The 72,089-nt window shown below is 38.1% G+C and overlaps 2 protein-coding genes, 2 long non-coding RNA genes and 3 pseudogenes across 6 annotated transcripts; 5 read left to right on the forward strand and 2 right to left on the reverse strand.

The window, feature by feature from the left end:
- The first annotated feature begins 3,105 nt into the window (after positions 1–3,105).
- On the forward strand, positions 3,106–5,630 carry LOC147944944 (uncharacterized). 2 transcript variants are annotated; one of them, XM_087451406.1, is made up of 8 exons: positions 3,106–3,505; positions 3,636–3,851; positions 3,944–4,129; positions 4,212–4,433; positions 4,536–4,752; positions 4,849–4,996; positions 5,089–5,205; positions 5,294–5,630. In XM_087451406.1, the coding sequence occupies exons 2-5, from the start codon at positions 3,702–3,704 to the stop codon at positions 4,590–4,592; spliced, it is 615 nt and encodes a 204-aa protein (XP_087307532.1). In that variant the 5' UTR covers positions 3,106–3,505; positions 3,636–3,701; the 3' UTR covers positions 4,593–4,752; positions 4,849–4,996; positions 5,089–5,205; positions 5,294–5,630. The 2 variants fall into 2 exon arrangements, with proteins under 2 accessions (XP_087307532.1, XP_087307533.1); XM_087451407.1 differs by having other exon boundaries at positions 3,108–3,505; positions 3,640–3,851.
- A 3,637-nt stretch (positions 5,631–9,267) lies between these two features.
- LOC147944945 (putative F-box protein At1g67623 pseudogene) lies at positions 9,268–13,115 on the forward strand (annotated as a pseudogene). Its single transcript, XR_015598109.1, has 2 exons — positions 9,268–9,397; positions 12,487–13,115. The product of XR_015598109.1 is annotated as a putative F-box protein At1g67623 pseudogene (transcript).
- Positions 13,116–21,246: 8,131 nt separating this feature from the next.
- Positions 21,247–22,141, reverse strand: LOC147944946 (uncharacterized). Its single transcript, XR_015558582.1, has 2 exons — positions 21,998–22,141; positions 21,247–21,914 (listed from the first exon to the last, which is right to left on the reverse strand). It is a non-coding gene; the product is annotated as an uncharacterized LOC147944946 (long non-coding RNA).
- Positions 22,142–32,340: 10,199 nt separating this feature from the next.
- LOC147944947 (cytochrome b561 and DOMON domain-containing protein At3g59070-like) lies at positions 32,341–43,693 on the forward strand (annotated as a pseudogene).
- LOC147944948 (uncharacterized) lies at positions 34,239–35,637 on the forward strand. Its single transcript, XR_015558583.1, has 2 exons — positions 34,239–34,602; positions 35,446–35,637. It is a non-coding gene; the product is annotated as an uncharacterized LOC147944948 (long non-coding RNA).
- Positions 43,694–44,439: 746 nt separating the features above from the next.
- On the forward strand, positions 44,440–45,905 carry LOC147944949 (uncharacterized). The gene is made up of 2 exons (XM_087512774.1): positions 44,440–45,671; positions 45,888–45,905. Exons 1-2 carry the CDS (start codon positions 44,457–44,459, stop codon positions 45,903–45,905), a joined length of 1,233 nt encoding a protein of 410 aa, XP_087368900.1. The 5' UTR covers positions 44,440–44,456.
- A 17,062-nt stretch (positions 45,906–62,967) lies between these two features.
- The window catches only part of LOC147944950 (uncharacterized), an 11,853-nt pseudogene continuing 2,731 nt past the window's right edge, over positions 62,968–72,089 (reverse strand).

Genomic DNA, 72,089 nt, shown 5'->3' on the forward strand with positions numbered 1-72,089 from the left:
AGCCTCGAGAACCAACTCAAGGCGGTTCCTGTCAAATGTTCGGCGAAAACTTGACAAGCTCCTGCGTCGTATTCTGCCGGGCTGAACTGCAATGGGCCGAGGGCCACGCCGAAGGTGAGCAAGAAGTCTCGTGGGTCGACCGTTCCATCGTAATGGCCCAACCTTGGCTTGACCGCTCGTTTGACCGCTGTTGTAGCGAGTCGTCGAGAGAATGGAGTTCGCTGTGTTGCCTCGAGCATGAGTCCGACTTCGGGTGCCTTATCCGTCGCTTTCTGGATCATTGCGGCCATTTCTTTCATTTGTTGTTTCATTTCTATTAGCTCGGCATCCTTCGTTCGATCTGCCACTTCGGTACCCTGCTCGGCAAGGCGCTGGACGGGATTACGCTCTAATCCGCCGGTCTGCACATACGGCCCTGGCGTTGTCCTTGCTGAGGTGAAGTTCATTGAGTTGAGCCGAGCGTTGTGGAGATGATTGATTTCATCTTGCGAATTGAACTGCGCCGCAGTGAGCGCATCCAAACGGTTGTTTGTTCGCTCTTCCTGCTGGTCGAGGCGCGTTAAGATTCCTCGGAACAGCTCGTCTATGCTAGAGACGGGCTGGTTGTTGAGCAGAGAGAGTTGTGTCGGAGCCTGTGTTGCCTCTGCGGTTGCTGGGGTCGTCAAATTTGTAGCTATGACGAACGTTTCTGGGCTTTCTACCGTCACAACTTTTCTTGGAGCGTCTGGCGTGGGAAAGACTATCTGCTCCGCTTGATCCGTCGCCGGGGTGATTGTTCCCCCCGACGAGCTTGCTTCTTTGCTTCTTTCCTTGTCAACTATCGTCATCTCGTTTAGTTGGTGTAGGTCCGTTCTTCAATTTTTCAGAAAACTTTGACTTGTTGTCCCCCCTTCCTGGCGCGCCAAATTGTTGATGTCCCTTTTGGTCACAATTAGAATGTTTAGTTCGGTCAAGGGAGGGTCGAAGTTCTCTTTATTATATCGATGCCGAGGCACTAAAGGACGGACTACAACACAATGTAAACGAGTTACAAACAAAGTAATCGACGGGCTGATAGCTCGTCAACTCTCCGAGCTATAGGCTTGAAAACGTTGACTTTTTCTTGGACGAGCTGAGCTCTGGTTCTTGCTGTACGAATTCTGCTGCCTTTTTCACGATCCCCCTAAATGCGGGCCGTACGCCTGTATTTATAGGGAATCGTGTCGGTTCGTCCATATAAAAGACCATAATACCCTCCCTTCCTTTGGAGATTTATCATGGGCTTTTTCCTGGGCCAGGCCTCTTGTTTGAGGTGTGGATCCACCCTCAACAATATCAAACATTGACGGTAACTTGTTTGATTCGCGGTCGTCAAAAAAAAAATTCAGTCTTAGAAAAAAGTATTCTGCAGCTCAGAATCTTCGATAGTACAAGTGAGTATAATCTCGTATAAGGGGTTGTCCTTTTTATATCTAATATGAACTAGATAAAAAGCTGCGCTAGGCCACAGAAATATTTTTATAATTTGTATTAATTTATTCTTAGTCTAATACATTTTTATTTAGAATTATTTTTACTTTAGCTTATTACAAATGATTAATTTATTTACTTTAATAAAAGTTTTAAAACTATTACTGAGAAATTCATTTTAAAAAAGATTTATTTATTAGATAAATATATGCATTTATAAGAAAGTTTGAAGGATAACTAAGATCATGTTATTTCAACTTTATCATTTTTGGAAACTAAATATCAAACATTGCAGCTAAATGATATTTATATGTTTAGCAAAAAAAAAAAAAAAATGGAGCAAAATCTTATATCTCTCGACAGTAGTTTTCTAATATGTTAGGTAAATTAAAGGTAAAAGCTAGAAGATTGATCGTGAAGCTTGTATCATCATGTAGTTCCCTCATGAAACTGCTTTTTTTCCATGGATGCAAATGTGCTCATGTTCTTTATCTTCTCCCAAACCCAAATTATGTCACATATTGAGATAAATGACTAAAAATGATGATAAATTTTTTAAAAGGATAGAGACGCTTCATTCTTATTAGGCAATATCTTCTTCCTAAGGATGGATTAATCTAGTAAAAGGCTAAAATTGTCGGTAACACATAAATTGCTTAGAACCTTTTGATCCTCTCGTTTTTATATTCTTTATCTCCAAACTCAACACGATTACATTCTTTTTCGCTTGAGGTTCATAAATCACCTTCTAGCTGGTTATGAATATTTACAAATCAGACTTTATTACTCGGATGGACAAGTCAATTACATTCTGATTCCAACGATGACTGTTTTCGGTGGAAAGTCGATGGTAAGGATGTTCGAGTCCGACTTCAATTCAGAAATTTCATCATCCATCTGATTCTAAATCTTCACCTATCAGAAAAAAAAAATTAAATTGAAAATTGTTATCACATCTCAAATATGAGTATATGTAACGGAGGAAAGACTTTGGGGCCGGGTTTGGTTTTATCAGTTTATTCGGTTTTTTGGGTTATTTATTTATCAAACATTTTTCAAGAACTAATATTCTCCTCTCGAACTGATAAGGGTGAGATGCGTACACACAAAACGTATGCCGTAACATACACATGTACGTGTACATACATGCAATGGTGTGTAACGTGTTCGAAATGACTTGATCGAGAGCCCTTGAGATGCGGAAATAATAACTAATGAAAGTTCCCACTTCTTCCCCAAACATATTGTCCTTCTTTCTCTTTGGACAACTTCTCGTTATACCAATGATCAACTCGCTCAAATTATATTTTTTTATTCTTCTTCTTTTTTGTACAACCCGCGATTTGAAATTCGAACTAAGTCGGATGTATTAGATTTGAAGGAAACAATTATCTATAATAAATAAATAAAAAAGTGGAAGATAAGGTAACGTTTTGGTGCTTAATAATCGAAGGATAAGAAAAAAAAGATTAAAATAAAAATTTATATATAAAAAAAAAGAATGTCATCTCTGTTCAGAATTTGTATTAAGACACCAAAAACCCCACGCCAATCATATTACATCAACACATATACTTTTTGTGAGTATGTTTTTTTTTTTTTTTTTTTTTTGTCGAGTGTGAGAATGTGTTTATTATTATATATAATCACATCACAAGTATTTCCTTTTTTTTTTTTTTTTTTTTTTCGCTCTCTCTCTCTCTCTTTACCTCCTCTGTTTTTATTTTCTTGCTCTGTTCCAATGGCGGAACAAAGCTGGATAAGAGGACCAATCATTGGGCGAGGCTCAACAGAAACGCTATCAATTGCAATGGAAAACTCCGGTGACTTCTTCGCCGTCAAGTCCTTTGAGTTTTCTTCAACGGAGTTTTTTCATAGAGAAGAACCGGATCCTCTCAAAGTAGAGCTCTCTTCACATATTCAAGTACACTGGGTCTCATGTAACGGTGGAGTCCGAAATTTTCGGTGGAGAAGGTGAGAAGATGGAGAATAAAAAAAACTTAGTAAACGTTTTGGGTTTCGTTTACTACCTGTTCGACGAAATGCCTCTGAGGAGGTATGTATGGTTCCTTAGAAATTTTTGTTTTCAAAATTCGTCTTTTTATTTCGTGTTTTATTTTTTATTTTTAGAGTCATATATAATAGAGGATTCTAAATAGAATACCCCATACAATCTTAACTCAAAGGCAGGCACCAAGATTCAAAGAAGAAAACGAAGAGTTCAAGAAGGAGTTCAGAAGAAGCTAGAGAATATGGCTCCACGATGGTCCAAGAAGGAGATTGAAGAACTACTAAAGGGTTATAATGATGGATCCTCATTCGTATCTCTGAGTTATTCGACATTCTCCTGCAAACGCACTCCTTCCGAGTGCAAAGCCAAGATTGATGAGCTCTCAAGAAACGTATGTAATGCATCGTTTTCATGTTCAAGACTTTGGACTTGTTTGTTAAGTTTCCAGACTTTTAGCGTCTCTTTCTTTATCTTCTTTTCCAGCCATGGTCGAGTAAAGAACTTGATCAGGTCCGAAGGTCAGGGGACCTCATTTGCTGTAACCCTTATCAAGCCTCACTTCGGTTCCAGAGACCAATCTGTGTTCTTCAAAGGAAATACAAGTTGTTGGCTCTAGCTAGACGGAAGCCTCTGCTTCATTTACAACATACACCCATGGAGCAACGACAGGTTAGTTCTCGAGTAGAAACTCTCGATTGATCATGTGATTAGGTAGGATTTGAAATAAGAATGGAACCCTTCTGTGGATTAGGTCAATAAGATGTGTCCTGGGAGTGATGTTGAGAAGATGGCTCTGAGTGATGTGGATAATTTACTATTATCCGGCTTAGAGAAGGAGAGAAAGAAACTTAGGGAGCTACTCGGTCTACGAGGTTGCATAGCAATTGTGGGTCCTGAGCAGTCTGGGAAGAAGGTTCTTCTCCGATCTGTGTGTGAGGAATTAAATATCCAGATAAATGTTGTTCCTCACAAGGTAAACCAATATACCTTTTTGAAACACGGTATATATTAATATACAGTACAGTGCCTCACAGTAGTTTATCTCTCATAGTTTTCGTCTTGTCTTTTCTATCAGAACATGAACCTCAAGACTCCTACTTGGTTCATCATGCTTTTTCACAAAAAAGCATGAACTCGCTTCTCTTTTTTGATGATGAAACGCTCTGTAAATGGGGTGCTGCCCTTGTTGATTTTCTTTCTTACCCTCGGAGTAAGAAGGATATATTTGTCGTGCTTTGTTTAAGTAGGCCGTATGTGCTTGACAAGATGGTTATAAGATTATTTGGGCAGAGGTACAGTAAAGACTCCCTTAATAGGTTTTTTTCTAGTTTTACAAGGTCTCAAGTTGTGATCCAAACTAACTACAATCTCATTTGATCTTTATACAGATTGATACTCGTGAATCCACCTGCTGCTTTGATAAGGACGTTAATTTTGAAGAAGATTCTTCAGGAAAAGGATATTGAAGTCAGTGATAGTATCGATCTTCAAATGTTCGGTACCCTCACGTATGGCTATAATCCGAAGGAGCTTGAGGTATGCTTTAATTTTTTTTCTACAAGTCGAAGTACTGTACTATTCTATGTTTGCAAGTTTTACATGACTTTTGTTTTTTTTGCTTATGGTAGCGGTTGTGTGACCTGGCGAGCTCTGCTCGGTTAACTAGAGAGGTACATGACGAACCTAGCTCACATTCCAGCTTGTTAAAAGTCTCTCAGGGAGACCTTATTGAAGCCTTTCAAAGAGTAAGTGGTAAAAATATAATGAAAATGGGTGTAAGTAAAAGTTGTGCGTGTGTGTGTTACTGATTTTACTATTTTCTTCTGTTTGCAGATAGAGCCCTTGTCAAGTTTGCCACTGTTGCAAAGTATGAAAGACTGGTGTGAGAGTGTTGCCAGTGTCAAGAACGACCGAGGAGAATGTTTTTAAACTAGTGTAGTGGTTTATAAAACTAGCTTCGAGTTTCCACATTTAACTCTTTCATGGTTTTTCCAAAATTTCATTCTGTTTTCTATACTTTTGTTTTCTCTCACTATTTCTCTCAATTCGAAAATCCACCACATTTAACTCTTTCATGGTTTTTCCAAAATTTCATTCTGTTTTCTATACTTTTGTTTTCACTCTCTTTTATGGTTCAAATACAATTAAATAAAAAAACACATTGATTTCATTAGCCTCTCGATTAATTTCATTATTATATACATTGCTGGGATCACTTATTTAGCTATGTCATGTGTACACATTTATTTGACTAAAAATATTAATGTGATGTAGGATCAAGTATATAATCTTCGATTGTATAGAATTAAATCGTAAGCAATCTTTCATAATTCATTTTTTTTTTTTTTTTCTGGTTTTAGTATTTACCTGACCAACTAGGAATTGAAATCACACATTTGCATTACAGAAGGAATAGCGAACCAAAAGAGAAAGAAAAAAAGTAGCGAACCGGTGAATGAACCGGTTTGGTTCAATAAATGGTTTATAGGGATTGAGAAGACAAGACAGAGTAATGGGTAAAATAGATGCATGAATAATGTGAACTGTTAAGGTTGATTTTCACCTAAGCGTTTATAATATCTTTAAATACACACATGTACAGAGAATTATAATCTGTATAGAATCGAGATTTGGTAATTTCTTCTTGTCATAAATTAACAATGCTTAATCAGACTAATCAAAAATATATGTTTGATTATATATTTTAACAACAAACACATATAGGATAATATGGTTAACTTTTTTGTAAACCAAAAATTATTCTCAATTATTAGATGAAACGTGAATTAGCTATATATATTACCCTTCAATCATTGGCCTAAAACAAATTTCCTTAAATTTTATCACAAATTTCCATCAATTTATGTGGAATAAATTTATCTACCTAAAATTTTCATGTTCAAAACTGATATTTTTAATATATTTTAGAGTAAATTTTAATAAGTTATCCATTAGGTCTCATACAGCTATAAATATTTTAACTAGGGAAGTACCCGCGCTTAAAGCGCGGTATTAAGATATTAATAACAACAGTTTTGTTACTTCATGATATATTACTTTTCTGAAATAATATGTAATAATTGACATATTTAAATTTAGTGTTTTATCTTTTGAAAAAGTTTAAAATGTTTTATTGGATTGTTAAGAAAGTTTTGTATTTGCATATATAGACAAATAATACTCTCAATGTGAAATATTAATTGAGTCTTTTAAATAAACAACTAAACTGTGGTAAACAAATATTAAGATTCAATAATGTATTCTCAATTACAAACTAAAGATGAGAGTAATGCAAAGTTGGATTTCAAGTAGCGGTTAATACAAACATACTAAATTTTATATACATTCAAAAATAGACAAGTAAACGACCAACACCTCATTCTTTACATTTGATTGCCTGATCTTTCACCTTGTTGCTTCGTCACATGGTTTATGTAATAACGCCCAGCAAATTCAGACCTGTAAATATATAAAGTGTTTAAAGAAATTTTACTTTTAACATCATACAGGACTTGATTTCATATACATAATTACACCTTACATAGTCTAGTGATGTTCTAGTCCTTTGAACTCTGGTTTAGTTGTAGTTCGGACCAAAATATAGTAAATCTCTGTATATGTGTGAAACGATCCGACCCATTTTTTTGTAATAAATAAGAATAATAATAATAAATTATTACATAATAAATAATAAATAAATAATTCAAAAATATTTATTTAAATATACAGAACTCAAATCACCAAATAAGCAACGGAAAATGCCAATAATAATAAACTAATAATTAACCAGAATCATAGATCATAAACTAGCAACCTAAACCATGGTTATAACTCCAACATTCCAATTCTAGCAACCTAGCATACACCAAAACATAAAAACTAGGTCCCTAAAACATCCTCCTCTTCATTGCCATGATGATCTCACGGTCACACTTTGCCTCTACCTGCACCACAAACACAATGAGATGCGTGAATATTACCAAAAAAACCCAGTGAGGCGATGCTCCCATCTACGAGCTATACACACAAGAAAATCAAGAGTACAACTACAAATAAAATATAACAAACCAGCCATTAAACAGAACAACCAATAACACTTTCACCACGCCTACACATCATCACACAAAACAAGTCATACAACCCAATCGCTTATATAAGCTCATGGTCACGCACTCACCTTAACAAGTGATTCACAAAACTAACTACAACCAAATGAGAGGCTCTCCAATATCTAAGAACAACCAAACTCGCTCCTACAACCAATCACAACAACAAACAAACATTTAAATCAAACTGCAAGAAAAAAACAGTAAAGAACAACCTCACAAGTGAAACCATGAAATCCAAACGAACCGTTAACTTTCTAATCCCTCTGGTGAAAAGCAATGTCTATACGTTCAGAAGCTTCCCAAAAAATGTCAGCACGATCGGTTCTCAGATGAAACCGCTATCGATCCCAAAACACTCGTTGGTCTCAATCCGCGAATGAGAAGAAACGCCCCACGAAAATGCTAATATCTCCTAGAATATTAACTCAAATTCACTTCTGTAAAAAGGAGAGTAAACGAAGATCTCTTAGCTACATCCATAACAAAAATCAATACCTTTCGAAACGATTTGACCAGTCGGATCCTCCTTCTTCCAATAACCAAGTGTTATCTCTCTTTCTCTCCCTCTCTCTGTTAACAATGTCGACAGAGGCGTGAATTTTAGGCGTGAATTTTAGGAGATGAGGCGTGAATTTTAGAAGGAGCTGGGTTTTTGGTTTAATTAGATTAAACTAGAATTTAATTAAACTAAAATCAATTAAAATCCACTCTTTTAGTTTACTTAACATATCCCAAACACTATTCCCGGAACACGGATGTTACAATTCTCCCCCACCAACATAGATTCGTCCTTGAATCTTGAATAACTGTCCGCCAAGAACTACAGTGCAACCGTCTCCACGGCCCACAGTTCCTCCAATCGATCTACGAAGGTTACCTCTAGGCGATAGACTCACGCTCCAGGCGTTATTTGCTCTCGACTTTTGGACTTTCCTTTACTCATAGGTCTCGACCTTGAGTTTTTATTGGCTCCTCATCAGGCCGAAACCTGCATGCCATAATATTGGCTCCTCATTGGGCCTAAGTCCGCATGCCATAATATATAAAGGAAGTTCAATATTTGTCTCTCGGGTTGCCACCCTACAGCGCTCCCCGGATTGTCATCCGAAGTCGATATACCAACCATACTCCCAAGCCACAAAGTCTCAGAATATGGCAGTACTAGGAGAACTAAAGTCCCCCAAGAGTCGCGAGCAAACAATTCTGAACACGTCTGAGTCCTATCCCTAACCAATTTTGCTTCCCGTGGCTCGCGTAAAACATCACAATGTCCTTCCAACCACATATCCCCTCACTGGAATACCTCATGACCGCACAAGGATCATATACAAGCCACAAGAGCCGCCAAAAAGGCCAAACAAATGTCCTAAACAGGACCGCCACCAAGGCCAAACAAATTGTCCTAAACAGGACCGCCACCAAGGCCAAACAAATGTCCTTAAAAGGACCGTCACAAAGACCACTTGTCCCGAAGGACCGTCACGAATACCACTTGTCCCGAAGGACCGTCACGAATACCACTTGTTTCGAAGGACTGTCACGAAGACCATACATCCCGAAGGATCGCCTCAACAGGCCACACGTCCCGAAGGACCGTCACGAAGAGTCCTAATCAAAAAAGGAAAACGAATTAAGCCCTCTCTATATATATAACAATAATTGGAAACAGTACTATTGAATCTCATCAACAACAACAACATGGTATCATCCTCTCTGTTCTCGTCTCCTTCGTCTATAAGGAAATCTAGAAAAACAAGAATTTGCGTCGATTCTTTACCGGAAGATCTTCTTGTGGAGATTTTGTCATGTATCTCTAGAATCTCACAAAGTAGAACTCAAAGATCAAAAGAAAGAACTCTTCTTATTATTAAGGAAAATAACTCAAAACCTTAATCTCTCAAATCTCATAAGTTGTGTTACACCTTAGCACCTCCTTATATATAAATTATATTTCCAAAACACTTTTGGACAACTAACTTTAGATAACTCCTAAAGAAAGTAAAACTAACAAATTTGATATATATTTAGATCCTCCTCATGCATCATCAATTTTTCAGCTTCGTGTGTATCTTCTTCCTCTTTGTCAACTACTTCTTGAAGCTTGAGCAGCCTGTCAGGACAATTCGAGGCATAGTGGCCCTGTTTATCACATCGATAACATGTTATTGTTCCTTCTCTCTCTTTATCTCGTTCCTGTTTGTATGATCCGTTCTAGTTGTAACTGAAGCGACCACGACCTCTTCCTCGCCAATAAGATCGTCCTCCTCTTCCTCTGTTATTCCCAAAGAACTCTTGTCGAGGATTCATGTTTGCATACATAAGCTTGCCATGATCTTCTTGTTGTTCTTCCTCTTCTTCATTGATTCTTTCTTCGTATGCCTTTAATCTTTCGACGATATCCTCAAAAGTTGTAGTATTTAGGTTGAGAACTTGTTCAAGAGATGCAACAATGTGTATAAACTTCTTTCGCGAAAGGGTTTTAAGAAATTTCTTCACGAGTTTTGATTCATCAATCGTTTCTCCAAGAGCTGCAGATTTTGAAGAAATTTCAGAGAGTTTGCCAGAGAAAGCATCAATCGTGTCTCCATCCTTCATCTTAAGCTTATTTAGTCATAAGTGTTTGTAATCTAGCTTCCTTTACTCTTTCAGCACCAAGATGTCTCGCCTGTATTGCATCCCAAACGCCTTTCGAAGTATCATGCTCTCCAACTTGTAGTATCAATGATTCTGGTATCGATTGAAATAACAGAGCAATTGCCATATCGTTTTTCTCCTCATATTTGATCCCCGGATCTATTGTTTCCCATACCTTGTTAACCTTGAGAGCTATCCTCATTCGCATAGTTCAAACTGTGTAATTTGTAGAGTTTAGCATAGGAACTTAACAGAGGAAGGTCCGACATCCTTGGTCTTGATCGTCTCGTCTTTCTCGTCGTCACTCATCTCCTTCTTAAGGGTTATTTTCTCCAACGATGGTGATCAAGCACAAATCGTGCTCTGATACAAAATCTAAAATCTCACAAAGTATAACTCAAAGATCAAAAGAAATAATTCTTCTTATTATTAAGGAAAATAACTCAAAACCTTAATCTCTCAAATCTCATAAGTTGTGCAACACCTTAGCACCTCCTTATATATAAATTATATTTCCAAAACACTTTTGGAAAACTAACTTTAGATAACTCCTAAAGAAAGTAAAACTAACAAATTTGATATATATTTCGATCCTCCTAAATATACTTAAGCTTGATCTCCAAGCTACTTCAAGCTTATAGCAACAATATTGTAACATCCCCAATTTTATAATTGGGAGTTGGGCCAATTTTCGCTAATAAGTTGCAGCCAAATAAGGTCCAATATTCTTTAAAGAAGAAAACGAAAAGGGTTTGTGTATTCGTGTGTTATAAACACTCGCCCTCTTCGTTCAACATAGAGGGGGAGAGAGAGATGTTGTGTTGAACCGTAACATGGCCGCAAGAAGGAGAGAGGGGAAGAGAGGTAGACGTGAGGAGAAGAGAGAGAGAAGGAGACGTCGCGGAGGTGGTAGACCTGGTAGTCATTACTGTGACTGTGACAAGCCACGGTGGTGGTGGTGGTCTGGTGGAAGAGAGAAGTCGGAGTAGATCAAAGAAAAAGAAAGAAATAAGAAAGAGGAAGAAGGGAGGGAAAACAGTTTGGAGGAGGCATCTTTGGAGGTTCGTCGGCGCCGGAGGTGACATCGGTTTGGGAATCTAAAAAAATCAGCGTGATAAACATCAAGCCATGAGCTCGTAGCAAGTGACGGAAGTCCGATCGGAGTTATATTCAAGAAGTTATGTTCCTTGCTTCCTGCGCAAGGAATATCTGAAACAGTCCGAACCTTAGAAATTAGATTCGAGGTTGTCTCTTTGGATCGGCGTTTGGTGGTCCAAATATTACCTGATCGAGCTGAGATTTTGTGGGGAGCTTCACGGTACTGTAACATAAATATTCAACGGTGGGATCGGAGTTTTAACGGTTAGTTACGGTTTTACCCGTGTATTTATGAGGCTCATTTGTATAGAATAAATGGTGACATTGTAATGTTTGGTTTGGCAACGAGGTTGGATGGAGCTGGTGTTCTTGAATATTGGTTCTGACATGGAAAAGGAGAAATGAGTTTCAAAATTTAAGTGGCAAAGGTGAGGGTGGTAATCACGGAAACACAATGATTATTTTCTAAGCATGTTCTTCATGAATTTGCTTGTATAGGCTTGGAAACTATTTGATTGGATATGTCCATTGTTTGATATTGCGTGATATGATTATAATGTATGATGACATGGTATGATAATATGACTCATGATAGAATGAGTTGAAGTATTGTTGAATGATGATATGAAATGAGATTATGTGATGTGGGCGTGAACATGAGATTCGCGTCTCGTGAGGGTGCGAACATGAGATTTGTTTCGTGACTCGTGATGGGCAAACCTGAGATTGGTTTTGTACATGGTAATTGGATTGGACGAACATGAGATTTGTTTCTTGCCATGCTAAGCTGATGAGATTTCGGTTTAGCGTAGTTTATGAATGTGTGTATTGATGAATGTGTGTAGCATAGAATTTGTTGGTGTTTAAATATGGTTTAAGAAATATTATGAATATGCTAGGTTGAGTATTATGTGAAACCGTTATGTTTGTTGGATGTATGTCAAGAATGTGGAGTCTGATTATATGCTACACATTGATTGTTGAATGTGATTAGAACGTCGTCATTGTGTTCACCTTTTATCTTTTCCCTTAGGTTAAAGGCTTTGTGAGTTGTGAAGAGTTTTATGATTGAAGAATTTTATTTTTAAGAAAGAAGCATTTTGGCGGAACCATTTGAATAACACATTGTCTTGGCCGATAAGGCGGGACGGGTGTTATAAGTATCGCAGCTTCTTCCTTGTACAGAGGTTCGTAATCTCAGATTAGTTTCGAAACCATTTCGACATATTTGCGATGATGGATATGTTCTCCGGCGACTTTCACTCCAAGAAACCCCTCTATTGCCATGGCATCACGACCATGAAACGTTCTCCAATTTTTTCATAAGATGTCTCAAGAATGGAAACCCCGAAGCTTTGTATCGCAAAGGATTCATCTACTACTTTCTACAGAACCGTGAGCACAAAGGACTCAAATATTTAGCTAAAGTTGCAGAAAAAGGACACAAAGAGGCTAAATATGTCTATGGGCTGATTCTGATCTGTCTTGGAGGCCAAACAAAACAAAAGGGTTTTAAGATCTTGTCTTCTGTTACAAAGCCGTTGGTTTCAACTACGATGGATGAGCTGCTGGAACTTCGATACAAGTTTGAAAAGATTAGAGACAGCGAATGGGATCGTGCCAACCCGGTGATGGAACAACTCAAAACAGCGTACCTTCGAGAGAAGTGCAAGTGCGATGGTAAAACCATGATGTTCTTAGCAAGGAACCGTGGTTGGCATCCATTCGATGAGGTCAACGACATGAATACTTCTTCTGCTTGTCAGTTTTGTCTGTGGCATCACGAAGTTGAACTTTTCTGTTGGAGGATGTAGTGATCGATCAATAATGTTAGAAGTTGACCGGGGAAAAAGGTTAAAATACTTTTCCATTGCGAAAGTACTATTCCAAGTAAACACAAACAAAACAAAATGATTTGATTTTGACTTTCTCGTGGCAACGTGTATCTAACCAAATTGTCCACATGAACCAAAAATAAAATAAAATAAAAGATAATACTTGTACGTTAGCAATCGGTTAGTTGTAGTTCCGACCAAAATACAGTAAATATCTGTATATGTGTGAAACGACCCGTTTTTTTGTAATAAATAAGAATAACTAGGAGAGTTACCCGTACGCTTGTGCGGGCAGGAACTGAATAGAAAAAAACTAATTTAATTCTATAAAATGTTGAATCAAAATTTTATTATATTTTAAAAACCTGTTTAATTTTTTTAATTTTTATAGTAGTTTGTATGTTCAAATATAAATTATTTTTTTAAGTTTCGTATTAAATATTATTTTTTCACTTTTTAAAATAATAAAATGAATAGTTAATAAAATGTTTATAGTATTAATCTACATATGCAAAATATAAATTGAAATTTTAAAGTCCATTTTTAAAGTTTAATTGAAATTTTAAAGTCCATTTTCAAAGTTTAAACCCAAATTTACCGTAACAAAGTTTTAAATGAGCCAAATACAATTGTTACGGTCAATTTTAATTACCTTGATATAATAATTTGGGACAATATAATATGTAATTTCGTTTAGACCATTAAAATAATATTTTAAGTAACCCATAAATGTACTTCTATTTAGACAATTGTATTTGGTACTATATACATTCAAAATTATACTAAAGTTTGCATATACAAAAAGTTCATTAAGCCACCGTATCTTCATTTCTGAGTCCATTCTTTATGACTGAGTCCCTGAACTCTCACTTTGATGCTCCATCACATGGTTTATGTAATAACGTCCAGCAGACTCAGACCTTTAAATATATAAAGTGTATGAAATAAAATTATTTTAACATCATACATAATCATATATAAAGTATATAAAGTTATTTTTACATATTCAAATCTTACATAGCCTGGTGATGCTCTAGTCCTTCGAACTGTGGTTTTATAAAGATCTTCGAATAGGCCAATGTGTTTTCGATACATGGTGCACCTATAAACATTTGCAGTTTAAAGTGAATATATTGGTTACCTTATGAAGATTATATCAGAACTATTTTATGTTACACACCTTTATATTCTCCGACTTTCACAAACCGTATTACACAAAACAAAGGTTCGGATTTGTATATGAGATGAAACCCGTTTGATTGCCATTTAGACATGAATTGAGAAGCGTAGTTGTCTTTAACACGACATTTCACAGTTTCATTCCTACATGTTTATCAAATTCATAAAAAAATTTAACAGAGACAACTTTAAAACGTAACTGTCCTAAAGGTAGAGTAAATGTCTTTTACCTACCATTCAACAACGTGAGAACATCATTACTATTATTGGCACTCTCAGGTCTTCTTTTATCTCCCACATCTACTATACACTCACATACATCTAATTTGGAAAAAGACAGAATTTAGCTTTCCAAAGTATTGCAAATCTATATTTAGTAAAATTTTGATTCATACTTTTCTAAGGAAGGGACCAATACACAAAGTTACAACAAATCCTATAAAGATTCTAGATTCCCGAACACATTACAATTAACTATACTCACATATTGTACCATATCAATATTAAATTAATTAACAAAACACTTACCGAAAGAGATGGGATGATTTATTTTTCAACGATATATATCATCCAAATCCTTGAATCAAAAGTAATTCTTTGGACTCAATTGTTGGGCCAGCGTCATAGTGGTATCGTCCGTGAATTTTATTTGATAAGGATGATAAGTATTCCTCTCATTCAGGGTTGGATTGATTACTTTGAAAGTTCTAATATCATATCATTCACCATCGTCGATATATTTCCGGAGTTTAGCGAGTGTATTTGGTAAAAAATTAGTTTCGATTGTGTTACTCTTTACAGTTCAATAACAATTGTGTAGGAAGTCGTATATATAAGAATTGTTAAAAATTGAACTTTAAATAAGAATGATGTTCAATTAGCGACACTAACCTCTACTTCCACAAGAAGCAGTACTATTTTTGTAAAGAACTCGCTGATACTCCAAGAATATAAGACCTTGGCGTGTATACGTCAATTAGTTCTTCCGGGAAGAAGATCAATTAGACTTTGACCTTGGCGCTAATCATAATCTCATGATTTTCTCCAATTAGGGTTTTTCCTGTTTCTTCTCTGTTATTGAAACCGAAAAGGGGATTCCAGATTTGTAAGAATACAAACAGTCACGATTAAACGTTGCGTCTTAATCGTTTTAGTGTCTCACATTTTGTTTGACTATTAAATATTTTTAATATTTATTATTATTATATATAATTACAGATTAAAGGTAAAGTTTGTAGTTAATAGAAATGATGTAAAATTATATATACATTTTATGACACAGCTAACAATTATATGTTTTTAAACAACATTGTTGAAACCAAATAAAATATAATCATGTGAAATTTTTTAATAAAATGTTCTTAGACCATCTACAATGTATTTATCTATTATTTTATAATATAGAATAAGTCAAAATTAGAAAATAGTTTTCTCCAATATGAAAGTCTATATCTGACTATAAAATAGAGGTAGTGTTAAAGATATTAAAAATCACTTTATTTAAGAGAAAAAATATAATTCAAGTCTAAATATCCAAAACAATTATCCAACTACACAACATAATTATACAGTCTCAAATACCTCTTTGAAAACAACATTAAGTGTTTTATTCTGGCATTTCCCATCTTTATCTGTAATTAATACCTTTAAGTATTTTCTGGTTGTGACTTGAGAGAAGGCAACATAAAGCTGTCCCTGTGTAAAAACCAGTTTCGGTAGAAACAATCCAACATGTTCTAGCGTCTGACTTTGACTTTTGTTTATAGTAATTGCAAACGCCACGGTAACAGTAAACTTTCGTCGCCTCATACGAAAGGGAAACTTTGCATCAGGTGGACTAACATACATCCTAGGGATAAGTACTTTATGACCAACCTTTTTCCTCTCACAATTCTTGCTTCGATTACATGATTGGTCATCTGAGTAATAATTAACCTCGAACCGTTACGCAAACCTCCCTTAGGATCTATATTCCTTAGCAACATGACAGGTGCTCCTATTTTCAACGTTAAAGCATGACTTGGCAATCAAGAAACTTATATACTGTTTAGGAAATCTTGAGTGTAGATCATATTATCATGAACACTTTTATCTGACGTTTCAATACTATCAGAGTTAAGATATCGTCTCTCCTCACCTGTAAATAAAAAAATAAAGATGGAATTTTAGATATGTGATATCTTGTTTTTTGTTGGGTTTTAAGCCTTGTTTTTGGTTAGTTTTGTTGCATAATCTTAACATTCTAGGTTGTTTTAGGAGCATATGCATCTAGTGTGCTACCTCTCAGGTTCTTGGAGTAAAATCATCACATTTGGAGCATTTGGACTTGTTTCGATGCAAAGAAGCAGAGAAGAGTGAAGTGGAGAAGAGGCACTTGATCACCACCATCAGCGGCCAAGACCACCGGCCAAACGGTGACCGAGTGAAGCAAGTGCTCAAGACCAGCAGCCAAACACAAGCCGATGGAACAGGAGACGCACTTGATCGCCACCATCAGCGGCCACCTCCCGCGGCCAAACCTTTTCCGCGTGAAGCCAGCGGCCACATCCCGCGGCCAAACCATGCCTGCGTGAAGCCATCAACCACCTCCCACCGGCCAAACGATGGCCGAGTGAAGTAAGCGGTCAAGACCAGCAGCCAAACACAAGCCGATGGAACAGGAGACACACTTGATCGCCACCATCAGCGGCCACCTCCCGCGGACAAACCTTTTCCGCGTGAAGCCAGCGGCCACCTCTCGCGGCCAAACCATGCCTGCGTGAAGCCATCGGCCACCTCCCACCGGCCAAATAGTGGCCGAGTGAAGCAGGCGGTCAAGACCAGCAGCCAAACACAAGCCGATGGAATAGGAGATGCACTTGATTACCACCATCAGCGGCCACCTCCCGCGGCCAAACCTTTTCCGCGTGAAGCCAGCGGCCACCTCCCGCGGCCAAACCATGCCTGCGTGAAGCCATTGGCCACCTCCCACTGGCCAAACCGTAGCCGAGTGAAGCAAGCGGTCAAGACCAGCAGCCAAACACAAGCCGATGGAACAGGAGACGCACTTGATCGCCACCATCAGCGGCCACCTCCCGCGGCCAAACCTTTTCCGCGTGAAGACAGCGCCCACCTCCCGCGGCCAAACCATGCCTGCGTGAAGCCATCGGCCACCTCTCATCAGCCAAACCTTGCCCGCGTGAAGCAAGCGGTAAAGACCAGCAGCCAAACACAAGCCGATGGAACATGAGACAAACTTGATCGCCACCATCAGCGGCCACCTCCCGCGGCCAAACCTTTTCCGCGTGACGCCAGCGGCCACCTCCCGCGGCCAAACCTTTTCCGCGTGACGCCAGCGGCCACCTCCCGCGGCCAAACCATGCCTGCGTGAAGCCATTGGCCACCTCCCACTGGCCAAACGGTGGCCGAGTGAAGCAAGCGGTCAAGACCAGCAGCCAAACACAAGCCGATGGAATAGGAGATGCACTTGATCGCCACCATCAGCAGCCACCTCCCGCGGCCAAACCTTTTCCGCGTGAAGCAAGCGGCCACCTCCCGCGGCCAAACCATGCTTGCGTGAAGCCATCGGCCACCTCCCACCGGCCAAACGGTGGCAGAGTGAAGCAAGCGGTCAAGACCAGCAACCAAACACAAGCCGATGGAACAGGAGACGCACTTGGTCGCCACGATCAGTGGCCACCTCCTGCGGCCAAACCTTTTCCGCGTGAAGACAGCGCCCACCTCCTGCGGCCAAACCATGCCTGCGTGAAGCCATCGGCCACCTCCCATTGGCCAAACCATGCTCGCGTGAAGCAAGCGGTCAAGACCAGCAGCCAAACACAAGCCGATGGAACATGAGACACACTTGATCGCCACCATCAGCGGCCACCTCCCGCGGCCAAACCTTTTCCGCGTGAAGCCAGCGGCCACCTCCCGCAGCCAAACCATGCCTGCGTGAAGCCATCGGCCACCTCCCACCGGCCAAACGGTGGCCGAGTGAAGCAAGCGGTCAAGACCAGCAGCCAAACACAAGCCGATGGAACAGGAGACGCACTTGATCGCCACCATCAGCGGCCACCTCCCGCGGCCAAACCTTTTCCGCGTGAAGACAGCGCCCACCTCCCGCGGCCAAACCATGCCTGCGTGAAGCCATCGGCCACCTCCCATTGGCCAAACCTTGCCCGCGTGAAGCAAGCGTTCAAGACCAGCAGCCAAACACAAGCCGATGGAACATGAGACAAACTTGATCGCCACCATCAGCGGCCACCTCCCGCGGCCAAACCTTTTCCGCGTGAAGCCAGCGGCCACCTCCCGCGGCCAAACCATGCCCACGTGAAGCCATCGGCCACCTCCCATCGGCCAAACCTTGCCCGCGTGAAGCCATCCGCCACCTCCCATCGGCCAAACCCTGCCCGCGTGGAGCCGCCAGGCTCCTCACTTTTTTTAGTTTTGATCCGGGTTTAAACCGGTTTGAACTGGATTGTTCCGGCTCCCTTTTATCCTTTATCTTATATTTTGTTTAGCAGCCACTTAGGGTTCTTAAGCTTATCTACTCTTGGTTTGTTGAATGATTTAGTACTTCTAAGTTTTTAATAGCAATTTCTCCTTTAAATCTCTTAATCTATAATCTCTTATTATGATTTTACAAAGATCAAACTCTTTCCTTTGTGTGATCATGATGATGAGTGAGTAGATCCTTAGAACTTTGGGGTAGGTAGATTAAGGAGATAGATGATTGATCTTTGATATCTAAGGCTTTATTTATGTGTTAATTATCTAGATTAGTGTTAATAATGCTAGATAGCCTTGATCATGCTTGAATCTAGACATTAGGATTTCCATGCCCATAAGATGTTTGATGAAATTCCTGACCAAATTAATCAAGAGCTTTGTATTCCTAGCCAATGGAAATTGATGATTAGGGTGCTTAGTGGTATTTAGACTTGTTCTTAATGCATGTTTGCCTTGTGATTGCCTTTGGAAATTGTTGATTATCACTTGATTAGCATAGGAATCTCTATAACGGAAATGAATTGATTTGCATAAGTGTTCTTAGCCATAGGATTGTTCTTGATTGTTGCTTAGACATCTAGGATTGGTTAGCTATCTCCCAAGTCAATTACCTTGCCTAAGGTTCACTTGTTTAATCTTGACTTAAAGTTTGTTGCTAGTTGTGTTTTGTTTCTTTGAGTTTGCATTGTTTGAATTGTCTTGTTTTCTTTCTTTGAATCAGTTTGTTAGTTAAGATTATTACAAAAGAACCTTTTCCTTTTTAAGAATAGATTAAGCCTATTTGTGTATTCTTAGTGAGTTGATTAATGCAAATTGTAGATTGATAATTTAATTGATAGAAAAATACTATATCAATATGTATTTAATATTAGTATTTTTAAAAATTATTACTTCAATATGCATATTCCATATCCTATTTAATTTGCATACCTGGTAGCTTGCTAAGCATAAATTGATTTATCTTATCAACATCATCATTTCTTGGACTTAGAATAGCTCTTTCCCTATAGAACGTTGGATCAGTTCTGCTTGCAAAATTTTCACCTTAGTTTTCTTTAACTATTGCTTGAATAGGATTTCCACTTGTATTCATTAATAAATCATCCGGAATTTCTATCTCCATATCTCCACTTTGTTTTGTTGCTTTTGCCATCCCCGATATCAAGAAGCCATTTTGAAAAAGTGGCGAGAGCACCCGCATCCATACTATTATGTGCCTTGCCAAGTCTCAAATTTTCGGTAAGTTTAAGAACCTTACAACTATTCCAAAGAACAGATGAGTTGATAGATGCTAAAACTGTCGTTACTCTTCCTCCTTCTGTAATAACATGTAGAATCTGTCTAAAATCACCTCCTACCACAACAACTTTACCTCCAAAAATCTGGTCACATCTTATGATATCTCGCAAACTCCTATCCAAATTTTCGTAACAAAGTTTGTTCATCATTGGAGCCTCGTCCCATATTATGAGCTTTGCTTCTCTAATTAAGTACCAGCAAGATCAGATTCAGCATCGATCGTACACACAGAATATTCATTAAGATTGATTGGAATACCAAATCTTGAGTAATCCGTTCTACCACCTTTCAAAAGCAAAACAGCTATACCACTTGAAGCAACATTCAGAACAATATTACCTTTAGACCTTATATCAGCACCAAGAATAGTCCACAATAAAGTTTTCCCAGTACCACCAAATCCATGAATAAAAAACATACCACCTTTGTCGTGATTCACAGAGTGAATGATTTCTTCATAAACATGTCTTTGTTCCTCAGTTAGCATAGGTAACAACTCATTGTACAATTCCTGTTGTTTATGAGGCTTATATATTCTCTTATCTGCGATAAGCCTATTTACACCTGTGTTCATCATACTATTATCTGGTTTAGGCATTTTCTCGAAGGTCGTAAGATACGTCCCATTCGATTGCAACATCAGTTCTATTTCAATTAAACATATATTTTCTATCTAAGCTCATGTCAACATTAGACCTACAACAGTAAAGTTAAACACTTATTTATAATTTTGTTTTGCGGAAAAATAAATTACATTCAATTAACAAAATAACAATTTGATGTACCTGGATCGTTCATGCGTTTTCTCAATATTTCTCATGATTTAAATTACCCTTTTCAAACTGTCAAATTTGTTATAGTTATCTCAATATTGCATACAATTCTTTATTAGAACTAAATTAACACCCAAAAAAATCAAAATTATATGTTTAGCTTAATGAATCTGACTTCTACTGTTTTGGCTCGGCATGAATTTATAGTTTAGATATATTTCAATTTTTATTTTTAGATGTATAGCTTTCTTGTAAGATCCAAATTTGCATGCTTCAGTCACGTAATTGTTCCACACATACATGGAAGTGTCGGTTCTAAGCATGTAATTAGGGTGCAAAGGCATAACGTCTACTTTGTTTTTGATAAATTTGTACATAACTTAAGGTACATTTAATAAAACAATTGTTTTTTATATATACTTGTGAAATTAAATTATTTATAGTTTTGTACAGGATAAATAATATTAATGAGACAGGATTGAATCCTAGTTAAACACCATTAATATATATATATATATATATATATATATGAAAAATTTGAATCTAAATAAATCGAGCTCTGATAAAGATAGCTACTTAGGAGGCACATGAATAGTTGGGATGGATTGATCATAGAAAAGGAAAAAGATTGAGGGAAGCTTGAGTTGAAGGAGGCGAGATGGAGACAGCGTTGAACTACTGCAACATAGTCCATCACCACATGCAGTTTTCGAGAGGATGTCCAATGTTATTTATCTTCCTTGATGGCCAACTTGAGATATCATTTTCAGCCCTTTTCTTGCGTTTTCAGCTCTCCCGAGAGGAAGAAGAAGAAAATAAAAGCGACTTTCCCTTCGGCTCTGAAGGTTGTTTCTTGGTTGCAATAAAAAGGTCTTTCAGCTATTTTTTGGCCTTGAGTAGATGGGGCTCTGAACAGGCGGCCAGGTAGCAGGGGATGTCTTGGTCAGCAAATAAGAGGCGGAGATTAGAGCCAGAAGACAGGATGAGTCATGCCTTGGAGATTTTAGGCCACTATGTGAAGGTCATTCGTGTGCGGCTGAGGAAAAAAGGACACCACTGAGAGATTAATATTTGAGAGAATGTCCAACTGAATTAAGATAAGGGACTTGAAGAACTGACCTTGAGAAGGGCTAAGGAACGATGGAGGGGGTTGGTAAAGTCTGGAGATCGAAGGCAGAGTCACGACGTAAGCATCTTTATTAAAAGTCGATTGATGGAGAGCTTTGGTTTTATCAAATTTGTGACTCTAATTTGGTCTTGTTTATTCAAAGTAACGTAAGCAACGGATGTTGACCATTGAAGCTCTCCAAATGCTGCTTACGTCAACCAAAACCGCGTAATCCCATCCTTAACCAATAACAATGATCCAAATGATTAAATATCGCAAGGTGTATGAGATCAAGTGATCAACTATACATATATGTAGACTGCATCTTCATATATATATATATATATATATTTTAAAAATATTAGTTTGTAATATACATAAAAAGGTCAATACTTTAACTTTAATCTAATTAATATAATAGATAAGTCACACAATCAATTCATTTTTAGTTTTGACATTAAATACATCTGACATGAGCATTAGATGGTAATTTTTGTTTGTTATTTTTGTAAATAAGTCACACACAAATAAAAAAGAGTTAGCAAAAAAAGAAGAAGCACATCTATACACAAAGGGAATTAAAAAAAAGAGTTGCAACCGTGATAGATAAGTGGTAAATAACATACCTTTTACCTTCACATGTGAGATCACAAACCGGCTAGAAGATGGATTGTTAGGGTTTAGGAAAACCAAATTGAAAAAGAGAAACCTTATTGATAAAAAATTAAAAAATTAGATTATTTTACTTAATCGTCCGAAAGATTCAAACTATCATTCCAATATCAAAACTATTGTCCCATCAACCATGCACCTCAAATACTATAGTACTTGGAAATTTTGAATTCATATAAAATTCCAAAAAAGAAGAAAAAATACAAAAGGAACCAAAAATTAAACCTAATAATACCTTTTTAATATTATTTTTATCTCTTTGTATATAGATATCTTCTCAAACACATCAAGAACCACGATGATTTGTAGTTCCAAAATCCCACGGTAAACCCTAAAACAAATTTAAAAAAAAATCAAGTCAGTAAGATAATATTGATCTATAATCGAATCAAAAGTTTTTGAAAACTAAATCAGAAAATCATTAGCACCTTAATAGAAAGAAAAAACAACAATAATAATCCTGTGATATAAACAAACAACCACTACATAGAGAACTAAAAATTAAAATAAGATGCAATCAAATCAAGGACCAAAATTATAATACAAATATAAATATAAATTTGAGAACATGATAAAAGATTAGGGTTTTTTCTTGTTTTGGAGTTATGGAGAATGATTAGAGAATCAAGTATTTATAATAGTAAACCGCTTATGATTTTAGGGTTTTGAGTAAGGAGGTGTATATTACGGATTTTATTTACAAAAGCCCATTTACATATATTCAGATTATATTGTCGATTATATTTAGAATCCAATGAAAATCGTCATAATTATCTTTACCTATTTTAACATTTAAAATAATAGAAATTTTCTTTAAACGGATATTCATAATATATTCTAATATTTATCTTCTATTTTTTTAAAGAGAGATATTGCATATAAATATATTAGATTCCCATTTTTATTTTTAATTTTCGTTTTTTCTAATTTAAAAAAAATTAAAACTTAGAAAAAGGTAAAAACGTCCAGTTTTGAATCTCATTAATGGTAAATTAGTAATCTTAAGTCTGAGGATGAATGTGGTGCGTTTCAGCAACCTAAATAAAGAGAAAAAGCTTCTCCGAAATATTTTTAGGGGTATTTTTCATTAAGGGCAAAGGAGGTCAAATTTTGTGAGATTGGCTGTGAGCCATCTCGACTTCTCCTTTAATATATTAGATAAAAATAATAATAATAAATTATTACATAATAAATAATAAAAAATAACTTAAAAATATTTATTTAAATATACAGAACTCAAATCACCAAATAAGCAACGGAAAATGCCAATAATAATAAACCAATAATTAATCAGAATCATAGACCAAAAACTAGCAACTTAAACCATGGTTATAACTCCAACATTCCAATTCTAGCAACCTAGCATACACCAAAACATAACAACTAGGTCCCTAAAACATGCGCCTCTTCATTGTCATGATGATCTCACGGTCACACTTTGCCTCTACCTGCACCATAAACACAATGAGATGCGTGAATATTACCAAAAATACCCAGTGTGAGGCGATGCTTTCTTCTACTAGCTATACACACAAGAAAATCAAGAGTACAACTACAAATAAAATATAACAAACCAGCCATTAAACAGAACAACCAATAACACTTTCACCACGGCTACACATCATCACACAAAACAAGTCATACAATCCAATCGCTTATATAAGCTCATGGTCACGCACTCATCTTAACAAGTGATTCACGAAACTAACTACAACCAAATGAGAGGCTCTCTAATATCCAAGAACAACCAAACTCGCTCCTACAACTAGGGCTGGGAAAAAATAACTGGTAACCAAATAACCGACCGAACCAAACCAAAAAAAATCAAACCGAAACCGAACTGAAGTTCTTCAAATAACCAAATGGTTAGTAATATCCTATATCCAAACTAACCGAAACTAAACCGAACCAAACCGACAATTAAATGGTTAACCGAAATATCCAAAAACCTAGAATATACCCAAAATAATATACTTAATATTATGTAAAGCTATAAAATAAACTTAAAATATTAATTATTTCTATATTCAAAATAATTAAGTACTTTAAATAATCAATATATTTAAATGTTATTATTATGAATTTACAAAGTTAAATACTATGTTGTAAAATCGGATCAATATTTCCCCCTTTTTTATATTTTTGTAATGTAATTTTGGTTAATTTCGGTTATACTTGATTATCTTTGGTTACTTTTGGTTTTATTAGGTTTATTTGGTTAGTTTCAATATAATTTATGTTAGTTATAGTTATCTCTTCAACTAACCGAAACAAAATCGAACTGAAAGAAACCAAACTGAACCAAACCAAAATTTCTAAAATATCCAAATGGTTATTATATTACTATATCCAAATTAACCGAAACCAAACACAACCGAACCAAAACCGAACGGTTAACCGAATGCCCAGGCCTACCAAACACCACCTCATCTTGTTACTTAGTCCTACAACCAACCAACCCTAAGCGGACCAAGTAAACAAGAGAGATGGGCTGGAATACTCTATTCCCGGTCCAGCCACATACTACATATGGGACCAGGCTAGACAAGCTCAAGTCGCGGCTTGCTTCTCATACCACTCCTTAAACCTAGCCTTCATCCTCGCCGCTGGCTCCCAAGTCGGCTCCTCAACACCAACACAGTCCCAAAGGACTCTCATCAAAGGAATCTTCTTCTTCTGAAGTTCCTTGATCCTCCTCTCGAGAACACTCACTCGTCTCGCCTCCAAAGTCATGCTAGGCTGAAGATCCTCAGGAATCTTAGCCAACAACTGATCATCCTCACGGAGACACTTCCACAACATAGACACATGGAAAACCTTGTGGAACGCACGCATAACCTTAGGCAACTCTAGCCTATATGCTACCGGTCCCACCCGCGCTCAATCACTCTGAATGGACCCATATACCTCGAACTCAACTTAGTCTCTATCAATGACCTGTTCGGACCCCGCAACATGGCCATCTTGAGGTACACTCTGTCTCCTACCTGAAACTCAAGATATCTCCTCCTCTTATCAGCATAAGTCCTTTGCCGATCCTGAGCTTCCTTCATGTCTAGCTTGAGAACATGGATCTTCTCTAAGGTCTCCTGAACAAAATCCACCCCAAACATGCTCCTCTCCCCCACCTAAGTCCAGCATAATGTTGTACGACATGGCCTCCCATACAAAGCCTCATAAGGGAGCCATCTTAATACTCGCCTGATAACTGTTGTTGTAAGCAAACTCTACGAGGTTCAGGTGATCTGCCCAATGGCCACCCCAATCCAACACACACATCCTCAGCAAATCCTCCAGCGTGTGGATCGTCCTCTCTGACTCTCCATCGGTCTGGGGATGATAAGCTGTACTCATATGCACCTTAGTGCCCATCTCTGCATGAAATGCCTTCCAGAACACTGAAGTGAACTTAGAGTCCCGATCAGACACAATACTCACTGGCACCCCCATGCAACTTGACTATCTCTTTCACATACTTCTTAGCCAAGACCGCTGCTCCATCAGTCTTCTTAATGGCTATAAAATGTGCTGACTTAGTTAACCGGTTCACAATGACCCAAATAGCATCAAAGGTCCGAGACACGGGCAATCCTACCAAAAAAATCAATCGTGATCATATCCCACTTCCACTCAGGAATGGGTAGACCCTTTAGTAACCCGCGTGGAACCTGATGCTCAGCCTTCACTAGCTGACACACAACGCACCTCGCGACCCAACTAGCTACATCCTTCTTCATCCTGATCCAGTGATAGTATCTCTTGAGATCACGATACATCTTAGTCGCTCCTGGATGAATAGAAAACTTGCTCGCATTAGCCTCTCTCAGGATCTCCTGCCTCAACTCCTCATCCTTTGGCACACAAATCCGACCGTGCACCAAGATAGAACTATTAGCTGAGACCTGATACTCTGAATCAACATTCTTAGAGGCATTCACCAGCCCCAAATCCTTCTCCTAAGCCAACCGCACCCTGCTCAGAAGATCTGCTTCCAAACCCAACGGTTCTTGAGAAACATCACACAACCTCAAAGCACTGATCTCTCCTACCAGAGACTCCATCTCTTGCTCCTGAGCTGAAGCTACCCTCTTCTGACTCAGAGCATTCGCAACCAATTTAGCCTTACCAGGGTGATAAGCTATCTCCAGATCATAATCTGCCACAAGCTCCATCCACCGCCTCTGTCTCAAATTCAGCTCAGGCTGAGTAAATATGTACTTAAGGCTCTTGTGATCTGTAAACACCTGTACCTTTGCACCATAAAGATAAGATCTCCAAATCATGAGTAGGATAGTTGCCCTCATGCTTCCACAACTGCCGCAAAGCGTAGTCAATCACCTTCTCATGCTGCATCAACACACACCCCAAACCAACTCTAGATGCATCAGTATAAACCACATAAGGTTCTCCCTGCTCAAGCAAAACCAACATTGGCATAGTAGTCAACATCTCCTTAAGGTTTGCAAAGCACTCCTCACACTCCTGTGACCAAACAAAAGGAACATCCTTCTCTGTAACTTAGTCATCGGGCGTGCCCTACTCCCAAAGCCCTACACAAATCTCCTGTAGTAACCTGCTAAACCGAGGAAACTCCTGATCTCTGTGGCATTCTACGGTCTAGGTCAATCCCTGATAGCCTGAATCTTCTCCGGATCTACAGAAACTCTATCTGTAGAAACAATATAACCCAGAAAACCCATCTCACGCTGCCAGAAACTGCACTTGTTCAACTTAGCAAACAACTTCTACTCCTGCAGCTTCTCCAGAACTACCCTCAAATGCACTACATGCTCTTCAGGACTCTTAGAATATACGAGTATGTTGTCGATGAAAATGATGACAGACACGTCCAGAAACTCCTGAAACACGCTGTTCATCAATCTCATAAATGCTGCTGGCGCGTTAGTCAAACCAAAAGGCATCACTACAAACTCATAATTCCCATATCCTGTCCTGAATGCAGTCTTCCTCACATCTGCCTCATCTATCAGAATCTGATGATAACCCGACGCCAGATCTATCTTGGGAAACCAAGTAGCCCCTCTCAACTGATCCAACAACTCATTGATCCTGGGAAGAGGGTACTTGTTCTTCACAGTAACCCGGTTCAAACCCCGATAATCAATGCACAAGCAGAAACTCCCATCCTTCTTCTTAACAAATAACACCGGCGCTCCCCACGGTGATACATTAGGACGGATAAATCCCTTGCTCAACAAATCCTCTGGTTACTTCCTCAGATCTACTAGACTAATAATCAAGTATGCTGACATCAACTCACCACCACCCAAATATCAACCCCTCTTGTTCGACCAAGATTCACTAGTAACTTGCCTCTAAGGGAAACTTCTACAAGACAGCTTATTCCAACGTAGCTTCCCGCTTAGCAATTATCCACATCAAATCATCAATACGAGCGTAATCAAACAAACAAGTACCATATGTTCGCATATTTTGGTTCCCCGCATCAAAACAATATGCAGGCCGCCAACTCAAACCACTTGACTTATTTCCCCCAGCAAGCTTACCAAAACATTAAATCTAGCAACCCTGTCCTTCTCCAATGAACTTCATCCAACATCGTCGCAACGATTAGTTTATCTTGCCATGAAGGTTTCTCCTGAACTTATGTACCTGGCAACCATGCCCTTGCCGGCTCATAACTGCTGCAGCTCCCCCTTCCTGGGACTCCAGCACCACCGACCACACAATCTTGGCGCATCAGCCACACATTCATGACCGCATCGGTCATAGAACCCTGGCCCACAGGCCAACACAACAAAAAATATAAGATTAAACCACCATCAACTCTCGAGGTCTACATTTCGTCGTTATGTTTATACTCACGTCCTTGGCATTGCTTGCTCCCAACTCCTCCACTCTTAGGTCGCAACCTTCGAGCCATACCGATCTCACTCACAGACCAGCGTCTTCGAGTGATACCGTTTCACTCTTGGACCACAATCCTCGAGATCTCGGTATCAGGGGAACTATTCATCCCCTCAGGGGAAAACCATCCCCTCTACCACTCTCTGGGCTCACAGCCATCGAGCTATCAGTATCTAGGCGAATCACCATCCCCTCAGGAGCAACAAGCCGTAACGTCTACAAACATCTCTCGACCCTTAGTACCTCCCGTGGCCTGATTATAACATTACAATGTCACACCTGTCCACTAAAGTTCCAATTTCAAACTTGATCACCCACCAACGGAGAAACATCTGCTCTAACTGCATCTGTCCACCTATCCGCCTCTCTAGGCTTGATACTTTTGAGAAGAATCTCACATGTATCATCTACAATTGCTCCATCCTCCTAAGATATGATGGAAACTCCTCAACATCCGCAGCCCTTGGCCGCACCCTGCTACATGCGGCACAACTGGAGCATGCACTGGTACCTCTCTCGATAACCGCTCCAACAGCACGTCAACAGATCCGCCAAGAGATCATCTCGACCCTGGCCTCCACCTGCTGCAACCCTTCACTTGGGTTCCTAGCACCCTCGGCACGCTCACCGGCTAACCCTCTCTGGTCCCTCCTGATAAGCTTGCGACCCTCTAATGTACCTCCTTGTGGAACTCTGGGCCACCAACTTGCTGGCCTTGGGAACCTGCCCGACCACGACCACGACTACGACCACGCTCACATCCACAACCAACAACACAAACACCTTTAACCGCTGCTCTTCCAAGAACAAAGGCTAACCGCTGCTCTCATTGAAGGCTCGAAGTGGATGTTCTAGGACTCCATGCCACATACAATTAACTAACTCAAATAATCAATCTAAGCATGCAAATCTCATACATCAGCAACAGAAACACAATGAACCCATACCTAGAGTCGTAAGGGCTCTGTACCAAACTGAAACGATCCAACCCGTTTTTTGTAATAAATAATAATAATATTAATAAATAATAATACATAATAAATAATAAATAAATAACTCAAAAATATTATTTAAATATTTAACCAATAAGCATCGGAAAAATGCCAATAATAATAAACCAATAATTAACCAGAATCATAGACCAAAAACTAGCAACTTAAACCATGGTTTTTAACTCCAACATTCCAATTCTAGCAACCTATCATACACCAAAACATAACAACTAAGTCCCTAGAACATCCTCCTCTTCATTTCCATGATCCCACTGTCACACTTTGCCTCTACCTGCACCACAAAACACAATGAGATGCATGAGTATTACCAAAAATACCCAGTGAGGCGATTCTCCCATCTACGAGCAATACACACAAGCAAATCAAGAGTACAACTACAAATAAAATATAACAAAACCAGCCATTAAACAGAACAACCAATAACACTTTCACCACACCTACACATCATCACACAAAAACAAGTCATACAACTTAATCGCTTAGATAAACTCATGGTCATGCACTCACCTTAACAAGTAATTCAAGAAACTAACTACAACCAAATGAGAGGGCTCTCCAATATCCAAGAACAACCAAACTCGCTCCTACAACCAATCACAAAAATAAACAAACATTGAAAACAAACTGCCAGAAAAAAAACAGTAAAGAACAACCTCACAAGTGAAACTACGAAATCAAAACGAACTGTTAACTTTCTAATCACTCCGGTGAAAAGCAAGATACGTCTAGACCCTTCCCACAAAATGTCAGCACGATCGGTTCTCAGATGAAAACCGCTATCGATCCCGAAACACCCGATGGTCTCAATCCGCGAATGAGAAGAAACGCCCCACGAAATTGCCAATATCTCCTAGAATATTAACTCAAATTCACTTCTGTAAAAAGGGAGAGTGTACGAACATCTCTTAGCTACATCTATTCCTTTCGAAACAATTTGATCAGTCGGATCCTCCTTCTTCCAAACTCTGACAATTATGTTTCTCTCTTTATTCTAAAGAAAAAGCTTGATCTCATTTTCTTTCTTCTTTACACCCAATAACCATGAGTTATCTCTCTTCCTCTCCCTCTCTCTGTTAACAATGTCGACAGTAGCACAAAAAGGAGAGGAGGCGTGACTTTTAGAAGGAGCTTAGGAGTTTTTCCTTTAATTAGATTAAACCAGGATTTAATTAAACAAAAATTAATTAAAATCCACTTTTTAGGTTTACTTAACATATCTCCAACACTATTCCCGGAACACGAATGTTACAATGTGTTAACAACTTAACATTGTCCTATACACTTGAAATAAACTTGAATTTTTAAAACTAAAAATATTTTAATTTATTAATTGAATGGGTAAACTTTATTTAAAGAGATTATAGTTTTTATTTACTTTAAACCTATAAGATCATCTAGTAGAACTTTTTAATAGTTTTTAGAAAATCAATTTTTTTCTAAATAATATTAATTTAATGTTTTAGAAAAACAATCTTTTGGATTAATGAAGATCGTGTTGCTAAAGCAAAGAGGTGAAAAGATTAATGAAAGATTCCTTATGAGATATGGAAACTTAAGGTAAAACAAAGAGGAAACAATATCGAAATATGGAAACGTAGTCCTAAGTCATATCGACACTAGGACGTGAATGTAACTCAGTCACTATATATAAATAGTGCGGAAATACTCAAAGCTTGTATATCATCATAATCTCTTCTTCCAAAATCTTAACCAAGTTTGTGTTCTCCGATAAAAAAAATAAAATTACTCAGATAATATAGAAAAAATAGGAATATTGACAAACTTCACAATTTTGTCGTGCGTTGTTTCTGCATCTATGTACAAAACTCTACACCCTCTATCGTCGGTGTTAAATATATATTTGTGTTTTTTTTTTTACCCAATTATTGGAAACAACAATAACCGGAACTGGATTTATGAACGAAATTGAAGAAGAATGAGGAAAATGAAGTTATGGATATCTCTGTTGATGTGAAGAACAAGCTGATGATCATGTAAATCCTTCACTTTTGAACCAGGTGTAGAAGAAGAGTGGAAAAAAGACATTTCGTATTTTCCTTAGAAGATGATGACATGGAATGATGACATGTAAATATGTGTGTGGCAAGTCAGCCACCAAACGAACATGTAAATCAGCCTAATTAAATCAGCCATCAAACAAAATTATAACTCAACCGCAACATGAATACTATTACAATAATTAAAAAAAAAACAAAAAAAACGGCTGCCAAACTCAGCCGCTTAATGTCATAACTCAACTGAAAAATCTGTAACTCAGCCGTAACGTTTAATAAGTCGGCCATAACTGAAGGATATTCTAGTAATTAATCTTTTGCTACTAAGTCAGCCGTTAAAATGGCTGAGTTTTCCAATAAGTCAGCTCATGACGGCTAAGTTATAGTATTTAATCATAACTCAGCCGTAACGACATCTCATAAGTAAGCCATTGTTAATAACTCAGCCAGCCGGAGAAAGTTAATTCAGCCGGTGTCGAAGTATTAACTCAGCCAAATTTTTGATGACTCAACCATCGGGTAAAAACTCAGCCGTACTTATGGCTGAGTTATGCTCTTAACTCAGTCATTTTCTCATAACTCAGACAGATTTTATTAAGTCAACCAGAACTACATGCTGAGTTATGCTCTTAATTCAGCCGTCCTCTCATAACTCGGTCATTTTCCATAAATCAGCCGCAACATACCGTAACGCAGCCGCCATTACCGCTGTAGCACTTTACGCTGAGTTATTTAATACACGTCAGCGATTTATAACGTGCAACAATGATACTGTGGGTATAGAAAAAGACCTAAAATATGATAGTAATAAAAAAAATTGTATGGTTCTAGTAATATTACCTAAAATGTATGACACGTGAGTAAATCTTCCCCAAAAAGAACCACAACCATAATCATCATCATCATCATCATCACGTCTTTGTTTTCAAGAGCCGCTTTAGTTGTTTTTGTATTGCATGTTCGTGTTGATTCCAGCTTTTATTACAGCAGCAACAGATCAAGGACTTCATGCTAGATGTGAATCTCACAGCTTTAAAAACGGAAAGGACCTTTAGCTCTTGCACGGATCTTCCGGTGTTAGACTCGTTTCTACACATCAACTATGTTCGAGAAACCGGAGCTCTTGAAGTTGCTTACCGTCACACCAATCTCTAGAGTCTTCTAGTTGGATCGCTTGAACCATAAACCCGACGAAAAAGGCATGTTAGGTGCTCAAGCTATTGTAGCATACCGTAACTCAACTTCTGGCGTTATGCATGCATATACTTCCTCCATTGATAGCTACGCGCTATGCTTCAAAAAACTTCTCTTAGCATCCGCTTGACACAAGTATCTGCTGAATATATTGATGGGGAGATGACGATATTTGCAAATTTATTTTTGTCTCCTAACACAACCGTCGTGAATCACTTATGGCAAGACGGCCCGTTGAAGGAAGGAGATACACTTGGAATGCATCCAATGAGTGGAGATCATCTCAAAGGGCGGATCTAGAGTGTTGGGAGGTGGGGCACGTGCCCCCATGCTCTTTAATAATAATCGTTCAGTTGTTAAGCTTGATATAAAGATTATTTAGTACATTTTGTGTGACGTGCCCCATGCTAAACCCTACGACCAGGGTTCGATGCCCCATTTCTGTAGTTTTTGTATTCATTTCATTATTTTCCTCTCAATATTTTAAATAGTGCCCCATACCATTTTTTCTTCTAGATCCGCCTATGGCTTCTTTGGATTTGCTCTCGGGACAAGTCAGATCCACAAAATCAGTTAACAGAAACATATTGTTGGTAAAGAAAATCCATGGAGTTGTAAATGCAACTAGTTGGGGAACACTCATGCCAATTGGAGTTATGGCCGCAAGGTATATGAAGACATACGAAGAATTAGATCCAACATGGTTCTATGTACACATAATTTGTCAAACCATCGGTTATTTTTCCGGTTTAATTGGAGGATTAGGAACAGCAATCTACATGGCCAAACATACCGGAATGAAGAGTACGGTGTAATGACCCTCACCATGAGGTAAATTACAAACATGAAACTCTAAGGTCGAAGGACAAAATTAAGAAGCCAGGAAGGAGCTTAGAAGAATTGCTGAAGAGAAGTTCGAGGAAATTTCATCCGATCGACCAATGACCGCAGTGGCCGTATCGCATCGACCGATCGACCGAAGGATCGACCAATGCCGATGATGTCCGACTAACGAACCGCGAACGATCAAAGACCGCGGATCGACCCAACAAGCAAATTTGGGAGATAAGAGCTTTGTCTCATCAAGGAATTAATCAAGGATTAATTTCTCAAAGTAAAGATTAAATAATTCTTAGTGGAGGATTATTTTAATCAGAAAAAGTTAGTGGAGATTAAGAAGTGGTGATTAAGGTGGCCAAGTCTTATGATTTTTCACCAAATAAATCATAAGGAAGAATAGGTGTTTAAGAAGGCCAAGTCACACCATTCTACACCATAGAAGAGAAGTGAAGAAGAAGTGAGCCAAGTCTTATGATTTTTCACCAAGTAAATCATAAGGAAGAAGTGGTGTATAAAAAGGCCAAGTCACACCATTCTACACCATAGAAGAGGAGTGAAGGAGAAATGAGCCAAGTCTCATTGTTTTTCGCCAAGTGATTTAAGGAGAAAGAAGTGGACCATATTGAGACAAGTCATGAGCGCCTATGCCTTACAAAATTTTGTGGCAAGTAGAGGACCACTCGCTCAACGTCTATTGGAGAGTTCCACCGCCCAGTTTCTCTATAAATATCACTCTCAACTCTCTCATTTTCGGAAAATCATAAGGGGGTAAGGAGAGAAAGTCTAAGAGAAAAAAAAGAGAGAGTGAAAGAAGAGAAGAAGAAGCGAAGTGCTGCGCGAGCGAAGAGAAGAAAGAAGTGAGGACGCAAGACTAAGACTATCGACTACTGACCAAGGTTGAATCGAGAAGGAACTCGATCCCAACCAAAGGAGGGAGCCAAAGGTGCCGCGACTAGAGCTTCATCAAAGGAGATCATTCGTCGACGGTTTACTGTGAGTTCAGGCACATGATTGCATCGGCTTAGATGGAGAGTTAAAACATCCATCTAGTGCGCGGTTTTGCATGTTGCATGTAGATGCATTTACTTGAAGTTCTTTTATGATTTCTTGTTTAAATGCATGCGTGGTGAGGTTGCGCTAGTTGCTAGATTGAAAAGATCTAGTAACAGAAGGCGAGAATTGGTTGAGTTATTGGTAATTTATGTTTAAAACCATATAAACTCAAGTATAAACTTCGGTGAGATCTTAAAGCGTTGAAGTCCGCAAGAAATTCCGGCTAAACTTTATAAGATTTGGTGTTGCTATCCTTCCCATTCCGTGCCACATGCAGCCGCGACATGCAACCCATGTTCGTGTGTGTGCAGGGTTGGTCACGAAGAGCTCGGAGGTTACTGGGTTCGCTACCCTGGCCGAGGCTATTTTACACGACGGTGTAACTTTGGCTGATATCCAAACGCTTGCCTTTGTGGTTGCGTTTTGGAGAAATCATAAGGGGTTAGGGAAAGGGATGCATGCCGGGCCCAAATAAATTAAAACTTGTTAAAACTTATGGTTTTATTTTCAAGTTTTGTGGTTGCATGTTGTTTTGTGTTGTTGCATGTTGTTGCGCTTATTGGTAGAGTGATCTTGTTAGCTTGTTAGCTTCCGCATGTCCTCTCTGATGGTTTTTAAGTTGTTCTGCTTGCTTGCATGTGCTTATTTATGTCCGCATGTTGTTGTGTTTGCGTGCATGTTGATTGTTAATGGGGAATTGGGGTTTGGGATTTATTTCTCTGCAGGAACCCTGAGCTCACTAAGTAATCTTAGATTACTTATGATAATATTGTTGTTCTGCAGGTGACCCTAGAGGGAACTAGAGGGCGTGGTGAACGATAGGACTCCGGAGTAGTTTTCTTTTTGGTGTCTATTGTAAAATCCAAAGTATGTTTATTTGCGATCCAAACTTTGGCTCTAAGCCTTGCGAACCTTTTGTGTATTCGGTTGTAGTAACTTTTTAAAAGTTTTAATGCATTCAGATTTTCTTTTAAATCAAGCGATGTCGTACTGATATAGACTTAGTCCGAGTCGACGCAACACACGGTGAGTCTGTAAGGTTGCAAAGCCGTAAGGACGTGCCGTGTGGTCGGGAACCTCGCCGAGGGACTGGCCGAAGGGCTTGATTTGTTCTCGCACCCGGCCGGACCTTTGATGAATGTTCCCATAGTAGCGTCCCGGCGCCGTCTGATGGCCTGGGTGGTCATAGTACGGTTCGGGGGCGTTACAAGGGTGGTATCAGAGCATGGTTATGATGCTGTATAGGACTCGCGTTTTCAAATGATTTATCGAGTCAAATGGTCGCAATAGACACTTAGGATAATCCGGATCGTTCATCACTTAGGGTTAGATGGGATTAAGTAAACCCTTTGTTGATCGTGGATGCAGATGTCTCGTCAAGGATCTGAAAGGTCGAGGTCGACGTACCGTTCGCCGGGCACAGGGAGGGGTTCAAGTCAACAGTTTGGTCCGGAGGAATGGGATTCGCAGTTTGATGATGCGCAAAGGGAAGAGTCATTCCCAGACATGTATGGGCCGGACATGTTTATGCCGGATTGGAATGTACCTGGCGCGACGCCAAGTTACACACCATTAAACTCAAATCGTTTCAGTACACCGGAGAGTATGTACCCGCCGGGGTTTTCACCGTTTGGACCGTATGCCGCCTATCCAACGCAGAACATGCCAAGGGGAGACCAGGCGCATGGAGAGGGACCAAGTGAGCAGCAGGTGCCGGAGTCCCAACAGACACTTAAGATGGTTCAAGACCTCTTGAATCACATGATCCAACAACAGCAGCAAGACCAAGCAAATCGGGCAGCAGAAGATCCATCCGACCAGTTTTTAAAACGAGTGATGTTGTTGCGGAACTTAGGTTTTCGTAAGTTCAAAGGAGACCCGAATGTGGTGTTAGCAGATGCATGGATAAAAGACTTGGAGACTAACTTGGAGTTGACAAGGTGCCCAGAGGAGTTTAGGAGACCAGTAGCAGTTTCGTTCTTGGAGGAAGATGCGAAGGCATGGTGGGATATCGTGGTATCTCGTTACCAATTCCAGACCATAACATGGGGAATCTTTAAGCGGGAATTTGAGTTAAAGTACTTCCCACCAGAGTCACGTGACCGACTGGAGAGTCAATTCTTGCACTTACAACAAGGTGAAATGACTGTTCGAGCGTATGGGAGGATTTTCACAAGACTTCGAAGGTATTTGTACCAGGAGAATGATGATGAGCTAGCTATGGCCCGGAGATTCTTTAATGGACTCAGGCCAGAAATTAGCGGAAGGTTGCATGCTGTGACGTACCGCAGTGTCGCGGAAGTGGAGGAAAGAGCGGTAAGTGTTGAGGAGGCTATCGAGACGGAAAAGGAAATCGCCGCTCGAGACAAAAAAGGAGGAACCCGTCCAGCAGACGAAGATCGTAAACACCCGGAAGGTGAATCAAATAGCAGGACGGAATTGGGGCGCAGGCCGCGGGAAGGTTAAGATGAACGTTAGCCAAGGTGGTAACAAGGTGAGCAACATGGATCCGAGGGGATGCTATGTGTGCGGGCAAGTTGGGCATTTCGCTCGCGCTTGTCCGACTGTTGAGGAAACGAAAAGCAACAATCTGTCTACCGTCACGTGTTTCTACTGTGGCGAGTTAGGACACTATGCGAGCTCGTGTCCGTCGAAGCCGGCCAAACCGAACGCCCAAACTGTGAACCGTGCCCAGGCAGCGAACCAAGTGAAGGAACCCCCAGCGAAGAAGCAAGCAACCTCAGCAAATGTTTTTGCTTTAGGATTAGAGCCACATAAACCTCAGCAGGCCGCGAAGGGCCCTATAACAGGTTTGAATGGGTTCTAACTCTCTTGTGATTGATTGCGTGTTTGTGTGTTTGTGTGATTAGTTAGCATTGCATTTTGTTATATTTGCTGTGCATTTAGGAACATTACTTGTTGGTGGTAACCCCACACATGTACTGTTCGATTCGGGAGCGTCCAATAGTTTTGTGACTCCCGAAGTGGTTGACAAGTTTGGAGACTTGTGTGAGGAGGAAGAGGTGAACATCAACGTCTACACTGCTGGTAATCAACCGCCTTTGAAGACAAGAAGATGGGTCAAGGAAGTGTCGATAGTCTTGCAAGAAACGAACCTCCCGGTAAATCCTTTGGTGATGCCATTGGATAGGTTCGATGCTATTCTGGGAATGGATTGGTTATCGGAACACCAAGCCCATATAGACTGCAGTAGAAGCAGGGTCATATTTGAAAATGGAGGGAGGACCCCTCTAGTTTTCAACGGGATCAGCCCGAGTAAAACGGCATACTTTGCATCGGCAGCAAGGATTGGAAGACCAGTTGAAGAGGATGAGGTCTATTTAGTCACTCTGACCGCCATGGGAGGAGATGACAAGGAAGGCATGGAAGTTGAGGACATTGCTATAGTCAAAGACTTTGAAGACGTCTTTAGACCATTGGAAGGATTGCCTCCACCTAGGAGCCATCCGTTTACCATAAATTTGGAGCCCGGAGCTACCCCAATTGCTAAGGCACCATATCGCATGGCACCAGCCGAGTTGGCTGAACTCAAGACTCAGTTAGAGGACTTGTTGGAGAAGGGTTTTATACGACCAAGTTCTTCGCCATGGGGAGCCCCAGTGTTATTCGTCAAGAAGAAGGACGGAAGCATGCGGTTATGTATTGATTACCGAGGTATCAACAACATAACTATAAAGGACAAGTATCCTTTGCCAAGGATCGATGAGTTGTTAGACCAGCTGAGAGGAGCAAGTTGGTTTTCGAAGATTGATTTAGCCTCCGGCTATCATCAGATCTCAATTGCGGAACAGGATGTGATGAAGACGGCGTTTCAAACAGGATATGGCCAGTACGAGTTCGTGGTGATGCCATTTGGACTTACCAATGCACCGGCAGCATTCATGCGATTGATGAATGAGGTTTTCCACGACTATTTGGATCGATTCGTGATCATATTTATCGATGACATCCTAATATATTCAAGAAGTGCGGAGGAGCACGCGGAGCATTTGAAGAAGGTGTTGGAAAGGCTAAGGGAGATGAAACTGTTCGCCAAGTTTAGCAAGTGCAAGTTCTGGCAGAGGGAGATTGGGTTTCTAGGGCACCGAGTTTCAGAGCAAGGTGTGTCCGCCGACCCAGAGAAGATCGCCGCAATACAGGATTGGCCGAAGCCAACGACCGCATCAGAAGTTAGGAGTTTCTTAGGCCTGGCAGGCTATTACCCGGAAGTTTGTAAAGGGGTTTTCGTCCATCGCGAAACCTTTGACACAACTTACCGGGAAAGGAGTACCATTTATATGGAGTGAGGAGGTAGAAGAGGCTTTCAGGAAGTTAAAGGGAGCACTAACGACAGCACCAGTGTTAGCCCCTACCCGAGCCAAATCAACCGTATTCGGTGTTTACAGACGCGTCAAGAGTTGGAGTTGGATGTGTTTTGATGCAAGGAGATAAGGTGATTGCTTATGCCTCTAGACAACTAAGGAAGCATGAGGAGAATTACCCCACACATGACTTGGAGATGGCAGCCGTGGTGTTTGCATTAAGAATATGGAGATCATATTTGTATGGAGAAGCTGTTCAGGTATTTACAGACCACCAAAGTCTTAAGTACTTGTTCACGCAACCAGACCTTAATTTGCGCCAGAGGAGATGGATGGAGTTCGTAGCCGACTACGATTTGAAGATTCAATATCACCCAGGCAAGGCGAATGTGGTAGCAGATGCGCTAAGCCGAAGAAGAGCTCAAGTTGATGTCGAGAAGGACGTGGAGTCGTTAGCCGAAGAATTGAAGAAGGTAAGGCTTTTAGCCTTGGAAGGAGAGTCTAGTGAGCCGTTGGGTTTACAAGCCGTAACTCAAGCGAGCCGGTTACATCGAATTCGTGAAGAGCAGCATCAGGACGAGAACCTGAAGAAGATCACTGAGGAGTTGAAAAGTTCAGAAGGACCGAATGCTAGTGGTTATCATCTAGCTGACGATGACACTTTACTTCTCAATGGGAGAGTAACCGTACCAGACCGGAACGGATTACGCGAGGAAATATTAGGAGCCGCCCATAGCTCAGCGTTGAGTATACACCCAGGAAGCACCAAGATGTACAAAGATGTGCGTAAGTACTATCATTGGCCTGGACTGAAGAGAGCAGTAGCGAAATGGGTAAGCCAATGTGATTCATGTCAACGGATCAAGGTAGAGCATCAAGTGCCAGCAGGATTGCTTCGCAACTTGCCCATACCAACTTGGAAGTGGGACTCTATCTCTATGGATTTCATAACCGGTCTACCAATAAGAAAAGGGCGAACCAATGACGCAGTATGGGTAGTGGTTGATCGTTTAACCAAGGTAGCCCATTTAATTCCCGTAAGGAGTACGGACCAAGCACCCGTGTTGGCAGAGAAGTACGTAGACGACATTTTGAAACTGCATGGAGTGCCAGCCAACATTGTTTCTGATCGCGACCCGAAATTCGCATCACTATTTTGGCAAGATTTGCAGAGAGCGTTACGAACGGATGTTCATATGAGCACCTCTTTTCACCCAGAGACAGACGGGCAGACGGAGAGGACTATTCGAACCATAGAGGACATGATCCGACTATGTGCTTTGGAATGGTCATCAGATTGGGAGAAGAATCTACCGTTAGTTGAGTTCGCGTATAACAACAGCTATCACTCGAGCACCGGCATGTCACCGTTTGAAGCTATGTACGGAAGGCCGTGCAGAACGCCTTTGTGTTGGACGGAAGTTGGAGAACGGACAAGTTTCAATCACAAGCTGATTGATGAGACAACGGAGAAGATCAGGTTCCTACAGGAGAGTATGAAGAAGGCACAGGACCGCCAGAAGAAGTACGCAGACCGTAAGAGACGGGAAGTGGAGTTTGAAGTCGGGGACATGGTATATTTGAAGGTTGCACCACAAAAAGGAAAGGATCGTTTTGGTAAAGTGGGAAAGCTCGCAGTAAGATTCATCGGACCGTACCGAATTGAGCAAAGAGTTGGCGAAGTAGCCTATCGGTTATCGATGCCTGAAGTTATGCGATTGCATAAAGTCTTCCATGTTTCACAGCTACGGAAGCATGTGCCAGATCCTAGAATGATTGTGCCCGAGTCTATCGAAGAATTGGAGCCAAATCTCACATACCCCGAAGGACCATTTGGAATAGGGCAAAGGAGAACTCAGAAGTTGAAGAACAGGAGTATCCCTCAAATCCAAGTATTTTGGGGAAAGCAGAACCGTAAGGTCACTACTTGGGAAGACGAGGATAGAATAAGGGCCAAGTACCCTCAACTATTTGCAGAAGAAGATGAGGCAGGACCATCGGAACCTTATGGAATTCGGGACGAATTCTATTAAGGGGGGGAGAATGTAATGACCCTCACCATGAGGTAAATTACAAACATGAAACTCTAAGGTCGAAGGACAAAATTAAGAAGCCAGGAAGGAGCTTAGAAGAATTGCTGAAGAAAAGTCCGAGGAAATTTCATCCGATCGACCAATGACCGCAGTGGCCGTATCGCATCGACTGATCGACCGAAGGATCGACCAATGCCGATGATGTCCGACTAACGAACCGCGAACGATCAAGACCGCGGATCGACCCAACAAGCAAATTTGGGAGATAAGAGCTTTGTCTCATCAAGGAATTAATCAAGGATTAACTTCTCAAAGTTAGTGGAGATTAAGAAGTGGTGATTAAGGTGGCCAAGTCTTATGATTTTTCACCAAATAAATCATAAGGAAGAATAGGTGTTTAAGAAGGCCAAGTCACACCATTCTACACCATAGAAGAGAAGTGAAGAAGAAGTGAGCCAAGTCTTATGATTTTTCACCAAGTAAATCATAAGGAAGAAGTGGTGTATAAAAAGGCCAAGTCACACCATTCTACACCATAGAAGAGGAGTGAAGGAGAAATGAGCCAAGTCTCATTGTTTTTCGCCAAGTGATTTAAGGAGAAAGAAGTGGACCATATTGAGACAAGTCATGAGCGCCTATGCCTTACAAAATTTTGTGGCAAGTAGAGGACCACTCGCTCAACGTCTATTGGAGAGTTCCACCGCCCAGTTTCTCTATAAATATCACTCTCAACTCTCTCATTTTCGGAAAATCATAAGGGGGTAAGGAGAGAAAGTCTAAGAGAAAAAAAGAGAGAGTGAAAGAAGAGAAGAAGAAGCGAAGTGCTGCGCGAGCGAAGAGAAGAAAGAAGTGAGGACGCAAGACTAAGACTATCGACTACTGACCAAGGTTGAATCGAGAAGGAACTCGATCCCAACCAAAGGAGGGAGCCAAAGGTGCCGCGACTGGAGCTTCATCAAAGGAGATCATTCGTCGACGGTTTACTGTGAGTTCAGGCACATGATTGCATCGGCTTAGATGGAGAGTTAAAACATCCATCTAGTGCGCGGTTTTGCATGTTGCATGTAGATGCATTTACTTGAAGTTCTTTTATGATTTCTTGTTTAAATGCATGCGTGGTGAGGTTGCGCTAGTTGCTAGATTGAAAAGATCTAGTAACAGAAGGCGAGAATTGGTTGAGTTATTGGTAATTTATGTTTAAAACCATATAAACTCAAGTATAAACTTCAGTGAGATCTTAAAGCGTTGAAGTCCGCGAGAAATTCCGGCTAAACGTTATAAGATTTGGTGTTGCTATCCTTCCCATTCCGTGCCACATGCAGCCGCGACATGCAACCCATGTTCGTGTGTGTGCAGGGTTGGTCACGAAGAGCTCGGAGGTTACTGGGTTCGCTACCCTGGCCGAGGCTATTTTACACGACGGTGTAACTTTGGCTGATATCCAAACGCTTGCCTTTGTGGTTGCGTTTTGGAGAAATCATAAGGGGTTAGGGAAAGGGATGCATGCCGGGCCCAAATAAATTAAAACTTGTTAAAACTTATGGTTTTATTTTCAAGTTTTGTGGTTGCATGTTGTTTTGTGTTGTTGCATGTTGTTGCGCTTATTGGTAGAGTGATCTTGTTAGCTTGTTAGCTTCCGTATGTCCTCTCTGATGGTTGTTAAGTTGTTCTGCTTGCTTGCATGTGCTTATTTATGTCCGCATGTTGTTGTGTTTGCGTGCATGTTGATTGTTAATGGGGAATTGGGGTTTGGGATTTATTTCTCTGCAGGAACCCTGAGCTCACTAAGTAATCTTAGATTACTTATGATAATATTGTTGTTCTGCAGGTGACCCTAAAGGAACTAGAGGGCGTGGTGAACGATAGGACTCCGGAGTAGTTTTCTTTTTGGTGTCTATTGTAAAATCCAAAGTATGTTTATTTGCGATCCAAACTTTGGCTCTAAGCCTTGCGAACCTTTTGTGTATTCGGTTGTAGTAACTTTTTAAAAGTTTTAATGCATTCGGATTTTCTTTTAAATCGAGCGATGTCGTACTGATATAGACTTAGTCCGAGTCGACGCAACACACGGTGAGTCTGTAAGGTTGCAAAGCTGTAAGGACGTGCCGTGTGGTCGGGAACCTCGCCGAGGGACTGGCCGAAGGGCTTGATTTGTTCTCGCACCCGGCCGGACCTTTGATGAACGTTCCCATAGTAGCGTCCCGGCGCCGTCTGATGGCCTGGGTGGTCATAGTACGGTTCGGGGGCGTTACATACGGCGCTGCGCATACATTGATTGGGTCACTTCTCTTTGCTTTAGGGTTTCTACAGATACTTGCACTCAAAGCAAGACCAAACAAGGATCGTAGGTTCCGAAAAATTGGAACTGGTATCATCACACTGGGGGGTACATTGTGGTTATATTGAGCGTGTATAACATTTTCAAAGGCTTGTCCATTCTACAACCCGGAAGCGGCTGGAAGATCGCATACACACAATTATATGTGCAATTGCAACCTTTGCGATTGTGATGATGGAGATTTTACAGCTCAAGAATAGATGGGATAGCTTGTTTGGAAAGAAAGCGAAAGATCTAAAAGCTTATTCAACAAATTCTATTGATGTGGTCTAGTTTTTATTTTGCTTTTAATGTCTTAGTTAATTATTATCATTTGTCCACTCTTCTTCTTCAGTAAAATTCTAGGCTTGTTAGTCATTTTCCCTTTTCTTTTACATAAGTCATTCTTTGGTTTTACTTGTAGAAGATGAGTTAAGTTCTTTTATTCATTAATTAATTTTCTCAATGGAACTAACTGAACATATAACTGGCCATTATTCGTTTCTTCCCCTTATGCGAGTTTTGTAACGGTGTAAATTTTCTGTAGGAAGCTTACACTGTTTGTATATCCTTCAAAGTCCTCAGTAGATATACTAAAAAAAAAAAATGATGTGAGAAATAAGATTCGGACATACTCAAAGAAAACATGTGAATTCCTTTGCATTAATTTTTATTTTAATGCAAAAACAATAAAGAATGTGTTTTCATAATATACATCTCTCTTTATATTATGAATAAATTACAACTCTATCTTTAATAAACAAAAACAATGGCTTACTTAAAATTAACATCTTTCATAAATTAAAATATATATATGAATAAATTACAACTATATCTTTTCTTTGTTCTTTGAGTTTATCTTCTCAGATAATAATTACCACTAGGCTTTTGGATATACATGAAACTAGAAAGAATTCCTAGTTCGAGAGTCGGTAGGAGAAGCCAATGTTTATATATATATATTGGAGGCAGAGAGAGATCATAAGAAGATCATTGAAGACACGAAGAAGGCGAATATTACTTGGTCTTCGTACGTTGTCGTTAGAAAGAGAAAGCAAAAGTAGTACTTAGAAAAAGAAGCGTTAACACACATCGGATCTCGGAGGATAATCTTTATCATCGATGGAGGGGAGGAAGAGCCACGAAAGTGGAAAGATAGCGTCGTGTTCAGAGAGAGGAAGGAGAAGAAGTGAAGAAGAGAGACTGTCTCAAAGATGGAGGAAGAAGATAAGAGATGAATACTACGATGGTACATCATCATGGAAGAGGGACAGAAAACACAACATCTCTTGGTCGTCGTTGTCACAAAGAGGAAGAAGAATTGAAGACAAAAGTTGGAGATCAGATGATCTATCATCCATGGAAAAGGGAAAGATTGCACCGTCTTCATGGAGAGGAAGGAGAAGAAGAGATGAATATGACGGTGCATCATCATGGAAGAGGAAGAGCAACGGAAAAGACAAAATCTCTTGGTCTTTGTGGTCACGAAGAGAAAGAAGAACTGAAGAGTTACATCGGAGAAGAAGTGAAGACAGGCGAGATGATGCAACATCATGGAAGAGGAAGAGCAACGGGGAAGACAAATTCTCTTGGTCTTTGTGGTCATCACGAAGAGAAAGAAAAACTGAAGACTTACATCGGAGAAGAAGTGAAGACAGGAGAGATGATGCAACATCATGGAAGATAATTGAAAGAGCAAGCAAAAGAAAAAGAAGAAGGGAGGGAACTGATGAGATACTTAACCACGATGTGTTAGAACAAGTTATGTTGCGACTACCAGTGAAATCCCTGTTGAGATTCCAAACCGTGTCTAAACACTGGAGAGGTACGATAAGGTCCAAATCTTTTAAGGAAAGACACATGTTGCATCAGAAAACCCAGGAACCCAAAGTTGTGTGTTTATATTCTTATACAAGGTATAGAAGCTGGTATAGGAAAGTTGCTCTAAAGACTATGAGGTTGGAGTGGTCTTCCGCTTGTCTAGTAGAAGAAGAAGAAGAAGGATATCATATTAGCGATGATAAAGGGATACCTACTAGCGACGAATATGGGAGTCCTTCTGATAGTATCGATGGTCTTGTCTGCTTGTATGCCTCCACAAGAGAAATTACAGTGATAAACCCAGCCACGAGATGGTCCTACAAGCTTCCTCTTGCCAACTTTCAAATAGACAACAATGACTCAGAGGTCCCTTTGCCAGGATTTGGAAAAGACTACGTTACTGGAACACACAAGTTGTTCTCCATTGACTTGAACAAGATTAACCCCACTTGCTATACGCCTCATGATGTTACTTCACTCTTCCACCCTGCGGCAATTTCCAAGAATGGTAACAAGGTGATGCTCTTTAAGCAATTCCTGGAGCCCCTCCTATTTCAACCCCCAAACTCTACATATCACATCTTGTCTTGTTCTCCTCTTCGTGACAGTCTCCTTGTTCCTTTTTTTCCAAGTTTAGTCTCTCCCTTTATGAGTTAATTTCAAGTTCTTAAAATGGATTTTAATTAGTGTCACATTATATGACATCTTGTTGAACGTTGTCATATTTTTCAGTGCAAGTTTCAGACTTAATTTGGATTATTTTTGATCATCTATTAGTTCACCATGATGCTTCTTCAAAGGATATTAAGAAGAAGTGCTTGGATCTCATCTTACTTGTGTGGTTTTTCATTCTATTTTCCTTATCTTTTATTTATTTAAGTATTCCGTATTCGGTTTCTATTTGGAGTTTCCTAATATTGTTATAGTAGTGCATGGTTAGAGTTCTACGTCAAAGTGGATTTCACATATATATTCTGGAGGATAATTTCCTTGTAGCCATAGAATAATACAATTATCGATAATTAGTAAAATTACGATTTAGCAAATCTCTTTGTGTTCTAATTTGTTTGACGAGGATGGAATTGGAATACAAACACTACTTTACTTGTTCAAAACCTGCTTAAGAGAGAATAGACCTCATGAACAACGACGATATCAACATTGACGGTAACTTGTTTGATTCGCGGTCGTCAAAAAAAAATTCAGTCTTAGAAAAAAGTATTCTGCAGCTCAGAATCTTCGATAGTACAAGTGAGTATAATCTCGTATAAGGGGTTGTCCTTTTTATATCTAATATGAACTAGATAAAAAGCTGCGCTAGGCCACAGAAATATTTTTATAATTTGTATTAATTTATTCTTAGTCTAATACATTTTTATTTAGAATTATTTTTACTTTAGCTTATTACAAATGATTAATTTATTTACTTTAATAAAAGTTTTAAAACTATTACTGAGAAATTCATTTTAAAAAAGATTTATTTATTAGATAAATATATGCATTTATAAGAAAGTTTGAAGGATAACTAAGATCATGTTATTTCAACTTTATCATTCTTGGAAACTAAATATCAAACATTGCAGCAAAATGATATTTATATGTTTAGCAAAAAAAAAAAAAAAAAAATGGAGCAAAATCTTATATCTCTCGACAGTAGTTTTCTAATATGCTAGGTAAATTAAAGTAAAAGCTAGAAGATTGATCGTGAAGCTTGTATCATCATGTAGTTCCCTCATGAAACTGCTTTTTTTCCATGGATGCAAATGTGCTCAAGTTCTTTATCTTCTCCCAAACCCAAATTATGTCACATATTGAGATAAATGACTAAAAATGATGATAAATTTTTTAAAAGGATAGAGACGCTTCATTCTTATTAGGCAATATCTTCTTCCTAAGGATGGATTAATCTAGTAAAAGGCTAAAATTGTCGGTAACACATAAATTGCTTAGAACCTTTTGATACTCTCGTTTTTATATTCTTTATCTCCAAACTCAACACGATTACATTCTTTTTCGCTTGAGGTTCATAAATCACCTTTTAGCTGGTTATGAATATTTACAAATCAGACTTTATTACTCGGATGGACAAGTCAATTACATTCTGATTCCAACGATGACTGTTTTCGGTGGAAAGTTGATGGTAAGGATGTTCCAGTCCGACTTCAATTCAGAAATTTCATCATCCATCTGATTCTAAATCTTCACCTATCAGAAAAAAAAATTAAATTGAAAATTGTTATCACATCTCAAATATGAGTATATGTAACGGAGGAAAGACTTTGGGGCGGGGTTTGGTTTTATCAGTTTATTCGGTTTTTTGGGTTATTTATTTATCAAACATTTTTCAAGAACTAATATTCTCCTCTCGAACTGATAAGGGTGAGATGCGTACACACAAAACGTATGCCGTAACATACACATGTACATGTACATACATGCAATGGTGTGTAACTTGTTCGAAATGACTTGATCGAGAGCCCTTGAGATGCGGAAATAATAACTAATGAAAGTTCCCACTTCTTCCCCAAACATATTGTCCTTCTTTCTCTTTGGACAACTTCTCGTTATACCAATGATCAACTCGCTCAAATCATATTCTTTTATTCTTCTTCTTTTTTGTACAACCCCGCGATTTGAAATTCGAACTAAGTCGGATGTATTAGATTTGAAGAAAACAATCATCTATAATAAATTATACTAAATAGGAGCTATAAACTTCTTAAGACGTCCACATATGATTTAGAACGACCAATCGGGATCGGACAATTCACTATTTAACATTTTTTACCATATCATTGATCAATATTGTTAAATTTAATACGTTTAATACAAAGTTATTAATAAAAAGAAAAATATTTTATAAAATATACATTTTTAACTCTTAAAATATACTGCCAATATACATTTTTAACTCTTAAAATATATTGCGAGTTTGTTTAGAGAAATTTTCCAATTTTACATAGTAAATTTTTATCAAAGAATTATGATGGTTTACCCTAAATATTTGTAGCTATAAATATAGATCCTTGGTCACATTATTATCAATTCGCCAAATAAATAGTTTTGATCATATGAGTTTTTTGATATTCCATTGTTATATTTTGGCTCGATAGTTCTATAAAAATATTAATGGTGTTTTGCAGGTTAGGGTTTGTTGAAACAACAACGTAAATTGGTGCCTTAAAATATGGAGATTTCTTTGTATTTTAATGGTTTCTTCATCGTTACACTGAAGAAGCTGCCACAAATCTCTTCACCTTTGAAGCCATCACCGGAAACTGATACATCAAATCTTACTTCCCCTACAAGTAAGCTAATGTTAATTGGTATAGTCTCTTCCAAGAAAGATTTGATAAATACAAGTAAGCATGTATTTACAATATTTTTATATTTTATGTCTCTGATTTTTTTTTTTAAATATATAAAAATTTACTAATTTTTTAAAAATTTCTTAATCTGTATTACAATGCAGGACATATCAAATTTTCATTAGGTTAATTAGATAGTGTTGATATTATGGTTTTTTATATTGTTTTTGGTTCTTTTATAGTTTAATTTCTTATTATGTGTTATGATTTATTATTATTTTATGTCGATGTTGTATTCTTTGTCTTATTTAATTTTTCAAGAGCTCTTATTATTTTACTATGAATCAATCTAGATATATTTTAATTGATTTTTCTTATTTTGATTTATGTTTAGGTTTCAGATCATGTGAGTTTTAGCCAAAACCAATGATGTTAATTCTGTGAATAAGACTGAATCTACGAGTCGACATATATAATTTAAAATTTTGATATTGTGTGAACAATAATATAAAGGAACCAAACAAAAAATCGATAAGGTATTGATGATTCTGTTTTTGTTTTGGTGTGTTTATACATTTGTTTATTTCAATAGGGTTTACATTTTGTATATTTTTTTGGTATTAACGAATCATACTTGCTAATCATGTGATTATGATTATTTTTTGTATTAACCAAGAACGACGAGGAGGAACAAAGGATGAGAACATGTTTGCTTATCATCCCCATTATGACATGACCTTGAACTGGTCACCATATACGCACTAAACCATTAAAACAATGTTCGACAGAAGAAACTGAGGTATTTTAATTTGTTTATTATTTTGGTGAGACCATAGCCAAAAGAGTCCGTCTAAGTTTGTGAATGGTAGATGTGCTAGCTAATGGGAATAGAGAATAGAGAGTAAAACAATGAGTGTTTGCAAAAATAAATAAAGAATGACAGATCTCAAGAAAAAAATTGTGAAAGTTAGTGAAAGTTAGTCCTCATACAAAAAAAATTAATTTATGACAAAATATCTTCACCGGTTATCCAAAGTATTTAAAACTATGGAGAGCTGTGAAACAAAAGATGTTATTTTGATCAATGTTGTAAAAATCTAAAAGTTGTGTTAGAGTTTCTTCTAATTGTGTATTTGAACTGAACTATTTGCCATGTTAATTTTAAAATTCAAGGAATTCAAATTATTAACAATAAGTAGACATATAAACATAAATTTTAAATTTTCAATAAATATTATTAATCACACAAAACATATTATCATTTAAAATATTCAAAATAATTTAAAGACCAAAAAACATAAATAAATGGTACAGAGATGACAAGATAATATGTGTATGATTAATAAGGTTTAAAAATTATGTATAATATTTTATACAAATATAAATGTAGTTTTTGTATATTTTTATGAGGTTACAGTATTTGGTTAGATCTTAGAATTTTTAAAGGCATTTTCAAATTTTTTGTTTTTAAGGAAGAGACTGTTCTGAAAAGAGAAATGGGGAAAGAGACATTTTTCAAAAAATCTTGAATAATTATCTGAAATATTTGAAACTAAAAATGTTTCTTCGCCATTTGTAAAAAACTTATTATTATTACCAACATATTTATAAAACAATTTTTTACTAATATAATTTTTACTTTTTATTTCTTTTTTAAATAACAGAAATGATATTCAAAATATTAAAAAAAATTTGAGTTAAGAAAATAAAATAAAATCATTATAGAACTTTTGTGAGAATGTATCCCGACCCAAAAATATTTTGAATCAATTCTTATAGATATATCCGCGTTATGCGCGGGTTAATAACCTAGTAAATAAAAAAGTGGAAGATAAGGTAACGTCATCTCTTTTCAGAATTTGCATAATCGAAGGATAAAAAAAAAAAAGATTAAAATAAAAATTTATATATAAAAAAAAGAATGTAATCTCTGTTCAGAATTTGTATTAAGACACCAAAAACCCCACGCCAATCATATTACATCAACACATATACTTTTGTGAGTATGTGTCTTTTTTTTTTTTGGTTAAGGGTTATAATGATGGATCCTCATTCGTATGTCTGAGTTATTCGACATTCTCCTGCAAACGCACTCCTTCCGAGTGCAAAGCCAAGATTGATGAGCTCTCAAGAAACGTATGTGATGCATCGTTTTCATGTTCAAGACTTTGGACTTGTTTGTTAAGTTTCCAGACTTTTAGCGTCTCTTTCTTTATCTTCTTTTCCAGCCATGGTCGAGTAAAGAACTTGATCAGGTCCGAAGGTCAGGGGACCTCATTTGCTGTAACCCTTATCAAGCCTCACTTCGGTTCCAGAGGCCAATCTGTGTTCTTCAAAGGAAATACAAGTTGTTGGCTCAAGCTAGACGGAAGCCTCTGCTTCATTTACAACATACACCCATGGTGTAAGGATATGTATATAATAAGGGTATGAATGTAATTAGTATAAGCTAAAACCCTACTACATTGTTGTATATATACTCTGTAACATTGTTACCATAATATTTTTTCAGCTTCCCTCTATATGGTATCAGAGAGGAAAAAGATCTCAAAGACCTAATTTTTTTTTTTTTTTTTTACAGCCGCCATCTTCTTCTTCTTCTTCTTCTTCTTTTTCTTACCTTCCTCTCCTTATCAATCATGGCTGCTCCCAATGAGGTTGTTGTTTCTTCGGTGGAAACCGCTCTCGTGAATGTCAACATGTCAAATGTGACTAAACTCACCGCAACCAATTTTCTGATGTGAAGTCGTCAGATCCACGCTCTACTCGATGGCTATGATGTTGCTGGCTATCTTGATGGCTCGGTTTCTTCCCCCGATGCTACTCTTACCACGGCTGGTGTCTCGACGCCAAATCCTGCCTTCAAACATTGGAAGCGACAGGACCGGCTCATCTACTCTGGTCTCCTAGGTACGATCACCGTATCCGTTCAACCCCTCTTGTCAAAAGCCTCGACCTCTCATGACATTTGGGTTACACTTAAAGACACCTACGCCAAGCCTAGTCGTACTCATATCAAACAGATTCGTGATCAACTCACACACTGGAAGAAAGGTAACAAATCTATTGAAGAATATGTCCAAGGCTTCACCATTCGTTTCAGTAAGCTTGCGCTGCTTGAAAGTCCGATCGCTCATGAGGACCAGATCGACTACATCCTCGGTGGTCTCTCTGAAGACTACAAACGTGTCATCGACCAAATTGAGGGACGTGATACGGCTCCGACGATCACGGAGGTGAACGAGAAACTCATCAATGAGGAGCTCAAACTCCAGTCTGCGGTTCCCTCGTCCTCGGTTCCAACCACCGCCAACACCGTCTCCTACAAACCTTCGCAGTCACGCAACCAGAACCGTCATAACTCTCGTGGCCAACAAAATCATTACTCACGTAATGACTCTCGTGGCATGGGCCGTGGCTACCAAGGGAGATGTCAGTTGTGTGGCGTTTTTGGACACAGCGCCCGTCGTTGTTCACAGCTTCCCGCTGGTGGTGGCTATCCGATGGCACCAGGCATGTCTCCCGCGTACTCTGGTGGTCCTCCACAGTCTCCGATGCAACCATGGCAGCCTCGTGCGAATGTTGCGATGACTCCCTCTTACAATCCGGCTAACTGGATCATGGACTCCGGTGCGACACACCATCTTACATCTGACTTAGCAAATCTCTCCATGCATCAGCCTTACACCGGTGGGGAAGAGGTTACTATCGCCGATGGCTCCGGTATTCCTATCTCGCAAACTGGTTCAGCGTTACTTCCTACACCCTCTCGTGCACTTAAGCTTATTGATGTTTTTATATGTGCCGAATGTTTGTAAGAATCTCATTTCTGTATACCGGTTGTGTAACGCTAATAATGTCTCGGTGTACTTCTATCCTGCTTATTTTCAGGTGAAGGATCTCAAAACGGGGCTCGGTTACTCCAAGGCAGAACTAAGAATGAGCTATATGAGTGGCCGGTCATCGATAATGTCATCACCAGTTTCACCACTTCACCGCAACCACGAACCGATATCTCATCTTGGCACTACCGTCTCGGCCACCCTTCTTTACCAGTTTTAAAGACTATTGTGTCTCAGTTTTCATTGCCTCTTTCTTCAAAAACACCACAACAGTTTTCTTGTTCAGACTGTTTTATCAATAAAAGATAAATTGCCTTTTCTAATAAACACAATTACATCTACTCGCCCTCTTGAGTATATTTATTCAGATGTTTGGACATCTCCTCTTCTTTCCACTGAAAATTTCAAATATTATCTTGTGTTGGTTGACCATTTTACAAGATATACCTGGCTTTATCCGTTAAAACAGAAATCTCAAGTGAAAGAAGTGTTTGTGGCTTTCAAAGCTTTGGTTGAAAAGAGGTTTCAATGTCATATCACCACCTTGTATACCGACAATGGCGGAGAGTATGTTGCACTACGTTCATTCCTAGCTGAACACGCCATCACACATCTCACCACTCCGCCACATACTCCAGAACACAATGGCATCTCCGAACGCAAGCACCGTCACATCGTTGAAACCGCTCTTGCCTTACTCAGTCATGCCGCTGTTCCAAAGTCCTATTGGTCGTACGCCTTTGCTACTGCAGTATACTTGATCAATCGCATGCCTTCCGATGTACTGCATGGAGTTTCACCGTATGTTAAACTTTTTGACCAGAAGCCAAACTACTTGAAGCTCCGAATGTTTCGATGCTTGTGCTTCCCATGGCTTCGCCCCTATACCTCCAACAAGCTTGATGATCGATCAATACCGTGTGTGTTCTTGGGATATTCTCTTACCCAAAGTGCATATCTCTGTTATGATGTTCCTAACCGGAGGATGTACACCTCGCGTCATGTTCAATTTGATGAGCACCAGTTCCCGTTTCTGGTTCCTCCTTCGTTACCCGTTCACAACAAGTCTGATAGTGTGATGACCTCGCCCAATGTGGTCATTCCGGTTCTGCCGCCACCTATAGCTCATTCGCAACAGCCCCCGTCACCGGTCCTTCACCCGTCACCACTGCCGGTTCCACCGTCTTCGTCTGGCAACACATCATCTCCGTCTCCTGCACCAGGATCTCCAGTTAATCGTGCTCAGTCACCGTCATCATCCTCCTCTGTTTCACGACAGTCATCACCACACCAAACTCCACCACCAAGTCCAAACTCAATAAACCCAAGACCACAAACACAACCTACACCACCCTCATCACCCTCGTCTACTACAAATCACGAACCATCACCCTCGTCTACACCACCCGATCCTAGTCCGGATCTGCCACAACAATTCCATGTTCCTCAACCACAACCTCCACCACAGCCTCTACAACAAAACACGCACACCATGCAAACCCGGTCGAAAAATCACATTGTCAAACCCAAACAGAAGTTTAACCTCACTACCAACGTATCCTCTCCTTCCCATGATATACCTTTGACGGTGGCTGAGGCACTTAAGGATCCGCGTTGGAGATAGGAAATGTGTGACGAGTATAATGCTCAGCTACAACATCGAACATGGGACTCTGTTCCTCCTGCACCGCATCAGAATGTAATCTCTTGTAAGTGGATTTTTACAATTAAATATCATGCTGATGGTTCGATTGACAGATATAAGGCGAGACTGGTTGCACGAGGTTTCAATCAACAGTACGGGTTGGATTATTCTGTAACCTTCAGTCCGGTGATTAAATCAACAATGGTGCGGATGGTTCTTGAAGTCGCGGTGAAGAAAAACTGGCAGATTCATCAGGTTGATATCAACAATGCTTTTTTGCAAGGCACTTTAACTGATGAGGTGTATGTAACGCAACCTCCGGGGTTTGTTGACAAAGATCATCCTCACAATGTCTGTCGTCTCAACAAGGCACTATATGGTCTCAAACAAGCACCGCGCGCATGGTACCAAGAACTTAAAACCTTCCTTTTACAAGCTGGTTTTAAAAATTCTCTTGCAGATACCTCTTTGTTTGTTTACCACCGCGGCTGTGATTTTATTTATGTCTTGGTGTATGTGGATGATATCATCATTGCCGGAGCTCCTGCACTTGTCAAAGCATTCAACGTTGCACTTGCGGCTCGATTCTCGCTGAAAGACCTTGGTCCTCTCAAGTACTTCTTAGGCATTGAAGCCATACGTTCCTCGCAAGGTCTACACTTGATGCAACGTAAGTACGTCATCGATCTTCTGCACAAGACAAACATGCTTCATGCGAAGCCTGTTTTCACTCCCATGGTCACATCTCCCAAGCTCACGCTGGAATCCGGCACACCATTACTTGATCCCAAAGACTATCGTGCGGTCATCGGCAGCTTACAGTACCTCTCCTTTACACGGCCAGATATCGCTTTTGCAGTCAACAAGTTATCCCAGTTCATGCATAAGCCCACGGACAAACATTGGCAAGCCGCTAAGCACATCCTCCGTTATCTCGCTGGTACACGTTCTCATGGCATCTTCCTCAAAGCTCATGCTCCGTTAACGATACACGCCTTCTCTGACGCTGACTGGGGTTGTGACAGGAACACCTATACCTCCACCAACGCGTACATCATATATTTTGGCGGTAGTCCCATTTCCTGGTCCTCCAAGAAACAACGCAGCGTCTCACGATCGTCAACCGAAGCGGAATATCGAGCTGTTGCTAATGCTGCATCTGAACTTCGGTGGATTTGCTCGTTGCTAACTGAACTGGGTGTGTCGCTTCCAGTTGCTCCGGTTCTCTACTGTGATAATGTGGGTGCTACATACCTCTGTGCGAATCCGGTCTTCCACTCAAAGATGAAGCATGTTGCTATAGACTATCATTTTGTACGAGAGTTCATTCAATCAGGAGTGTTACGGGTCTCGCACATCTCCACCAAAGATCAACTTGCCGACGAACTGACCAAGCCGTTACCGAGACCACTGTTTGAAAACTTGACTTACAAGATTGGAGTGAGAGCTCTCCCTCCATCTTGAGGGGGAGTGTAAGGATATGTATATAATAAGGGTATGAATGTAATTAGTATAAGCTAAAACCCTACTACATTGTTGTATATATACTCTGTAACATTGTTACCCTCTCTTGCACTTAAGCTTATTGATGTTTTATATGTGCCGAATGTTTGTAAGAATCTCATTTCCGTATACCAGTTGTGTAACCCTAATAATGTCTCGGTGCACTTCTATCCTGCTTATTTTCAGGTGAAGGATCTCAAAACGGGGGCCCGGTTACTCCAAGGCAGAACTAAGAATGAGCTATATGAGTGGCCGGTCATCAATAATGTCATCACCAGTTTCACCACTTCACCACAACCACGAACCGATATCTCATCTTGGCACTACCGTCTCGGCCACCCTTCTTTACCTGTTTTAAAGACTATTGTGTCTCAGTTTTCATTGCCTCTTTCTTCAAAAACACCACAACAGTTTTCTTGTTCAGACTGTTTTATCAATAAAAGTCATAAATTGTCTTTCCACATAAACACAATTACATCTACTCGCCCCCTTGAGTATATTTATTCAGATGTTTGGACATCTCCTCTTCTTTCCACTGAAAATTTCAAATATTATCTTGTGTTGCTTGACCATTTTACAAGATATACCTGGCTTTATCCGTTAAAACAGAAATCTCAAGTGAAAGAAGTGTTTGTGGCTTTCAAAGCTTTGGTTGAAAAGAGGTTTCAATGTCATATCACCACCTTGTATACCAACAATGGCGGAGAGTATGTTGCACTACGTTCATTCCTTGCTGAACACGGCATCACACATCTCACCACTCCACCACATACTCCAGAACACAATGGCATCTCCGAACGCAATCACCATCACATCGTTGAAACCGGTCTTGCCTTACTCAGTCATGCCGCTGTTCCAAAGTCCTATTGGCCGTACGCCTTTGCTACTGCAGTATACTTGATCAATCGCATGCCTTCCGATGTACTGCATGGAGTTTCACCGTATGTTAAACTTTTTGACCAGAAGCCAAACTACTTGAAGCTCCGAATGTTTCGATGCTTGTGCTTCCCATGGCTTCGCCCCTATACCTCCAACAAGCTTGATGATCGATCAATACCGTGTGTGTTCTTGGGATATTCTCTTACCCAAAGTGCATATCTCTGTTATGATGTTCCTAACCGGAGGATGTACACCTCGCGTCATGTTCAATTTGATGAGCACCAGTTCCCGTTTCTGGTTCCTCCTTCGTTACCCGTTCACAACAAGTCTGATAGTGTGATGTCCTCGCCCAATGTGGTCATTCCGGTTCTGCCGCCACCTATAGCTCATTCGCAACAGCCCCCGTCACCGGTCCTTCACCCGTCACCACTGCCGGTTCCACCGTCTTCGTCTGGCAACACATCATCTCCGTCTCCTGCACCAGGATCTCCAGTTAATCGTGCTCAGTCACCGTCATCATCCTCCTCTGTTTCACGACAGTCATCACCACACCAAACTCCACCACCAAGTCCAAACTCAATAAACCCAAGACCACAAACACAACCTACACCACCCTCATCACCCTCGTCTACTACAAATCACGAACCATCACCCTCGTCTACACCACCCGATCCTAGTCCGGCTCTGCCACAACAACTCCATGTTCCTCAACCACAACCTCCACCACAGCCTCTACAACAAAACACGCACACCATGCAAACCCGGTCGAAAAATCACATTGTCAAACCCAAATATAAGTTTAACCTCACTACCAACGTATCCTCTCCTTCCCATGATATACCTTTGACGGTGGCTGAGGCACTTAAGGATCCGCGTTGGAGATAGGCAATGTGTGACGAGTATAATGCTCAGCTACAACATCGAACATGGGACTCTGTTCCTCCCGCACCGCATCAGAATGTAATCTCTTGTAAGTGGATTTTTACAATTAAATATCATGCTGATGGTTCGATTGACAGATATAAGGTGAGACTGGTTGCACGAGGTTTCAATCAACAGTACGGGTTGGATTATTCTGAAACCTTCAGTCCGGTGATTAAATCAACAACGGTGAGGATGGTTCTTGAAGTTGCGGTGAAGAAAAACTGGCAGATTCATCAGGTTGATATCAACAATGCTTTTTTGCAAGGCACTTTAACTAATGAGGTGTATGTAACGCAACCTCCGGGGTTTGTTGACAAAGATCATCCTCACAATGTCTGTCGTCTCAACAAGGCACTATACGGTCTCAAACAAGCACTGCGCGCATGGTACCAAGAACTTAAAACCTTCCTTTTACAAGCTGGTTTTAAAAATTCTCTTGCAGATACCTCTTTGTTTGTTTACCACCGCGGCTGTGATTTTATTTATGTCTTGGTGTATGTGGATGATATCATCATTGCCGGAGCTCCTGCACTTGTCAAAGCGTTCAACGTTGCACTTGCCGCTCGATTCTCGCTGAAAGACCTTGGTCCTCTCAAGTACTTCTTAGGCATTGAAGCCACACGTTCCTCGCAAGGTCTACACTTGATGCAATGTAAGTACGTCACGGATCTTCTGCACAAGACAAACATGCTTCATGCGAAGCCTGTTTTCACTCCCATGGTCACATCTCCCAAGCTCACGCTGGAATCCGGCACACCATTACTTGATCCCAAAGACTATCGTGCGGTCATCGGCAGCTTACAGTACCTCTCCTTTACACGGCCAGATATCGCTTTTGCAGTCAACAAGTTATCCCAGTTCATGCATAAGCCCACGGACAAACATTGGCAAGCCGCTAAGCACATCCTCCGTTATCTCGCTGGTACACGTTCTCATGGCATCTTCCTCAAAGCTCATGCTCCGTTAACAATACACGCCTTCTCCGACGCTGACTGGGGTTGTGACAGGAACACCTATACCTCCACCAACGCGTACATCATATATTTTGGCGGTAGTCCCATTTCCTGGTCCTCCAAGAAACAACGCAGCGTCTCACGATCGTCAACCGAAGCGGAATATCGAGCTGTTGCTAATGCCGCATCTGAACTCCGGTGGATTTGCTCGTTGCTAACTGAACTGGGTGTGTCGCTTCCAGTTGCTCCGGTTCTCTACTGTAATAATGTGGGTGCTACATACCTCTGTGCGAATCCGGTCTTCCACTCAAAGATGAAGCATGTTGCTCTAGACTATCATTTTGTACGAGAGTTCATTCAATCAGGAGTGTTACGGGTCTCGCACATCTCCACCAAAGATCAACTCGCCGACGCACTGACCAAGCCGTTACCGAGACCACTGTTTGAAAACTTGACTTACAAGATTGGAGTGAGAGCTCTCCCTCCATCTTGAGGGAGGGTGTAAGGATATGTATATAATAAGGGTATGAATGTAATTAGTATAAGCTAAAACCCTACTACATTGTTGTATATATACTCTGTAACATTGTTACCCTCTCGTGCACTTAAGCTTCAAACCCTCTATACATGGAGCAACGACAGGTTAGTTCTCGAGTAGAAACTCTCGATTGATCATGTGATTATGTAGGATTTGAAATAAGAATGGAACCCTTCTGTGGATTAGGTCAATAAGATGTGTCCTGGGAGGGATGTTGAGAAGATGGCTCTGAGTGATGTGGATAATTTACTATTATCCGGCTTAGAGAAGGAGAGAAAGAAACTTAGGGAGCTACTCGGTCTACGAGGTTGCATAGCAATTGTGGGTCCTGAGCAGTCTGGGAAGAAGGTTCTTCTCCGATCTGTGTGTGAGGTATTAAATATCCAGATAAATGTTGTTCCTGACAAGGTAAACCAATATACCTTTTTGAAACACGGTATATATTAATATACAGTAGAGTGCCTCACAGTAGTTTATCTCTCATAGTTTTCGTCTTGTCTTTTCTATCAGAATCATGAACCTCAAGACTCCTACTTGGTTCATCATGCTTTTTCACAAAAAAGCATGAACTCGCTTCTCTTTTTTGATGATGAAACGCTCTGTAAATGGGGTGCTGCCCTTGTTGATTTTCTTTCTTACCCTCGGAGTAAGAAGGATATATTTGTCGTGCTTTGTTTAAGTAGGCCGTATGTGCTTGACAAGATGGTTATAAGATTATTTGGGCAGAGGTACAGTAAAGACTCCCTTAATAGGTTTTTTTCTAGTTTTACAAGGTCTCCAGTTGTGATCCAAACTAACTACAATCTCATTTGATCTTTATACAGATTGATACTCGTGAATCCACCTGCTGCTTTGATAAGGACGTTAATTTTATAAGTTATTCTCGGATCAAGTCGAAATTTTACCCACGATTTATTGTTTTACAAAATTTTAGTTAAATTACCCTGATTTAATATGTCTAATATTCTAATATTAGTGAGTATTGACCAAATAATTAAATAAAGGTTTAATCCGTGTTTTAAAACCAAATTAATAATATTTTATATTTATAGTAATGTTAATTCAACCCGTCATGTTAATAACGTGTCCCACTATATAACAACAAACTGTCATATTAGTGGTTTAACCTGTGTTTCAAAACCGTCATATTAGTGGTTTTGGTATTGGATGTTAAGTTTCGTTTGTGAAGTTGATATTTATATATGGAAAATGCTTGATGAGCAAGGAGTTTACGATCCGTAGCAATAAAAGAGAGATTTTAGTGTTTTCCTATTTGAGTTGATAACATTATCGCAGAATAATATTCAGTTTCTTAACGCAATATATACTATATTAAATATATTTCTAGATGCTAAAGTTAAATACCCGATTATTGAGTTTCTAAAATTTGGGTTTCCGTTTTTATGAACTTTATTAATGTTATAATAATTATTGCGATTGTAATCATTTGTTACTCAAATTCGGTTGTGTAATTTAAATTTAAGAGATCATACAGTCTCTATAGCTCTATTAAAATAGTTTTAAAGATTTTTATAGGATTAAAAATTTAATGCGTAGAGTTGTTTTTGAAAAAAATAAAATATATAGATGTTGTCAATTTATTTATAGCAATAAACGTATCAAATTAGGTCGATTTAAATAGTTCCATTAATTGAGTTTCTACGAAATATTATTTTAGGAAAATTGTTAGGGATTTATGTTGTAAATAAAACAAATTAAATAAGTAAACTTAAATGGCGTAAACCAAAATGTACTTCAAAAATAATAAAGATATATTTTATCCAAAAATACTTTTAAAAACAATCACATAAATTATATTTTATATAAAAATTAAAATATAAATAAATTGTATTTCAACTCGTGCTCTAACACGAGTTTTAATCTAGTACTAAATAAAATGTGTTTTAATCCGTGCTCTAGCACGGGTCTTAATTTATAAGCTGAACTATAAAAACATGTACAACGGAGAAAATATATTAATTTTATAAGCTGAACCATTTAAGTTAAATTTTTTTCTTTTTCTTCATAGCATTTTATAAAAATAAATTAAAAAGACAACATATTAAATCATAACAAAGGCTGAGACCCACCTAAATGAAAGCTCATTTCAAGCAAGAAAGTCAATTGGAGAAGTTATATGATGTAGAAGATCAGCATAAAGCTACGTGGAAGGCTATCAAGTATCAAACCAATCATATTTTCAATCCGATCATTTCCATTTTTTTGCTCTAAATTCGATTTTCTTCCGCAACTAAACCTAAGATTAAGGAAGAGAAATTCTAATGTTTTTGCAATAAAGTCCAACCATTTGAGAAACCCATGTCTGATCTCTAAATTTTTACAGATGTGAGCTTTTGGTTATCTGAATTTTGTCTTCCAATTGCATGAAGCTCTCTTCACTTTTAGTTGTTTCTGATTCAAAATTAAAACATTCCCGAGCAAGGATTCATAATGATTGGACTGTGGATTGAGACAAATACTCAGCCAAATAGCTAGATGAATTGAAGGTCAAATGATGAATCATGTGTTCATCCATTTTCAGTGGAAAGCTTAAGTTTATGGTTTCGTAGTCCAAGTGAATTATCGAAGGGATATATACCAGATAAATGAAAACAAAGTTGTCATTCTGTTTAGTGATGTAAAATGAACGCTTACAATTAGATGGCTTCAACCAATGGAATATATTTTGAAAATACGTTTAGAATATGATATTGTTATGCATTTATCTGAACGCATATTTCTAAATATATGTTTCATATCTTAATACATTTAAATGAACGCAAACTGATTGTACTTACTCATAAATCAATGTAAATATATTTAGAAAATATTAATCTTGGTATATCACAAGACAATTATAATCACACAAATCTCATTCAAGAGATGCAAAGGTAGGAAAGAAGAAGAATCAAACGATTTTAGTAAAGAAAGTAGAAGTAATATTAAGCTATGAAAGGATGATAAACGAATGTGTGTTTTGTGTTTGATGTTGGTAATTGGCCTTTAGGTGTAGAATATTTATAGGCTCATAATTAGGTCGATGATGCTTTCTTCTTCATGCCCAAAAAAATTTCGAGTTAGCAACTAATTAGAGAGAAAATCTTGCTAATATGTTAGAGGGAGAAGATATTTGAAATTGAATGTGTTGAGTAATTAGATAAAAGTAGATATGGAAGATTTTTTATTTTGGAAACAAAATCAATGAGAATTAATTGAATATGTTTCTAAAAACGGTGGAGTTAGAGATTTTAGAGAGAGTAAATCGTAAATATCGGTTGTGAAAATTAATTAGTAGTGCAATATTTTTTTTTTTCATTTTATAATTTTTAAAAATTAAATGTCAATGGTATTGGTTGTAAATATCTTTGAACTCCAAGCCTTCTTCTTAAAAATGCTGTGAAAATAATAATATGGATAAATAAATTAACTCTACTTATATTTGATTTTTTTTATAGAAACTAAGTGTTTTAAAAGATAACAAACATAATTTTAAATGTATACAGATTTTATTTCCTTATTTTATAAGAATGTGAGTGAAGAGGTATTGTTCTTTAAAATTTTGAAAAACTGATTTGATAAAAAGTGACTTTTAGCCTCACATACTATATTTTACTTTCACGGATTTCTTATGATGAGTTTTTGCGGATGAAAAATCTTTGGACATGTTGCGTGATCTGCCTAACATGGTGGGTTTGGACTATAGAACCAACAGTAAAATTATTAGTTTATTTCATATACTATAGATTTGTAGTCATAGTTTGAAAAATTAACTTATAAATTATTTCGTATAAGAACTACAAAATATTACACATACTACAACACATTCTTAATATTCAAAAAAAAAAAAATTGTATACACATAAAAATATATACTAACATAGACATATACTTTTGTTTAATTATAGAAAGTAAAACTAAGTGTTTTAAAATTTTATATTCTATGTAATAACAAATCTAATGTAATTATGTTCTAAACTGTAAAAAATGTAAGAAGAAGAAAAAAAATCTAAACAAAATTATAAATTAATTAGATAAAATTTAATTAATTGAGAATTTGAAAACTAAATAAATTAAAAATTATTATTTAAAAAACATTAATTTATAATTTAGTTATATACATTGCTGGGATCACTTATTTAGCTATGTCATGTGTACACATTTATTTGACTAAAAATATTAATGTGATGTAGGATCAAGTATATAATCTTCGATTGTATAGAATTAGTTCGTAAGCAATCTTTCATAATTCAATTTTTTTTTTCTGGTTTTAGTATTTACCTGACCACCTAGGAATTGAAATCACACATTTGGATTACAGAAAGAATAGCGAACCAAAAGAGAAAGAAAAAAAGTAGCGAACCGGTGAATGAACCGGTTTGGTTCAATAAATGGTTTTAGGGATTGAGAAGACAAGACAGAGTAATGGGTAAAATAGATGCATGAATAATGTGAACTGTTAAGGTTGATTTTCACCTAAGCGTTTATAATATCTTTAAATACACACATGTACAGAGAATTATAATCTGTATAGAATCGAGATTTGGTAATTTCTTCTTGTCATAAATTAACAATGCTTAATCAGATTAATAAAAAATATATGTTTGATTATATATTTTAACAACAAACACATATAGGATAATATGGTTAACTTTTTTGTAAACCAAAAATTATTCTCAATTATTAGATGAAACGTGAATTAGCTATATATATATTACCTTCAATCATTGGCCTAAAACAAATTTTCTTAAATTTTATCACAAATTTCCATCAATTTATGTGGAATAAATTTATTTACCTTAAATTTTCATGTTCAAAACTGATATTTCTAATATATTTTAGAGTAAATTTTAATAAGTTATCCATTAGGTCTCATACAGCTATAAATATTTTAACTAGGGAAGTACCCGCGCTTAAAGCGCGGTATTAAGATTTTAATAACAACAGTTTTGTTACTTCATGATATATTATTTTTCTGAAATAATATGTAATAATTGACATATTTAAATACAGTGTTTTATCTTTTGAAAAAGTTTAAAATGTTTTATTGGATTGTCAAGAAAGTTTTGTATTTGCATATATAGACAAAGATTTATCTTACTAAAGATAAATAATACTTTCAATACGAAATATTAATTGAGTCTTTTAAATAAACAACTAAACTGTGGTAAAAAATATTGAGATTCAATAATGTATTATCTCAATTACAAAATAAATATGAGAGTAATGCAAAGTTGGATTTCAAGTAGCGGTTAATACAAACATACTAAATTTTATAGACATTCAAAAAGAGACGAATAAACGACCAACACCCCATTCTTTACATTTGAGTGTCTGAGCTTTCACCTTGTTGCTTCGTCACATGGTTTATGTAATAACGCCCAGCAAATTCAGACATGTAAATATATAAAGTGTTTAAAGAAATTTTACTTTTAACATCATACATATTTAATTGAATGTTATACACTTATACAATAATATAAAACAATAAACCTCAAACAAAATACTTTCTAATTTCTATACTAACTAATATATATATATATATATATATATATATATTTGTATGGTTGTACATTTAAAAAAATACAAATTAAACATTAGTTATATATAGTTAATCTGTAAAACAAATTATATTTTTTTATGAAAAATAGTCCCGTGGTGTACCGCAGGTGAATATCTAGTCTATATTAACATTTTTGAAGTACATTTTGTGTTATGCCCTTTTAGTTGTAGTTATTTAAAGAATTATTTACAATCTTAACCCCTAGAAAATTTCCTAAAATAACAATTATATCAGATTTTGTTTCTTAAATATTTTACATTCCATTCCTACTAGAAATGTAACAAACTGCAATCAATATTTTATGGAAACTGATGTTATAATATATTAATGACACCTTCTATTGTTTTTTTGAAGATATTCTATCTCTAAATTCTTTCAAACAAAGAAAACAACAATTTAATTCCTATTTTGTTTTTTCAAAACATGTTAGCTTCGATTCTTAATGTAGATAAAAATGTTAATATAGATAAAAACTTTGTTTCTCATTTTTAAAAATCATATCTTTGATATATATAAAAAAACTTAATAAAAAACTTTAAAATATTATAAATAAAAGCTTATAAAAATTTTAAAATACTATACAATGTGGTTATATAGTAGGACGAGTTATAAAGAAGACATGTTGGAATTAATAAAATATCATTAAATTTGTGCATAAACACGAATTAAATCCTTATTTTATTATTTGTCAATACTACTAATATTAGAATATTTGACATATCAAATCAACTTACTTTAACTAAGATTTTGTAAAATAAGTAAATCATTATGAAAATATGACTTAACCACAGCTTATAAATCACTTATTATGTATTTAAATCCTTTATGTTTTGTTCTAATAACTAAAAAACCAAATAGAATCTCAAACACTAAATAAAACAAACTAAATTTAACAAAAAATAGTCACACAATGTACCACAGATTAAAAATTAATATTAACATAAAATTTTAATTATTCCTTAAGCGGCTGAAAATTTTAGGTATTTCTTTATTTACAAAACAACCACGATTTAACAAGAAAATACAATATAAATTATAAATAATAATAAAAATTATAGACCCATGGTGTACGACGGGTTAAAATCTAGTTATTATTATTCTATTGTACGCTTCATCCTCAACAACGTTTTAAAAAAATGCCATGCTCGATTCACCGTCGTACTCCACCGCTTTTGTTGATTCCATCATTGGCCGGAGCAACTCTTTCTTCGTCGTAACCGCCTCCTCAACCTTCTCCACCGCCGGAACGATTGTTCAAATCATCATCATCATCTTCCACCACTTTCTCGTTGGAAGCGGTTACGATAACGGCGGAGGAAAAAGAGGTGTATCGATTGTAGAGATCTGGTACGGTTGTTATGACAGAGCGAATCCATGCGGTGGTGGATGAAGATGAATCATTTAAAATAGAGTGTGACAAGGTTAATTAACAAGTAGATCTGGTTTTTTCAAATGCTTAGAACGCTTGTTCGATTTGTCTCTGATTCTTCTCAGCAAGTTTATGATGTGATATGAAATGGATTCAGAGTGTGTCTAATTTTGAAAGTGAATAGTTGTGATTTTGCTTCCTCTGATAGCTATGAATGACCAATTTTGCATTCTGTTTGATCTTGCTGTAGATATTGATTTTCACAACTCCGAAGCTTGCTATGAATCTCAAATCGTGAGTTATGAAAATTAAATTCATGGATTGATTATATTGTTGAATAAGGTTTTCAGCTCTAAACTCAAATGATTGATGATTTACATGATCAAAATATTTCAAAACCAAAACAGAGAGTTGATGAAGAAGATGAGAAAATGGGAATTTGAGTTCATGTTTTTTATAAACTCAGTTTTTAATTATGGAAGGTCTTCTTAAAATTCAAAAATGCCTTCCTAATTTTTTTTTTAAAATATGTTTTTAAATATTTTTATATGTGTTTTGCTTTATTGTATAACATATTTCTCCATTAATGATGTATAATGATTTGATTTTGTGCACATATTGGTGTTTTACAATGAAGGTAGCAAATAGGAATATATAGCATGATGTTTTAGGAAGACATTCCTGAACGTCAATGACTCCTTCCTAAATATTTATGAAGACTATCCTGAATTTTAAGGAATCGTCCTGAATATTATTGAATCCTTCCTAAAATAGTTGTGTAGCCTATAGGAGTACTATACATTATTTTCATGAAGACCTTCATGAATAGCAAAAAGTCATTCCTGAAAATCATTCTTAAACTTTTAAAACAGAGTGTTTTTACTTAGTTGTTATATCATAAATAGAATAGCATGAAAAATATCCCAGCATCATCAACTGTAAACCCAAAACATACATAAGAGATGTTTTGTATTGAATATTTTTTTTTTATGTAAGGTTTGTAAGTAACCATTGAACAAAGAAAATGTATCTCCACCATAATAGTCAGGATTATTGCTTCCTTCTATCAACATATATTCTTGAAATACAGAGACTCTAAAGAAAAAAAATTAGAAACTTTATCTTACAATTTAGATATAATGCCATTATTACTACTAATGCCAAAATTATTTAGTGTTCTCTTGATTATTCATCCTTAAGTTCATTTTATGAAGGTCATCCTGAAGTTCAAGAGAGCTTTCCTAAACTTCACACATGTAATAACAATTTCATTGAGTTCATTTCCAGATTCAACACATAGAAGCTTCTTCGGATTCAGAGCACAAATACAAACAAATCTCGAAGAACACAAACAATAATCACCAATTTATTCATCTAAATAATCAATACACAGAGTTTAAAGGCACTACTTCAAATCTGCAACAAATCGATTTAGATGAATCAAGAGATCACAGATTGAAGAATCGAACAATTTAACCAAATAATCTCTAACACATATGTGAAACACAATGAATAGTCAAACTCATATACTGAAAGGTAGCGGTGTTGCAGAATCATGATGAATCGTGAAGAGCCGTTCAGCTTCGTCGGCTAGTTCGACCACGACAACCTTGGAAACAGATGTCGCTCTTCTTTCACTCCTTTCATAGAGACGACGAGATCAGCTAAGCGAAGACAGATCAGTGATGAAAATACGAGTAGACAATCACGACGACGAGAACATGGTGGCGAAAACACGACGACAATGACAATTAATCTTTATATGGAGAGAGAGGTTTTTATTAAATAATTTAATTAATAATTCTCATGTTTTAAATGTGTGCTAATATTGGAAATAAAAAATGTGTGCTAACTTTGGAACAAAAACTTAAAATTGTGCTATTTTTGAGAATTTCCCATAAATATATCTACCTAAATTTTTCATGTTCAAAAATAATATTTCTAATATATTTTAGAGTATAGTTTAATAAGTTATCCATTAGGTCTCATACAACTATAAATCTATATATAATAGCAACCCGAATAAATGCCACCAAAAGTTGTGTTTTTTCAATCGTACTTTTTGGATAATTTTATAAAAAAATCTGTAGAAAATTTAAATTCTGTGGTTTACAAAAAATTGTGTTTGTTCATTGTGACGGTTTTTTTTTGTAAAGTTGCAACTGTCCATTGTAGAGTTGTGTCTATTCGAATATTTGTATCTTTTAAAATCTATTTACTGAAGCCTATCAAAGAGTAAGTAGTAAAATATTATGAAAATGGGTGCAAGTAAAAGTTGTGTGTGTGTGTTACTGATTTTACTATTTTCTTCTTTTTGCAGATAGATCATAGAGCCCTTGTCAAGTTTGCCAGTGTTGCAAAGTATGAAGGACTGGTGTGAGAGTGTCAAGAACTGGTGCGACTGAGGAGAATGTTTTTAAACTAGTGTAGTGGTTTAAAAAACTAGCTTCGAGTTTCCACATTTAACTCTTTCATGATTTTCCAAAATTTCACTCTGTTTTCTATACTTTTGTTTTCACTCTCTTTTATGGTTCAAAAAAAAAAAAAAAAAAAACAAAAAAAAAAACACATTGATTTCATTAGCCTCTCGATTAAAATCATTATAGACATTGCTGGGATCACTTATTTAGCTGTGTCATATGTACACATTAGTTTGACTAAAAATATTAATGTGATGTAGGATGGTATATATCTTCGATTGTATAGATTTAGTTCGTAAGCAATCTTTCATATATTCTTTTTTTCTTTTGGTTTTAGTATTTACCTGACCACCTAGGAATAGAAATCACACATTTGCATTACAGAAAGAATAGCATTGAGTCTTTAATAACCTAGCAAACAATTTATAGATAAAAACAACTAAATAGTATCATTATCATCAGTCCCACTAGAAATTAGTCAAACCAATATAAATTATATAGTATCTAAACAAATAAAAAAAGGACACTTGCCACATTCACATGTAAAAAATAACAAAAACCCAATAATGATAAAAGAATTTTCTATTACAGAAAATAGTCACTTTTTTTTTTACACATCCTCTAAGTTCTTGTTTTCTCTATTTTAGCTTTGTCTACATGAACAGTTTTGACTGCAGCAACGTGTAATAATAATTAGCTGCTTCATCCTCAAGCTCCCAAAGCCCAACACCAAACCCCTATAAGAAACTAAACCCATCAACGTATTCCTGATCAGTCTCATCACTCTTGATCGTCTCATAATTACTCCCGCTAGTTTCAGTGTTAGGGATCCCGAGTCTGAAGCTTCAAGAAGATGCTTCATCACTTTCTCTTTGTCTTCTTCGTACTCGTCGAAGACAAAGATGAGGAGGAGCAAGAAGAAGAAGAAGATAGATGGGTTCTCTTCGAAAACGGTAGTAGTTTGCTGTTCCTCTGCGGCCACAACCTCTTTATCAGGCTAAAGCGACCCATCCGGCTGATGAACCTAGTGACATTACCAAGGAGGTGATGTTGGCCAATGATCCGAATGAGGCTTTGTTGGAGGATGTTTCAGAGGTTCAAGAGAAGGGCTTGGCTTCAGAACTCATGTTTTCTGAGGTCTTTTGGAGGACGGTGAGTTTCAGGATACTCATGTTTCGATGATCTTGCGATCTAACCACTCCCGATTGACTTGTCGTACCCAACTCTTGCATCGTCTCTTTGCCTGGTAAATGTTTAACCAAGAAATCGAGTTTGTTGCTCATCTCTCTTATCAGCCGTTCCTGCATCCCAATCCTGGAGTCTAATGGCTCAAACTTCTCGTCGCTCCAGAGTATCCTATAGAATCTGCATGTTTGTTTAAGAGTTTAAGAATTGTAAAGAATGACTCTCTTTATTGCTTAAGAAAATAACTCAAAAATTAAGCTTCCAATATCTTTCTCAAAACCACACATTATGTCAGACCATGACATCTTTATTTATACTAAAACACCAATCCTAATCCTATTAGGAAACACCTATGTTTAGATAACTCCTAAACATACTTTGATCCTTATCTCAAGAATGATAGGATCTCCTTAAGTTATCTTCAAGCTTGAGCCAACATTCTCCCTCCTAAACTTGAAGTCTTTCTCCTATAAGTCTCTCACCCCAATAAGCTCCCTCATTTCCTTGAATTTGATCCTGCTAATAAACTCCGGTTAATCGGAGAAATACAGGACACGACGGAGGAGAGACGAAGATTGAAGAAGAAGAGAGAAACGAGATTCTTCTTATTAATCAAACGATAAAAGTTTGTTACAAAAGCTTAACCTCAATTAACTAACTAATCAGTCTTTATAGTTAGACTAATCAGCTAATCTTAATAACCAAAGATAACCCTATTAAACCAAAGCTCATAACCGGTCATACTCTTATACGCCCCCCTCAAATCTTTATCTCCGAAGTGTCTGGTTTCGGGAGGTAAAGATTTCACAAGGACATCTTCTGCAGCAGATGATGAAACGGTCCTAGATGAAGAGGTTTAGTCAAGATATCGGCATGTTGTTCTTCAGTCGGTACATGAAGAGCTTTAAGCGTACCCTTCTTAAGTTGATCATGCACCGTGTGACAATCTATCTCGATATGTTTAGTTCGTTCATGGAAGACTGGATTCATGGCGATATGTAAGGCGGATTTATTGTCACAGAACAGCTTGGCTGGAGCAGACTCTGTAATGTGGAAGTCCTTGAGTAGTTGATTGTAACCAGATGATCTCACAGGTCTCTTGTGCCATACTGCGATATTCTGATTCAGTGCTACTTCTACTTGCAACGCACTGTTTCTCGGATTTCCAGCAAATGAGTGAAGAGCCTAGGTAAATACAATAACCCGTAACATAACGCCTTGTCTCCTTACAATTAGCCTAATCTGCATCACAAAATCCATTCAAGCAAAGATCCGAAGTGGCAGGATACATCAAACCTTGTCCTGGATTCTGCTTGAGATAACGTAGAACCTTGTGTGCAGCTTGTAGATGTATATCAGTAGGAGCAGATATGAACTGGCTCAGTTGGTGAACAGCAAAAGTGATATCGGGCCTTGTGATAGTGAGATATAGAAGGCGACCAATGAGCTCTCTATAAGAAGTAGGAGAGGATAACAACGTACCCATATCCTTGGTAAGTCGCAGGTTCGGATCCATTGGAATAGAACTCGGCTTACAGCCTAATAAACCTGCATCTTCAAGCAAATTCTGAGCATATTTGCGTTGACAGACTGAGATACCCTCTGATGATCGCGAGATCTCCAATCCAAGGAAAAAGCGAGCTGGTCCAAGATCCTTGATCTTAAATTCAGAGTGCAAAAGTGTCTTCAGATCATGGACAGCAGCATCATCGTTACTTGCGATAATTATGTCATCGACATATACGAGCACAACAACAATGGAACAAATTCCTGATGGACACATAAAGACTTTAACGAAAAGAGTATTATCAACAGGTGATTGAACGTAGTTTGCTCCCAAGAAAACCGTAGACAGACGTTTATACCACTGTCTCGAGGCTTGTTTCAAACCATACAGGGACTTGAGTAAACGACATACCGGATTTGGAGGTAAGCCATATATCCTTGAGGAAGACTCATGTATATATCCTCTTCCAAATCACCATGGAGGAAAGCATTGGAGACGTCCATTTGAGTCAGGTTCCAACCCTTCGCAGAAGCTAGGCCAAGAAGCAACTTTACACTAGTGAGTTTCGCAACAGGGGAAAATGTCTCAAGATAGTCAATCACTTCTTGCTGTGTTAAGCCTTGCGAAACCAGGCATGCCTTGTACCGTTCAACAGAACCGTCGGAGTTATACTTAATAGTAAAAACCTATTTGCATCGAATCGCATGTTTCCCTGCAGGTAGAGACTCAACAACAAAGGTCTTATTAAGTTCAAGAGCAAAGAGCTCATCATTTGCTGCATTAGTCCACTTCTCCGAATTCATGGCCTGATGGAATGTTTTCGGTTCTGTTTCAGCACAATAAGAAAAGATATGGGATTGGAACAGAGGTGTATAGCGGTCAAGAGTCCATACAGAAGAAAGGGGATATGGCGTAGTCTTTTTAAGTGATGGAGGAAGAGATTTAATGAGAAGAGAAGGTGGTGGTGGTGGTGGTGGTGGTAATGGTGATGGCAGTGTTGATGATGGTGGTGATTGTGGTAAAGAAGAAATGGAAGGAACAAGAGAGCAATGATACTCAGACAGATAACTAGGAGCTCTAGATTGTCTCTTTGGCTTAACGCTAGATACAGAAGTATGATCTGTAACAGATGTAGATGCAGTGTCAGCCGGAATGGTACCATGATCATGCGCTAATGATGGTGCATATGGTAGAGTAGGAACTAATGAATCTTCATCAATGAGAGGCATGCTTTCAACAAAATGCAATGGAACAGGAAGAGGTAAAATGGAATTAGGGAACATAACTACTGCAGATGACAAT

This window comes from Camelina sativa, chromosome 5 (genome assembly GCF_030686135.1).
Source record: "Camelina sativa cultivar CO46 ecotype springtype chromosome 5, ASM3068613v1".
In the NCBI taxonomy this organism is placed as follows: domain Eukaryota; kingdom Viridiplantae; phylum Streptophyta; class Magnoliopsida; order Brassicales; family Brassicaceae; genus Camelina; species Camelina sativa.

Coding starts and splice junctions, on each gene's coding strand:
- LOC147944944 (XM_087451406.1), top strand. CDS start 3,702: ATGGCTCCACGATGGTCCAAGAAGGAGATTGAAGAACTACTAAAGGGT. Junction 4,130..4,211: donor CACCCATGGAGCAACGACAG/GTTAGTTCTCGA, acceptor TCTGTGGATTAG/GTCAATAAGATGTGTCCTGG. Junction 4,434..4,535: donor TAAATGTTGTTCCTCACAAG/GTAAACCAATAT, acceptor CTTTTCTATCAG/AACATGAACCTCAAGACTCC.
- LOC147944949 (XM_087512774.1), top strand. CDS start 44,457: ATGGAGGGGAGGAAGAGCCACGAAAGTGGAAAGATAGCGTCGTGTTCA.